Raw genomic sequence first — 72,089 nt, forward strand, 5'->3', positions numbered from 1 at the left:
TCTGCTTGTTATACTAACAGAATTTGGATACTCCTAAGTACTGTTCTATGATAATAGTGTGCCAGAAAAATAACTCTATATATCTTTGTTTTTCTGTTCTTTCAGGACATGCATTAACTGTATCTTATAGTCTTTCGAGCTCTAGGTTTTACAAAAAAGCTTGTATAGAGTAAAGTCATTCAATAAATGAATGGCTGGGTAAATGGTTGAATGAGTAGTATGGCAGCAAATTAGCCTCAGCAGTTACTAAATATACCACTCCAGTTAGTATGTTTTCAGCTATAATCAACAAATAACAGAATAGCATACCAAAAATTTACTGATGTAGACATTTATTATATCAACTAAAAGGAACTGATTCCAAGTTTGATAAAATGATTCAATTATGTCACACAGATTCAAGTTTTTCCTATCATTTTCCACTCTTCCAACCTCAATATATTAGCAATGGCTGCCTTTACAATCACAAGATAGCTTCAGATGCTACAATATCACATCATTACAAGATTTTAAAATACTCAAAGCAGAGAGAAAGAAAGTGAGCAGAAATGTTTTTTTTTCCTTTTCAGAAGTTCCTCAGACTTTTGCTTATTTCTCAGTGACCAAGACTGTTTTATCCATTGTTAAACTGAAAATAAACTAGGAGCTTAATAAGACTGAAAAATTGTGTTGCTAAAGAGTCTTAAGCCTAAGAACCAAATGGCCATGTGATTCTACAGACTTGCAAACTGAGGTGCAAAATATACATAGCCCCCAAGGAGGACAAATTCCCAAAACCCTTTTAGATGTGGTCTAGAATAATAGACAAAGAAGATACTTATTGAGAGTGGAAATAGGATCCCCTCAAGACATGCCCTCCACTTTCAGGAGGGATGTCTTTGAGACTATTTCTAGGATGTTTCCCATAAGCATTTTGAACACAAGACTGCTATGTTTCTCATTCTTGCCTTTTCTGTATGGGAGTTTTAGTTATGGTTCTTTTGTTCGTGAGCCACCATTTATTCCAATTGGTGGAAAGGAGCGACTTAAAGAGAGTATCTTGCTTTTATTTGAGAGGTCACTAGATAACTGGGAGCTACATCTAGACCTGAGTGAGAACACTGGACATGACCCAGGGACCATGGACTTTGAGCTGGATTCAGCAACTGGGTGGATCTTTGAGTTGTCTTGGAGAAGAGGTGAATATGTCATCTGAGCCTTGCTTGGAGAGAGAATTAGTATGAGAAGAAAGATATGCATAAGAACTTGGTAGCCAGAAATATAGACAGTGGAAAAGATAAATAACCATCCTATAAAATTCATCCACTCTATTACTGAATACACAATTAGGCTCCATTTCTTATTCTCCCACGTAGACTGATGTAATCATGTGATTATATACTTAGCAAAGAAATGTGAGTAGGTGTGGCATGTGTCCAACTCTTCAGGGCTGGAGATTTAGAGTGGCATGCCTCCTCCATGCTCTTCCCTTCCCATGGGCTGAAATCTGAATGACCAAGACTTGACCTTTCACCCAATGATAAGGTCTTAGGGGATGGAAGAGTCACAAACTGGTAGAAACCTGAGCCCTTGAATCACCATGTGGAGAAAAGCTGCTACTCACCTGTCCACCCTTGGCTATTACACGAGGGAGAAGTCTTCATCAATCACTGATTTTCTTTTCTTTTTCTTTTTCTTTTTCTTTTTTTCTTTTTTTTTTTTGTGTGTGTGTGTGTGGTTCTGAGGGCATAATTCAGGGGCTTTCTACCTCCGGGATATACTCGTAGACCTATTTTATATTTTATTTGAAAACAGGGTCTCACTAAGTTGCTGAGAGCCTCACTAAGTAACTGAGGCCGGCCTCGAACCTGTGCGATCCTCCTCTCTCATCCTCCCAAGCACTGGGATTACAAGTGTGTGCCACCACGCCCAGCTCAATCACTGATTTTCTAAGTCTGTGTTTAAAACAACTGGTTTTACTCTAAAACAGAAATTTATCTAATGCAGAAATCTCTTCTATATGTTGTAAGGTGACAAAAAGATAATACACTTTAGAAAGCTTTCTTTCTAAAGAGCTATTAAAACCTACATTTTCCAGGGCTTTAAAAATAGCACAGTAGAACTCCCTTTTACATTTACATTTATTTTTAAATTCATATATAGAAATTTAAGAATTGTATGTATTTACTGAGTGCCATGTGATGTTTTAGTACATGAAAACACTGTGTAATGTTTAAGTTGTGTTAAACATACTTGTCCGCTCAAACATCTACTATTCTTTATGATAGAAACTTTCAAAATTCTTTTTTCTGCCTTTTAAAAATATACAATAGAGAATCATTATCATAGTCACTCTGTGCAATAGTACATTGAAATTTCTTTTTTATACTTGTATTGGTACATTATAGTCTCACATCATAATGTAGTTCATATAGATAGTGATATACATGCACATAGCACTTGGCGGTATACCAGAATTTCTCAATCCTGTCTAACTATAACTTAGTACTCATTGGCCACCTTTCCTCATATATGATAAGGAATTATTACTATGATTTAATGTGTATGATTTAACAAAACACCAAAAAAGGCAGGATATATACATGGTTTTTTATCAACACAGTACTTGGACATTTTTATAGTGCTATAACAATTGAAATGCAAATACATTACAATGCCATTAAAAATCCATTCAAATGCAATTACTTAATGACTACTTCATATACAGGGTGGTAAATTTCTCTAGAAGAGAGATTCCATTTTGCTTTCTACTGTATAAATAATATCTGGCACAGTATCTCACATCTAATATATTTAATAAATATTTATTGAGTTGTGATTGGATTAAAATATATGAATTGAGCTGATTTTTGTAAAAAAAATATATTTAGTAGAAATTCAAAATAACAAGGTGCATTCTTTTTCACTTGTCCACGAATGCTATCTTCTTTTATCAACAAACCTTTTCTAACTACAATAAAATCTTAAGTTTTATGACTAACTCAATGGGCACACCAAAAGAAAACTCTGAAATAACATCTGAATTTCAATATCTAGCTTGAACATTCCACATATAGATATATGAGGTACGTGCAACGAAATATAGCATAAACCTCAGATAAAACACTCTAAAATGGATCCTCTTTTACTTTAGACATATTGACCCTAAACTTTCCTTTTATCACCTTGAATTTAACAGTGAGAATTGTGCACATTACTGAAGACAGAGATTGAATCCCCAGTGGTGGGGAGGAATCAATAGCATAGTAGTTAACTTCCCATCTTCTCCCAGAAATGCCAACACAGAATTTATCCACAGTCTGGAAATAGGTTTGCTTTGTTCTGCTTACACAACAGGACACTGGAGCAGGAGACAACTCACCCATAATGTCAGCATTACTAAAACTACAGACCAAAAAAAAAAAAATCTCTTTAATGCAGATATTTGTATCCCAAACTTTCCAGGGATACTTGTCTAAACTTTTGAAAAATCATAATTTAAAGCGTGATGTTTTCTTTAGCATTAAGGATTGCAATAGAGCAGTACTTGACTCCCTCAGTAGAATCCTGAAAGGATTAGACTTTTAGAAAATGGATCAACAAAACTGAAATAAGCCTGCCACACTGATCGAGCTCAGTGGAAATCTGAAAGAAATTCTAAAACAAATAGCTACTGCATTCTTGCTAATTAAAAGTGAGAAACAGTTTAAGTATTCTACCTCAAAAATGTATTCTTTAAGCTGGTGTGGAATCAAAAATTGAAAGTTAAGTCTTTAATCTTTATTAACCAATTAAAAATTTTAGCATGTGATTCATTCCCTCACACTATCTTTTGAAAACTTTTTGCTGAGATCCACAGCAGAGATTGCTTACTGTCTCTTTCAATACTCATTTTCTCCCTATTTTAGAAGCTCTGATTTTAGCAGGACATATTCACACATAGAATGAGGATATGATCATCAAGTCTTCCTTTCAGCTAAGACCTTAGGGTAATCAGGTAAGTTATCTGACAGCTTCTGAGTCATATTCTTAAAAGGCAGTTACTTTCACAGCTTCTTCCCATAACTATTTAGTTCCAAAAAGAGGACTCACCTCTTGCACACAAAAATGAGACCCATCCTAGGGATGGCAGGACAGAAATATAGGAGCAACAAATACACCTGAAAACTTTGCGGACCAGAGACATCATACCTGCCTAGACTATCCACACATAGACTTAATGCAAGAGAGAAAGTAAAGTCCTGGTCAGATGCTGTAGCATATGCCTGGAATCCCAGTTCCAAAGGAGGAGGAGACAGGTGGATTGCAAATTCAAGGTCATCCTGTACAACTAATCAAGACTCTGTCTTAAAATACAATTAAAAAAATTTAAAAAGTTAAGGATGTAGCTTGGAATTAGAACATCCCTGGGTTGGATTCCAAATATACAAAAATAAAATCCTATCTTTTCAAGTAACTGGGGGTTTCATATTACTTGCTGTAAAACCTAATTCTAACGTGACAGCTTTTCTTTGCTGCGACAAATATCTGAGAAAACAACTTAAAGAAAGATTTCTATTAGCTCAAGGTTGCAGAGGTTTAAGTCCATGGTCCTTTAGTTCCAAGGCAGAAAAATCACGGTGGAAGGGTATAATAAAGGAATGCTGTTCATCTCATGGCAGCTGGAGAAGCAAAAGAGAGAAAGGAATCAGGAACAGGAAATACCCTTCCAGGGGACACCCTTAGTAACCTACTTCCTCCAACTCTCACAGCCTCCACCACCTCCCAGGAGCCCACTCCATGCTCAGTGTATTAACCCACTGACCCAGCCAAAGAGCTCTCATGGTGCAATTACTTCATCTCTGAAAATCTCTGCACTGAGACCAGGACTTCAACACATGAGCCTCTGGGGATCATTCGAAGCTAAACCCATAGAACCTAATGATACCAGCACAAATTCTGTTAAACAAATATCACAATGAATACAAATGAATAATGCACACAGTCAGCTTAAAGTTTAGCAATGACTATCAATGTATAGATACCACCACTTAGCCAGCTTTGGTGACAAATGCCTGTAATCCAAGTACGTGGGAGATCCTGTTTTAAAAATAAAATAGGGCTGAGGGTGTAACTCTGAGATAGAATACCCTCAGGTTCCATCCCAAGTACCAAAACAACAACGACAAAGACAACATCAACAACACCCCACTAGTGCAGACTACGACACATAGTTTTTTCCTCTTATTATTTTCCAAACCAACTGCCTTCCTCTGGCAACAACCACCACCTTCTTTTGGTAAGACTCTTCTCCCTCATCAAGAAAAGTTGATGCCTTCATTCCTGGTCTACCTGGAGATATTGGAGATGGAAGCAGAGGTGAGACTATCATCAAGCCTGACCAATTAAAGTAGGAATCATTGTAATTGATTCAGGGATGCACATATGAATTAAAGGGCCATTTCAGAATCCCCCTGGATATATCAGCAATCACTGCAATATGTTGCCTAAGACATAACCCACAACTCTGCTTCAACAGCAAGCATCCTTCATGGCTCTAGGCTCAGCTTTAGGCTACACATTGGGCCTTGGTTTCTTCATGTACCTCTCGTCCTCCTTGAACCAGGAAATATCTTGGACATGACAGAGAATAAGAATTGGAGCTAAACCACACAGACACATTTAAGACCTCTCTTCATGATATGCTAATTAATATCCCATCCAGGTAAGGAAATATATTCTGCCCATTATAATGAATTATAACGTCACATTAAATGAATAAAACAAGAATGAAGAGTTGGAAATAATAATATAACAGATTTTGTGAACATCTCGAGTTTCCAGTACCTTTAGGGTCATGGTACCAGAAGGCTCTCAGCCTGGAGCTTCCTGTGCCAGTCTTCCTAGTTAAATGAAAGAAGTACATCTCTAGTAAGAGAATGAAATAACACAAAGAGAAGCAAAGAAATTAAGTTCTTTCCTTTAAAAACAAAAAATGAGACCCTGCTAGAGAAAATACCAAAAATGTGATAGCCTGAGTTAAATTTATAGGAATTCAGAAAAACAGGAAGATTAGAGACTTTTTTATGATAGCAGACATTCATTTGATTTGGATTTTAACCGAGGAAGATAATTTTCACCAAAGAAAGTGATTTTTTTCTAAATGAAAATCCCATGACCTCTTTCGCTTAGGAAAGCTTTCCTTCCTGGCAAAAGCAAAAGATGTAGCTGCTCCTCCCCGCCCACCTTTGCTCACATCTTTCATCACTGCTTCCTCTTTCCTAGTCCTAGGACAGCCATTGAGGAGGAAAGCCGGGGTGCAGAGAGGGGAGCCCGGATGGCAATGACAGCTGCCAGCGGTCGGCTCCACTGATGTTCTGTGAAACCAACCCTCACTTGATTCATATACTGTCATTCAGGTTTTCTGTTATACACATCTGAAGGATTCCTAGCTGATTAAAACCTAAAGTCAAGAAAATGTCGATTTTAAGACAAGAATTAATGATAAAAGTCATCTTTGTAAGTCACCTTATAGTTTATTACATTTTTTGCACACCGCACTGAATTACTACATTAGAAAAAATTGTAGATGAAGTTAAAGTCCTTGACCATTCAGGTAAATAAATGAGGCTTTATCAAATAAGATTAGAAAGTCATATGTAACTGCCTAAATGCTAAATAGATTTATGTATTGCTGTTATGAAATACACAAAGAATTGATATATTGTTGTTATGAGATACACAAAGAGGCTGTCATCTGCATTTGTTTCAGAGTGGATTGTGAAGAATGAACTGAACTGCTAGATAAAAGATCCGCTGACACAAGGAGGAATTCCAGCCAGGATGTTAGAGTAAGGGGCGCCAGAATAGCTCTTAAAAGAAAACTGGCCAAAAATATATGAAACACCTATTTTTGGTACTGAGACACAGGCCATACAAACATGTGATTCTTAACAGGAAACGATGGTCCTGATTTTATGCGTGGAAGTATATTCAGACCAAGGTCCACAAAAGCAAATTCAAATAAAATTGTGCCGAGGAGAAAAAGATTGAGGTAGAAGAGAATGAAGTGGCTGGTATTTGCAATAAACAGTGCTGGAAAGGAAGAACTATACATAGAAAGTTTCAGAATTTGAAGTCTTTGGCTGAATACTAAGATGTTTATGCATAGAGTGAGACTCCAAGAGGCTGGGCAAAAATTAACCACCAGGGAAAGAACAATTACTGGAGAATCAGCAATGGAACACCTACTGAGACCCACAGGAACATGAGTCATTTGAGTTTTATTCAACTAGAGTATCACATCTTTATTGACTATCTGTGACATACAATACAGAACCCAGGAAACCAGTACCTAAGAATAGGACTAAATTGTCCTTACAACAAAATAATGATCTGGACCTTTGAAACCTAAGTTTATAAAGAAACCTAAAGGATGGGGAGAGTACTCAGTGGTAGGGTGTTTGCCTAGTATGTACAAGGCCTGGGTTCCATCCCCAGCATCACAAAATAAATAAAAATATAAATAAAAACGAAGTCTCAAAAGGATCAAGCTGGTCACTGTAAGATTAACAGCTCCCCTTCCCCCAACATAACCCACCCTCTATCAATGCTGTCATAACACAAATTTAATGGCTGAAAATTACTCACTGATTATTTCACATTTCTGTAGGTAGAAAGAACAGCATAATGTGGTTTAGTAGAATCCTCCATTTAAACCCTCACAAGGCTCCCCTGCGTGGGCATGCTTGTAATCCCCGTGCTTGGGAGGCGGAGACAGGAGGATCTGGCAGGTTCAAAGCCAGCTGCACTGGCTTAAGAGACCCTGTTTTCAAATTTTAAAAACCCTATAAAATAGGTCTGGGAGTGTAGCCCGGAGGTAGAAGGGCTTCCAGAAACCCCAGTACCACCAAATAAATAAATAAATAAATAAATAATAAAGAAATAAAATAAATCCTCACAAGGCTGAAATCAAGGTTTTGGTAGATTGTTGGAATGAGCTTCCCATCCATCTCAGGTTGTGGATTGAATTCAGATGCTCTCAGTTTTAGGACTAAGGTCCACTTTTCTTGCTGACTGTCAGGGGAGATGTCTTTGATCCCAGAACAATGGTGGTCAAGTGCCTCTAATGTTCCCAGTTGTTTTGACACCCCTTCCGCTACATTTCTCTGAATTTAGGTGGAGAAAAATCTTCTTGTTTAAGCATCATGTGATTAGATTGGGTTCTCCCCAATAATCCAGCACAGTCTCCCTATCCTAAAGGCCATGGCCCTGATTAAACCTGCAAACATCACTTTTGCTCTCTTAGAAACTTTAAGGACAGCTAGTCAACAGTATAAAATACCAACAACAACAACAAAAAAATCAGAGTATCCAAAAAATAACTTTTTTCAATGTTTAGAAACTATTAGTGAGTGTAGAAAACTTATTGAATCACCTCTTAAAAACCAATCTTTTTTGAAAATAGGTAGAACCCAGCATGCAAGAGAGTCATCGTTACAATGAGCAAATCAAATAGAAAAGGTAGATAGTCTTTTGTATTTAATTAGTGCAGCTACAAGTTGATTGTGCAGAGGAGTCACCCGGGGATCTTGTTAAACTCCAGGTTCTAATTGAGGAAATTGCGGGTAGGATGTGATATTCTGCACTTGTAACGGGACATTATGTGATGTGGATGTTGCTGGTTTATCCACTACACGGTAAGTTGGATGGATATAGATCACTTTGCTATGACACCAAGGGCTTTTATCAAGTGTCAGTTTGAAACAGAAGTTTCTGATATCTATGGAATCCCTTCCTTCTGCCGGTTCAAGAATACCTACATGCAGAATGACAATTCAGCTCTCTGCATTTTTGCGAATGTAAACAGAAGAGGTGCTTATGACATAACGGAAAACAGTGGTCTCAGGCTACACCATGAGTTTCTACCCAACTTGAGTTAGACACTTCCTGCGCTGTTGTGAAGATTAAGACAGAAAATGTAAGTGAAAGTATTACATAAAGTGTAACCAAAAAAAAAAAAAAAAAAAAAGTGGAGCAGAGCTTGAGAAAGAGGCGAAACCTAAACAGAAGAGTGTAAGACTTCGAGATTCCCCCAACCCCGTGGGTGGCTAAGGAATGTACCATATTATGGGGCAGAGTACCTCATTTAATCTATAAATAAAGAAGCTCCTGAACTGAAAATTATTCTTAAATCAAGATACATAAAATACCAAATCTTCTCGCATGATAGAAGTTAACCGGCACCTCGCTGCAAGTTCAGCGGTAGGTTTTTTTTTTTTTTTTCGGTTTTTTTTTTTTTTTTTTTTTTTTTTTTTTTTCAGCGTCCAGGTTTAAAACAAAGTCTCCCTCCCCAGGCACCTCCATCTCTTTCTCCCACCCACCCGCACTTTCCTGCCCCGGGGCAGTAGTTTCCACCGGCCGTGGGGGAGGTAGTAACAGACTCATCTATTTCTGCGCCTCGAGGAGGGGGGGGTGCGAGGAGCCACGTTCCAGGGATCGGTAAATATCCGGCTGCGAAGACCGAAGGTCTCTGTCGGGCGGGAGAGCGGCGGCCTGGGGGCTGCCCCGCGCAGGACCGCGCCCCGAGCCGCGGCGGGGCGCAGCGCCCGCGGCCCCCCAGCCCCGGGTCCCCCCGCGGCCCGCGCGGATGGCGCCGGCGGAGCGGAGGGCGGGCCCGCGCCGCTGCCTGGGCTGCGGCCGAAACAATAGTGGAGGAGCCCGAGCCGGGAGGGCTGCGCGGCCTCGGAGCAGGACGGTAAAGACCCCGCGGCGCGGCCCGGGAGCCCGAGCCCCTGCGCGCCCGGGCCGGCGGACGGACAGACCGACGGGCTCCCGCCGCCTGCGCCGAGCGCGCCATCCCCGAGGCCGGCGGGACCCAGCCCCGAGCTGCGATGGGCGGCGGACCCGGCCCCCGACTCCCCGGCCCGGGACCCCGAGCCCCGGGCGCCGCCCCACGTGCATGTTCCCGCCGCAGACTTTGGGTGGGGAGCTCGCCGCGCGGAGTTAGCGAAGCCCAGCCGCGGTCCCCACCGTGAAGTTGGCGCGGCAGCGTCCGGAGCTGGTCCTTCTTTCAGCCTCCCAACAGCAGCGTGAAGTTGGTTGGCAGAATCCAGCAGCTGAAAAGGCCTGGCCTCGGCTCCCAGTGCCTGATTTTTTTTTTTTTTTTTTTTTTTCGGGATTCAGGGACCAAGAGGGAGGACTAGAAGAAGACCAGCAGAGATCCTGTTTTCAGAACCCCTTCGCCCAGTAAAAATGGGGATGGGGGTCCCCTATTGCAGGGCTTTTATTAGATGGCGTCTTTCTTCTTTGAAAAGTGTGATTCCACACTTATGGGGCTGGTGCGAGGAGTCTGTTTTTATTTCCTAGAAGTTCTCAAATATTGCATACCGTGATGGCCGGTCCTGGAAATTGTGTAACTTTGCTTTTCTCTTTCTTAATAGGAACACTATGATCGGAGAAGAGCAGTTTGTCAACATTGATTTGAATGATGACAACATCTGCAGTGTTTGTAAACTGGGAACAGACAAAGAAACACTCTCCTTCTGCCACATTTGTTTTGAGCTAAATATTGACGGTAAGGTCACAGTAGAGTTTAATTTCGTGGTGTCGACTTTACACAGCTAATTTATGGGGAACTGGTTATAAGGTAAAACTATTATTTCCTGAATGACAGGGAATCATGCTAAGTATGGAGATCTGTTGAAATGGGAGTTCCTGGAAACGAAGCTGGAGTTATGAATTTAAGAGAAATATTTATTTTTAAGCACTTAGAATACTAATCTCATTTTTTGCTAATATCAAAATAAGGCATGAGTATTATCTGATTAATGTGTTTTTTGGTTGAGAACTTATTGTGTTCTCATTTTAACGTGTGTGTGTGTGTGTGTGTGTGTTTTATACTAAGAACTAACATAACCATTTATATTGATGGGTGTGTGTGTGTGTGTGTGTGTGTGTGTGTTTTATACTAAGAACTAACATAACCATTTATATTGATGGGCAAACATTATTTTATTCCTTTGGGCCAACCATGCTAGGGCCTCAGTATGGTGAGTCCGACCTTCTCCCTCACCCCCAAGGTGATCCTGTCAGCCAGAAAAATGCTTCCTAAATTTTAGATAACCTCTTCTCAGTGATCAGACACACCTTCAGTAATTTTTAACAACTAAAAAGATTTTTAAACTTTCTTAACAGTATCACCCAGAAATATGGGGAAAAGTTCTCTTATTGAAGGTATTTGAGTGGGTACACAGTTAACATGTCCATGAATATCAATCCTTTACTTCCAAGACAGATGTGAAATATATTTTCTTAATCTTGACATTGTGATATTAAAACTGATTTTTTTTTTTTTTTTTTTTTTTTTGCGATACTAGGGATGAAACCCAGGGGCATTCTACCTCTGAGCTACAACCCCCACCCTAGTTTTTCTCCTGTATTTTGAAACAGTCTCACTGAGTTCAAAGGGCCTCACTAAATAGTTGAGGCTGTCTGTGAACCACAATCCTCCAGTCTCAGCCTCCCGAATGCTGGGATTGCTAGCGTGCACCACCACGCTGGGGAAAACTGATTTTTTTTTTTTTTTTTTAAGCTGTGAGTCATGCTAGAGAGAAAACCTTAATGTTCCTGCAAAAATAAAAGTTTGCTGGTAATTGGAGTTGCTACTATCAGCAGAGAGATTTTATTAGACCTTCAGATTTCAGGCAGTTTCAAAACAACATTTTATTTTTCTTGGACTATGTATGTGAAAATTTTCATGATCTTTATTTTTTCTATTTATTAGGAGATAGAAAATGTTCTTAGAGTGAAAACACACACACACACACACACACACACACACACACACACACTATGATTATATACCTTGAAATTCCAGTTAAGACTTGTTTCAGAAATGCTGTAGTCGCCAGATAGTATGTGATGATTCATCATGAATTTCCTGTGAGTTACCTAGAATACCTATAACTTTGGCTGTAATAAATGTAGTAATTATGACTAATTTTAAAAAGATAACTTAAAAATATTCTTCTGTAGCATTTATCATATTCTTACGCTAGAGTGAAAGATATAAATTAATGTTCTTTGGTAATAGAGTTGACCCTTGGTATTCTGAAGTACTATAAAAGTTCACATTTGGGTAGGCAAAGGCATTAGTAATTATCCATCTCAAACCCTGTATTTAAACTGAGGGCCAGATAGCTGGGACTGCTCGAGGTTGCTATAGTGGTGGTGCCTAGCTGTTTTTATATGTCAGGCATTTACTGTGAGCAGTTCTGTACAAGGCTTCAGATAATCCTTACATGGATTATCTTATTTAACTCAAAATAGCTCTGGGATGTCTACTGTTATTACTCATTTTAATGTGATGAAACTGAACCTTCCAGACCTAAGAAAGGGACTTTGAAGTCACGGAGCTAATGATTGACAGTTCTGGGCTTTGAAGCATACTGTCTGGTTCTAGTAGATGTGATCTTAATTCACTGATCTGCTGTCAATAGTTGTTTGAATTATAAGGCTCATGTTAGAAACCTGTGCTCCTGAATCCCAGTTGGTTATGATTGTTGTTTATTCACCTGGCTTTTACTAACCAGTTCTTCCTGCTAAGCCATTAGTAGATTCATGCTGTGCAATTTTTGCAAAAACTAAACGTGTGTGTGTGTGTGTGTGTGTGTGTGTGTGTGTGTGTGTGTGTTTGTGTGTTTGTTTTACTAGAGGTCGAACCCAGAGACACTTCACACTACACCCCCAGTCCTATTTTTTATTTTGAAACAGGGTCTCACTAAGTTGAAGAGGTCCTCATTAAGTAGCTGAGGCTGGTCTTGAACATGCAATCCTCCTATTTCAGATAGGAAAAATTATCTGAAAAATTATAGATCAGAATCTTCTCAATTGTTTCAATTTTCAGCTCAAAAATATACATTTGTAGAAAAAAGAAAGGAAAGGAGTAAACTGAATCACAAATTTTCAGTTTTTATATCAGTGTACAGGTTTTTAAAATTCAGTGGAAAAGGAGTAATTATATTCCAGGTAAATCGTTGGGTATATCCTTTGTTCATAAGTCTTTTTAAGCGTTTTTGAAGTTTTCTTTCTGCTATCAAGTTCTCAACAAGAACTTGGTAGCAGAAAGTCAACAGACTGAAGTATGAGAACAACTTAATAACATTTAACTCTACCAGTTTTGTGTAATTTTCTTTGTGGTATGGTAGTATTTTGGTTGTTTGGTTTCTTGGCTTACCAGTCACTCACTAAATTTGTTCTAAACCATTCTGCTTTTTTTTTTCTCTCCCAAAGAAGTTTAGTAAAAAAAAAAAAAAAAAAATGCTCTTGTGGAATAATAAGAGTTAAGCTAGTTTTGAGTCCACACATTTGTTGTAAATAAAAATATTTTATGTCTTAGGAGTTGTTTACATTGAATCAACCCTGGTCTCGTAAATCAACTGGCCTCTTGTTTAAAAGCTTTGTTCATGCATATGTTTATAAAATGAAAACAAAGGAAGAAAGAAATAACAAAAGACAGTCTAATCTTGTTGGAGAGATTGTTGGACTGTCTCTGTGTTATATTTATTTAGGACTTTCAGTAGTTAAAAGGAAAGATTTTTAACTTTTTTTCCCATGAGTAATATACACTGGGGACCTAAAAGATGCACTTTGAGGACTCAGCTGTTTTTAACTGTTCACAAGGTAAATTTTTTTAACCTGTAATTCATCATTGGAATAATTAGTCTACTCCTAGGATTAGGAGACAGATGCACATACTTCCCATTCCATGGCCTAACCTTGACCCTAAGACGTAAATTTCCTTTTACCTATGGGCTAAACATGACCCTAAGACACTAAACTTTTTCACAGATGTTAACAACCAAATAATATACATCTATGTGGAAAAAAAAAAATCTCTATCAAGCTATTCACTACTGTTTCCTCAGCAGAGAAGGCAGCCCCGAGTAGGCAGGAGCATCCGTGGTAATGGCATTCAACTGTAATATAGTAACACTCAAAAAATGAGATGAGAGGGGGAAAGATCCAGGGCCCCAATACTGTTGCTTCGTATTTTCTGCTTTTGTTTTATGCCAAAAAATTTTGCAAGTATTTCTTAAGTTATTTCTACCTTCTCTGATATTAAAACTTGCTTTCTTTTCTTTGGAGAAAAAACTTAAAGATGGGGCCGATTCCTGTTATCCCAGAGTTTTCATTGTAAGTTGACTTTACTAGTTGATGAGTAAGCACATATCTAGCTGCTGTCTGTGTAGTTTATCTTGGACTTCTTTCTCCCTAACTGTTCTCCCCTCTGTTTGTAATTCCCTAAGGCTATGGAATAAGTCTGTCTTATTTATTAGTGTTTAATCAGCCGTGGCACAGAACTGGTAAAGAGTAATGAAGGAGTATTTGATCAATTAAAGATGACTTTAGAGGGCTGCCTTCCTTTAAACTTAAAGTGAAACATTGTACATTCACCGAATTTCAAGAGATCTTTTTGGAATCTTCTAAAAGTTTTGTGAATCTTACTAATAGATGGGCTTGATTTCCTATTCTGAAGAAAAATTTAATATAGCTAATAATATTAATAGTGATTTGGGGTATCTTATTTAATCAGGAGGATGAAAAACAGTATTTTGCCCCATACACAGAGCAAACATTTTTTGGAGGGAGAGAGGGAAATGAGGAATGAAACCAGGGACATTCTACCTCCAAGCTACATCCCCAGCCCTGTTTTATTTTTTATTTGGAAATAGGGTTTTGCTAAGTTGCTAAGAGTCTTGCAGGGTTGTTGAGGGTGGCATAGAAAACCCTTCTGTCTCAGCCTCCCAAGTTCTGTGATTATGGGTGTACACCACCACCCTGGCTAGCAAATAATTTTAACAGTGCTGTCTTTAGAATGAGTTTTCTGGAATCATTTGACATGGCGTAACTATTTCTGGACAGCACAGTAGGGTAGTATAGCCTCATAATGGTGGCAGAGAGGCATTTGATTATCCCAAATGCTTTTTCCATCATTGATAAAGATAAGCTCTTTAAATAATTGATTTAAAGTTGAAAACAAGCAGAATATACAACCCAGAATAGCCTATTAATAAGACTATTATAATTATAAAGAATTTATTTGAATACATAAACTTGTGGTTCAGAATCAATTTATTATAATATTCTGACAAAAATGAGAAATGTTTTATAAGATATATTAAAAGAGATTAAATCTAAGTTTAGTACTTAAGACAGAATTATTCCCAATAAAGGATATAGTTTTCTTGGTTGAAATATTTTATAACTTTTTGGAGAGTTAACAAAGAGAAATTAACTGCTCAGAAATAAAAAGTAATTTTTTTATTTATCCAAAGGTGCAAATAATAATGGCCTGTGAAGAAAGTGCATAGATGGGTTTATCTCTAAAGGAAGTGAAGTGTCACCTAGTTGGAAGAAGCTAGTCCAACTGTTGCTTAATAAATATGTAAGAGATTGATACTTCCAGATAGATGCCTTATCTAAATCATAGCTGGGTATTGCTTTCTTGGCATTGTTCACTTTATATGCATTGTTTTGTTTCATTCTTAATACAACTATATAAGATAGGTGCTGTGTTATCCCATTTTGATAAGTAAGAGTAGAGTCTGGGTAACTTGTCCAAAATTACAGTTTAGCAGTTTAAACCCATGGTCTCTTGACTTGCAAAAAGCCCAACTACTTAAATAATTTATGCTCCCAAAGAAAGTTTCACAGACTCTCAGACAATAAGATAGGAGTTGAATTACATAAGTGTGAATATTCAAGCAACAAACAAAATGAAGATCCTAAGAGATGCTTAATTTTTTAAAAATAATTTCTACCCATGATATTATTTAATTAATACACATTCTGTGGAATAGCCAAAAACAACCATTCCTGATGGCAGGAATCTGAGACAATCTAAAAAAAAAAAGTAATCTGCCAGAATCTTCAATGTAATTTAACAAATTATACAAAAGGATGATGAGGGAAGCGAAAATGTTAACCATTTTTAAAAAAGGAAAGGAAAAAATAATCAATGTAGAGAGGAACTTCCCCTTTTTCCCCCTCAACCATAATACTTGTATGCATTCAGAGTCTCTTCTTTCTCTTCTCCAAATTTCTTCTTCAGCCTCTTGCTTTCACCAGTGACCTCTTGCTGTCAACACAACTGTTTTCATGTTTGTAACAATTGCTAAAGACTGATATTTAGCATTTCTCTCTTTCTTGAAATACTGCCTGGATTCTGTGATAATAGCTCTGGCTACTTATTTCTCAATTTTCTGTTGTCTTTCCAGTTCATTGCCCATTATAGGTCTCTCCTTGAATTCTGTCTCTATCTTATCTTCTCATGTGAGAAGTAATGTCTTTCACAGTAATGGCTTCAGCTGTACCTCTGCAAGCTTGGTAACGTTGGCTGGAACTCTACAAACTATCACCAAGCCAAATCTTTTTCCTAAGCAGTAGACTTTAATATCCAACCTCCTGCTAGACATCATGAACTAAGTTTATCTTCTATATACACTTGCATCTTATATGTTATTTATTACTAGTTCACATGGAACTCCAGGCCCCACCTCCTAGAGATGGTTGAGTGACTAGAGATCTCTAATTGAGTTAAGGAATTTGTATTTTAATAGGAATCCCAGCAGACTTAATGCAGATGATCTGTAGACTGATTTCTTCAGGATTTAACGTATAGAGTCCTAGAGGCATTGTGAGTTAGGACTGAAACTAGGTTTTCCAATTTGCAAACTGAGCTATGGGCTCCCAGAGGCCCTGTCGCCCTCCCCCTCATTCAGTTCATATAATCTGTGCCTGGCTCCTGTTGGTTCTCTCCATCCTGCCACACCTTAATTCAAACCTCCTTATCTACATTAAGAAGATCTACTTCACTTCATTCACTGACTTTATCCCCTCTCCCTCATCCTTACCTCACATTTATAGCTCTACTCCCTCACTACCACCAGCAATGAGTGGTAGATATTTGATCATGTCATTCATTTTCTTACAGCTCTTCACTGAGTCCTTGTCGTTTTCTTCAGGTTAGGCTCTTAACTTGCCAGTGTCGCATGTAAGACATTTCATGAACAAGCACCTGCTTAACCCCTTGCCTTCATCGTTTATTACCCATCCAGAGGTGCTGTCAGCCACTCATGGCCCCTTCTTCCTGTCTGACTTACATGCCTCTGGTTATTTAGTTCCCTCTGTCCTAAATACCATTGACTTTTCCTTTCTCCTCATATGCAGCTGTTTAGCTTTCAGGGTATGTGTGTTAAATAAGAAAGAATGATAAATAAGATCATTGCCTATGTCACCAGGGCTTTTGTAAGGCTAAGAAAAGATGATGAATATAGGAACCCCATGTAAATAGAGTGAGGCAAATGTTAGAATTTGTTTAGATTGAAATATAGAAGGACTTGTTTCATCTTTTCCAGAAATACAACTAAAGGTACTGACTGCTACGATTGGCTTATATGTCGAAGCACTTTTCATTAACAGAGAATTAGGTAGTGCTGAGGAGGTTTGAAATCGATGCTGAGCTGGCCTTTCCGTGCTGTGGTTTTCGATGGATTTTTCTGCTCCAGCTTCCCTCGTTTCCCTCTTGTAGCAGGTGCCCGGCAAGTGCTTTCACTGGTGTTTTGTTGTTCTTTTTTTGATATGGATTTTGTTCATTGAACATCTTTTCTCCTGCTCCCTCCACAGTCTTGAGTCTCGAACAAGAATTGCCAGATAAAACCCTGCTGGGTTTGTGATTTTGCTTTGCCGCAGGCGGGCTGCTTTCATTTGAGAGTTAAATACTTTTGTTTGCTAGCTACATGGTTGGGCTAAGTGAATTCTCACAATCCAAAGGAAGAATGAGAAGCTAGGGTGTTTTAAAAATGAGTGCCTTTTGCCATTTCAATATCTAAATCCTTTTCCTTTCACTTTGGCCGCTGGAACACACAGTACAGTACCTAAAGCCTAGTTTGTCTTTGACTAAGGAATGCTGTGGTGTTCTTTTATGAGCCAAAATGTATTTCTTCATAGGCACTTTTGCAACTTTTTTTTTTAAATTTCACGACTTAAAATGATAAGATCTTGTTTTTCCCAAAGTCGTTTGCTTTTGTCATTGAAAAAGCAAAGTATACCTATGATATGATAATTAAAATATAAAGGCAAAAATTATAATCACACTTATTTACTAATAAACTAATATTTTTCGTGTGCTATACTTCCAAATTTTTTATAATGGTACACATGAAGAGGGGGCAAATTGAAATAAAAAAATGAAATTGCATGCCATTTAATTACCAGGTTTTTTTTTTTTTTTTTTGGTGGTATTGGGGTTCCTGGAAGCCCTTTTACCTCCAAGCTACACTCCCAGACCTATTTTTACATTTTTTTTTATTTGGAAACAGGGTCTCCTAAGCCGGCTGGCTTCGAACCTGCGCGATCCACCTGTCTCTGCCTCCCAAGTGCAGGGATTACAAGCGTGCGCCACCACGCCCGGCTAATTACCAGTTTTTATTTCTTCTATTAAGAACATCTTTTTCATATCAGTAGGCAAAATTTTACATTAATTTTTTTACTTTTATTTTTTATTAATTAATTTTTTATTTTTTTATTTTTGGTGGTACTGGGGATGGAACCCTTCTACCTCCAGGCTACACTCCCAGACCTATTTTATATTTTTATTTGGAAACAGGGTTTCTTAAGCCAGCAAGGCTGGCTTCGAACCTGCATGATCCTCCTGTCTCTGCTCCCAAGTGCAGGGATTACAAGAGTGTGCCACCACGCCCAGCTACCATATCAATTTTTTTTAAGGTTGCATCCCTTTGTATCATAGTTTGTTTAAACCTGTATCCCATCGATGACTGTTTAGCATTCTTTGAATTTGCCAGTGCTAAAATGTTCTTATCCATCTTTTTTACTTTTCTGATTAAATTTCTATTCTGTTGTAGTTTAAATTCCCGGAGGCAGGCTTACAGATGAAAGACATGCCCCAATTATAGGCTTATCATTTATTTTAATGTCTTCCATTACTACTAAATTGATACCATGTAATCTGTCATTTTAAAAAAAACCATTCAATTCATCATGGGAAATTTTCATTGTACCTTAGTTGTTTAACTCCTGTATTTAGATCAAAGTTCTTTTTACCCTAAAATTACTGTGATGCGCTCATGACAAATCATGGTATTTAAGGACATTAAACTCAATTTAAAATAGAATTTAGGCCCTAGGTATAAATCAGTGTGTCATTGCCCTCAAAACAACTTTCTGTTCTTGTATCTGTGTGCAGGTAGCATCATTTTAAAAGAAATGCTTATAGGAATGTGATTGAAATACAGATCAGCTACAGTGTATATTGCAGAAACACCACATGTATGTAGTGTTTGCCTGCATGGTGATTTCTTACTTCCCTTTTAGCTTTTTTCAGAGACTCGTCAATTATTGCTTTCTCCCTTTTTTAGCTTTAGTTTTCTTACTAAGTGGTGGTTATGTTGTAAGGATTTTCTCAAATCAGCCTTAACTTTTACCATTTATTACTATCGTAGTAATTGGATGATAAATGCTTTACATTCGCTAGCTAATATGTCTCTTCACTAAATGCTATTAGGAGATGAGCATGGTGGTGTACACGTGTAAACCCAGTGACTACAGGAAGGAGGCTGAGGCAGGAGGGCTAGGAATGGGTTTAGATTCTCATGTTAATCTACTAGTAAGGCTTCAAAAAGAAGTGGTGCTGTCTTCTTCCCATTTCTACTTTCCAGTAACATTTTTCTTAATGAAATACCTATAGACAAACTGCCCTGTCCAGTTCACTAGCCTGGCCATGATATGATTATTTAAATTTAAATTAGGGTGGGGTGGCACACACCTGTAATCCCAGTACTTGAGAGTGTGAGACAGGAGGATCACAGGTTCATGGCCAGCCCCAACAATTTAGCAAGGTACTCTCCAAGACAGTCAGATCCTGTTTCCAAATAAAAAATAAAATAGGGCCAAGGGTGTAGCTCAGAGGTAGAATGCCCCTGGGTTCAGTCCCTATCACCACAAAAATAAACACATAAATTTAAATTAAATTAAAAGTTCAGTTCCTAAGTTATACTAGCTATATTTCAAATGTGAAGTAGCCCCTGGTAGCTAGTGGCTACTGTACTCGATAAAACATGTCCATCGTCACAATAAGTTCTGTTGGGCATTACTGGTTAAAAAGCAGGTAGCTTAATTAAGGAGTAGATTTGAGTGCAGATTGTTATTTTTTATACTCTTTTGGCAATAAACGGTTGTTATGTAGGTGTGCTTCCCCAGTTTTCCAACTGTTAGAATGAAAAAGAATTTACTGAGATTTTTTTTTTTTTTTTGACAAGTCTTTGCAATTTTTTCATCCTGTCAATATAAGAACCCCATTCTACTTTGGTTTTCTTGGTTATTTGAGATTGGGGTATATCTTAATATTATCTCTCTGAACTCTTAGCTCACTAAAATTGGCCCTTATAATATATTTCTTGGGGACTTAGCTGATTTTATTAATTGTTTACTCCTTCTCTTACCACACACAGAAATGTTAATGTGGCATAAACATCCCTAAGCTGTCTAAAGACCACCTGTTGGTATATCTTTCTTTAGGGCAGTAATTCTCAATGTGGAAAAGCAAGTTATTGAACCCATCTGTTTATTGGCTTAGTGTGCTTGCCAGTAATCCCATCTGCTACCACTGCAGACATAAGCAAGTACCTTTTACTTTCAAACAGTTTGTTGGGTACTTGAATATGGCAGACAATTTAAATCATTGTAGTGGCTCTTGAGTTAGCTAAAGGCATGAAGGGAAAAGAATGGGAGAATCCCTTATCATAGTTCTCTTAAAGGCCCATAGAACAACTGATAAAAATTTCTAAGAAGCACAAACCTATTATTCTGTAGTGGACTCAGCAAGTAGGTGTTCCAGCTACTCACTTTTAGTTCCATGACAGGATAGACAATTTGAGCATCATCTCACAACTGGCAGTGCTTAGCAACAGATAAGACAGTCCTAGCTTTTCTTGACTCATGCTTGCTCATCAGACGCATAGTAATCTGGTCAAACTGTGTGTCAAAGCAGTATTTACACTGCAGCAATCCAGACCTATATCATGGGTATTCATAATTCAGTGCAGGTGACCTGGCATTGAACCAGAGCTGTGAGATCACATTCGTTAAGGTAGTGATAAGAACTCTTTATATACCCACCCCCCAGAACTGTTTTGAATTGAAGAACATGTCTTATTTCTATATAGTAGCTACTCTGAGTACAAGCCATTTGCTGCCAGGTTTTGTTTTTTTTTTTTTTTTAATGAGAGAAACTGAGAATTGTATGCAAATCTCATATTTATTCTTGTTAAGACACTTGGGGACCACAACAAACCTCGTCTGCAGTATCGGTCCAGTCTTGAAGCTGTGGATGTGCCACCTCTTCTTAAAGAGCTTTTTCCTCTACTCTTTATCATAAATAGTTATTTGCTTCCCCAAACAAATAGTTTTTCAATCCTTTCCGTCTTTCCTAGTGCAGCTGATAGGTTCTCTTCCCATTGTTACAATTACACTTGTTAAGGGAAGGTATAGTATTGGTACTTACTCTCAACAACCCATGTGTTGTATGCAGGGGCTTGTGCGCCCTCTCTTAGCAACCAAGGAGAGATCATCATAGGAAAAACTCCCCCCAAGTCTTGGGAACTTACTTAAGTTGGATAAAATGTGGGCTACCATAAGCAAGATTTTGAAGCACACCACATGATTGTTGAACAAGTGTTTGTCATGTTTGATGGCGCATAGGCTGACAGTTTTTTTTTTGCAGCATGTTAACAACCTAGAACTTAGAAGCACAGCTCAATTTTCTTGCCTTATTTACACATTAAGAAACAACACACAAACCTACCATTTTCAAGACCCATACTGCCAGTTCTCTACTTCTGCCCAAGATACGCGGTAAAAATTGCTCTCTTGTGCTCAGAAGTCTCTCGCTGATGTGCTAGATGTATGACAACTTGGCATCCGACTACCGGTTGTATTACATTTGCTCTACCTGTGGAACAGCGAAGGAAATAAATGCCTTCCTTTGGTTGGAATATGAAGTATGTAATCAAATTCAAAATAAAGTCTGGTTGACAACAACTAAACATGGATATAAGGCAGTCAGATGGTGTGAGTCAAGAATGTGTGAAATATAAAGCTGTGTAGCATCGGTGGGGAGAGTGCCATTTGACGGGACCAGCTGGTGAAGCATCAGGAAAAGACTGCTTAGCTCACTTCACGATCACCACATCAAAAATAAGGTCTCCAAGACGTTAGGAGTAAAAGCAGAGGAAATGGGATATATGGCAGAACTTATTAAGTGTTTTCGTTTTTGCAGCTTTTCTTTTTCAATGCCATTTGGAGTGTCGCCTTTGTTAGGAAGAAAAATTGTGTTACTACAATAGGCAGATTAAGTATACACAGAAAAAGCTTTAATTTTAAAAGTGACAGTGATAGGTAGAGATAAATATCTACACTTGAGTAACTTTTGCCCTTTTATGGGTTTAGCCAAGTTTTCATAAAACAGTTTGTCTTAGAGAGTGAAAGAATAGAAGTGTGGTGTTAGCATGCCAGATGGGTTAGTGGGAGGGTTTTCAAAGTATGTAAGAATGGTATATATAAAAAATCTAGGATAAAAGTGGGAAAAATATAAAAGAAAGCTGTTGAATAGGAACAGTTTAACTTTGTAAAATACCACTTTGCATACAGAAATTTTTAAGCATTATCTAGCTAGAAGAAACTAGTACTTTAAAAATATCAAGCCAGGCCTGGTGGCACACACTTGGAATTCCAACATTTGGGAGGCTGAGATGGGAGGATTGTGGTTTACAGTCAGCCTCAGCTACTTAGTGAGGCCCTTTGCAACTCAGTGAGTACCTGTTTCAAAGTAAAGAATAAAGAATAGGGCTGGGGCCGGGTGTGGTGGCACAAACTTGTAATCCCCGCTTGGGAGGCAAAGACAGGAGGATCATGCAGGTTCAAAGCCAGCTGTGCTGGCTTAAGAGATCCTGTTTCCAAATTTAAAAAGTATAAAAATAGGTCTAGGAGTGTAGCCCGGAGGTAGAAGGGTTTCCAGGAACCTCAGTACCACCAAAAAAAAAAAAAAAAAGAATAGGGCTGGGGGTGTAGCTCTGATGTAGAATGTCCCTGGGTTCCATCCCCAGTAGCTAAAAAAAAAAGAAAATCAACTTAACTACTAATGACTGCCTATTAAGATCTTAGTTCACTTATAATAATGACCTCTTGACCCAAAAAAAAAAAAAAAAAAAAAGTGGCACTAGGTTTCTTTGAGGCATGTTTTAATAACTAAGATGTCAATTACATTGGTCTTCAAATTTTCCATTAGCAAGAAAATTGTGCAGTCTTTGAACTGGTTTGGAAATTCCTTATAACTCAGCTCCTCCAAAGTATCCACTTTTTAAACTACATTTAAATTCATTTCCTTTTAAAGCTACTTAGGAAACAATTAGTACTCAGAGCTATTTACACTTGTAAATGCAATTAAAATTGAGAAGTCAGTTACAAAACTCCGCTGAGGTCTCTGATAATAGCAATAGTTGTTTCTCCCATATTAATTTGAAATGAGGTGGAAAAATAAAATTATTTCAGAGTTAATAAAGTGACATGTATATTTTCAATTAAGTGAGCTACTTACATTCTTTTCTAGATTAAGAAGTAATTTGTTTAATTATATGAGATAGTCAATTTATTTTATTTAAATATTTGTTGTCTGTGTTGCATGAGGTTTTTGTTGTTGTTGTTGGTAGTGGTGGTGGTGGTACTGGGGATGGAACCCTTCTACCTCTGGGCTACATTCCCAGACCTATTTTTATTTATATTTTATTTGGAAACAGGGTCTCCTAAGCCAGCAAGGCTGGCCTTGAACCTGATTGATCCTCCTATCTCCGCCTCCCAAGCACAGGGATTACAAGCATGCGCCACCCACACCTGGCTGCATGAGATATTTTAAAGTGTATTTATGAAATATTTTTGAATTGATCTTTATTTTTTTATTTTATTTATTTATTTATTTTTTTTTTTTGGTGGTACTGGGGTTCCTGGAAGCCCTTCTATCTCCGGACTACACTCCAGACCTATTTTTACATTTTTATTTGGAAACAGGGTCTCCTAAGCCATCACGCACGGCTGGCTTCGAACCTGCGCGATCCTCCTGTCTCTGCCTCCCAAGCGCAGGGATTACAAGCGAGCGCCACCACGCCCGGCCCTGAATTGATCTTTAAAATTTAGTCAAGTTTAAAATGTTTAGTTGAGCTGGGTGTGGTGATGCACCATTGTAATCTCAGTACTTGAGAGGCTGAGACAGGACGACCACAGGTTTGAGGCATGTTTGAGGCCAACCTCGGCTACTTAGGGAGGACCTCTGCAACTTATGGAGACCCTGTTTGAAAATAAAGAATAAAAAGTAGAACTGGGGATGTAGTTAGGAGGTAGAATGTCCCTGGGTTCAACACCGAGTACTGCTAAATAAAAAAATAAATTTTTAGTATAATTCAATAACTTGGCTAAAAAAATTAGAGATGGAGAGGTGAATGAATGAACTACAGTTTTCATGGAACAGTCCTCTTTTTGTAGGTACCGTATGTCAGTTTCCGCTTAAAAATATATAAATTTAGTAGATGTTTATGATTCTCTTGGCAGATTGAATGATGCCACAGGAATACCATTTCTGTAATAGTGCCGCTCAGCCATTCTTTGAACTAGTAGCCATTACACTAAATACAGGAGTAACTTGACTGGAAGATCCACTTAATTCTTTGAGTAGCCTAGCAGAACAACCCATCCTGGTTCCCTTGCTAGTATAGGTACAACCTCATTGCTGTAGACCACAAATGATCATTGGTAATAAGGTTTGTTTGAGATTTTTTTTTTCTTCAAATATAGTTTTAATTTTCCTTTACTCACTTACCTTTTTGAGGACCTGCTGTAGGCTAGACTCTGTGACACTGAGAATGCATGTGAGTGAGATAGATACATGGTCTCTTTTTCAGAGAACTCACCCTCTAGCAAGACATAGAGGATAGTAGAGGTAGTTGTAAAATGCACACCTATAATATCAGTACTTAAGAGACTGAAACAAGATTACAAGTTCACAGCCATAGCAATTTAGCAAGACTCTGTTTCAAATATATAGGCTGGGCCGGGCAGTGGTGGCTCAGGCTTGTAATCCCTGAGCTTGGGAGGCGGAGAGGGAGCCAGCTTCACTGGCTTAAGAGACCCTGTTTCCAAATAAAAATATAAAAGGTCTGGGAGTGTAGCCGGAGGTAGAAGAGCTTCCAGGAACCCCCAGTTCCACCAAAAACAAAAACAAAATAAAACAAATATATATATATATATATATATATATATATATATATATATATATATATATATACACACACACACACACACACACACACAGGCTGGGAGTGTCGTTTGGAGGTAGAAGTCCACTAAGTTCCTAGTACCACAAGAAATTATCTAACTAACCTAAATGTATAGGTTAGAGAAAACTTCTTAGAGGAAGTGAAAACTAGGCCCAGATTTTCAGTGGGACTGGTAATGGAGTGAAAAAGAAGGTTACAGTTGGTCGGTTTTATGGGGAAACAATCTAGTAAGACGGACAGAAGAACATCTGCGATTAGGGGAGGGAAGGGCTCTTAAAAGACACTCAGGTGTCTTCTTTGAAGTAGTTGGTGCCAGGCTCAATAAGAGTTTGGGGTTTGAATGTTAAATGGAGATTTGAGGCGTTTCATTCAGATGGAGTGAGTCTGCGGAGTCCGTAGAGGTATCTTAAGTGGAAATGTCCAGGAGAAGGCTATATAAATAAAATATATATTTAGAAATCTTGCTCATGACACTTTTTGTCTTTTATGGGAATTTTTTCTCCTGAATGTCTGAACTTTAAGTTTATTTTGCAATATATATTTTCAAAATAAATTGACTTGTACTGTGGTTTGCTGTTCACATCAGCTTATTACTTATATGCTTATAATCTTATGATTATCTCTGTTCCTGTTATTGACCTGGGGGGTTAATTAAAGGTTAAGAAAATTATTTATGGAGAAAAAAACTTTGTATTACAAAAAAGCAACATTGGATAAAAGAAAACCTTTAACTTTTAAAGTTCAGATTATTCTATTGAATATTTTCTTTTGTTTTAGTACTAGGGATTCAAGCCAGGGGCATCCAACCATTGGGCAACCCCACAGCCCTTTGTTTTTAATTTTGAAACAAGGTCTCACTAAGTTGCTGAGAGCCTCACTAAATTGTTGAGGCTGGCCTCGAACCTGAAATCTTCCTGTCTTATCCTCCCAAGTACAGGGATTACAGGCCTGTGCCACAACACCCAGCAAACTGTTGTATAAGCAAAGCTCTGGAATATATCAGTAAATCAGTTGTTTCATATAATTATTTTTAATACAATTGCTGAAGGTTTTACATGAGTATCAAAAATACCACAAAAATTTAGCCATATATATTGTTTTCGATAGCCTGTTTTAGAGCCTTTTTTTTAATATGCTAAAGAATGCTCACTAATGTAGAATAAAGGGAAAGCTTATACAGGCACAAGTTAGACCTGTGGCTGTGGATTAAAAGTGAAACATCTGTCTGGAGGGGTTAGCTAACTGTTGGCGAGACCTCATAGAGTTTGCAGAGAATAATGAAGCTCTCATAAATTTTCTAAAATTAGTAAAGGTAAGCAAGTTTTAAGTTTTTTCACTATACCTGGTTTCCCCCAAAAAATGATGACTAAAATAGTAAAATAGATATGTTTTTGTCTTACTTATGGTCTAAAGCATAGGTAACAAAACTTTAAATGTTTCATTAAACTTAGGCTTGCAAATTTTCTTTTTATGTTACTTTACCTAGTTTTGACATGTAGAGCTTATCAAGTAGAGCTCTGAGATTTGCATGTAAGTATCCTAATGTTTTTGGAAACTTGGCGTAATCAGACAATAACTGGTAGAAATATGTAGATACACACAATTGCAAGATAAATAAAAAAAGTAGTAAATAAAACCAGTATTAAGTTTTAAGCAGTTTTCTTTCTTCCCTATTGGAAGAAACAAGTTCACATGTTTGTACCTCATAAGAGTAGTTGTTCACATACCTATAATACCAGTATTCAGGAAGTATGCTCATGTAAATAACGTGAATTTCAAGGAAACTGGTAGTTAATTTAGCGTAATTTGGGCAACCTCAGCAAGTCCCACCATTGGTTAATGTTGTATCTTTTTAGAACAAATTAAAATTTTTTTAGAATTTTTTGGTGCAGTATATTTATACCGCACCAAAGTGTAGTGAGATTCGAAGTGATATTATTGATACATGCGCACAACAGCTCTTGGTGTGGCTCCCTTCTGACTCCATCCTGCCAGCTCCCTCCTCCTTCCCCAGACATGTTAGCAGTGTCCTTAATGAGGCATTCCTGTATGCACATGATGTTATTTGGTCTGTTTTCTTCCTCAAGAGTCGCTTTTCCTTCCCCTCCTCCCCTCCCTATCCCAATCTTCCACTGTTAAAACATAAATTAATATTGATAAGCACTTTTATACCTGATTTGATACCGCCAAAATGCAAATATTTATTTTATTATTAGTGAAAATTTGGCGCTCCTTTAATAAAATTACAATTTCCATCTTTAAAAGATGAATAGGAAAAGTAATTTTATTCTGATCATCTAAAAAGTTTTTTTTTTAATCCAGTACCTGAGTGACTGTCCACTTACTCCATTTTCAAAACCAGCTGGATTTAGATACACACAATTGCAAGATAAATAACTAATTATTAATTGCAAATAAATAAATAACTGGTCAGTGCGGGTTACTTTCTAACTCCACATCTCTGACCTACCTTCAGTGTAAAGGCAGTGCCGTTTTACCTTAACTGGAATCTATGAAGGTGTATTCTATATTTTGAAATGCTATATATCTGAAAATGTATTCTAAATTTTAAAAAACAAGATAGAATACTTACACACAATTAGGAAATTGATAGATATTGAAGTGTTATATAAATATTTTCAGTATTTGTGGTTTGTAGTGAATACTTGCAGAATTATACTAGCTCTTGTAACTTGGCAGATTGAATTTACAGTTAATTCACTTCTTTTAAATGATAAAATTATCTTGATAAAGTCAGTAAATAAAAAGTGAAAATGTAAAGTGTTAGATGCTTTCATTTTCTTACTTAAAAATAAATCTAAGCTGGGTGTGGTGGTGCACGCTTGTAATCCCTGTGCTTGGGAGGCTGAGACAGGAGGATCGCACAGGTTCGAAGCCAGACTCAGCTACTTAGTGAGGCTCTCAGCAACTTAGTGAGACCCTGTTTTCAAATAAAATAGAAGATAGGTCTGGGAGTATAGCCCGGAGGTAGTAAGCCCCTGTGTTCCACCCCAAGTACCACCAAAAAAAAAAAAAAATCTAAACAATTAATTAACTTTTTAAGGCTTTAATTAATGTGTAATTTGAGAACATGATGTACTTCTTGTGTTCTTTTCTTGGAGGGAAATAAAAACTTTAGCATTTCTCTCTTTTGAACCTTGTAGAAGAAATTTTTACAAGAGTGCACTTCAGGGAGATTAGTAAAGAAAGCATTAATATAAAGGCATAGAGGCAAAGATTGCTGGTGTTGGTAATGATTTTTTATATTGTATACAATAAACCTGTCTCTGGATTAAGGTTGAAATCAAATCATGAAGTTCTTAGAAAGTATTCGCTAGTCATAAGAATATTGCTGAATATATAGTTAAATTGAAGCACAAATTATTAGGCCACATTATATGTTATTAGTGATAAGTTTGGCATTTCTCCTCTGATTAAAAACTATTTGATACTCTTAGATTTGTATATTCTTAGAGCAATTTATAAATGAAAAGTTTATTGAGTCTTTCTTTTTTTCTTATAGGAGTACCAAAATCTAACCTTTTGCACACCAAATCATTAAGGGGCCATAAAGACTGCTTTGAAAAATACCATTTAATTGCAAACCAGGATTGTCCTCGATCTAAGCTTTCCAAAAGTACTTATGAAGGAGTTAAAACCATTTTAAGTAAGAAGATAAACTGGATTGTACAGTACGCACAAAATAAAGATCTGGACTCAGATTCTGAATGTTCTAAAAACCCCCAACATCACCTGTTTAATTTCAGGCATAAGCCAGATAAGAAATTACTCCCACAGTTTGACTCTCAAGTACCAAAATATTCTGCAAAATGGATAGATGGCAGTACAGGTGCCATCTCAGACTGTACACAAAGAATTTTGGAACAGAGGGAAAACACAGACTTTGGGCTTGGCATGTTACAAGGCCCAGGTGCCTCTTTATGCCACGACACTGTATTGTGGCCTCATAGTCACAGCCAGGCACAGAAAAAAGAAGAGACCATCTCCATTCCAGAGGCGAATGTCCAGACCCAGAATCTACATTACAGCAGAGAAGAATGTAAGTCAAATGGGAAGAAAAGTAAAGAGTGGTTTGATATGATGGGGGAGGGAGGTTTGGAGGGGTTGGGTTTGGGTTTTGTTTTTGTACATTTTCATGTTTGCATTAGGAGTCAAGAATTTTGATTTAGAATCATAGATTTGTTAAGCATAGTACTTAAATGGCAGATTTGCCTCAACAAAAAAGTCTTTGAAGTGCATTCTGTAGATACTCCTAAATACATCCCAAGCATTGGAGTTCAGCAGTCCTATCATTAGTTTTGCCGTGTGTGTGTGTGTGTGTGTGTGTGTGTGTGTGTGTGTGTGTGTTATTGGGGGGTGTAACCCAGGGAAATTCTACCTCTTAGCTACACCTCCAGCCCTATTTTATTTTGGATCATAGTCTCACTAAATTGCGAAGGGCCTCATCCGATTGCTGAGGCTGGCTGTGAACCTGTGATCCTCCTGTCTCAGTCTCCCAAGTTGTGGGGTTATAAGCATTCACCACCACAGCTGGCTTTGTTTTGCTATTTTAAGTGATTACACTGAATGGAATCAGCAAACGGAATTGGAGAGTTGAGGTTTTATACAGTTCAGAAGTACAGCCTCAACTACTGGGTAACGTATGTAGTCACACAGCTGATCCATACAATGGAGGTGCCATTTAAAAGCCAAAGGCTGACATTTTACAAAAGGCTAAAAGATAATGTATGCATTTATTTTAAAAGTAGAAAAATGACTTTTTTGAGGTAATTTTAATTGGCTGTAAAGCAAATTATTTTTGAAGTAATTTTAATTGGCTTTAAATCAAATTATTTTAGACCCAAAGGGACCTTGAATATCTTTTTATACAACTTATTGATTCTATATGCAAATTATCTAAATTATCTAAGGTTGTTCAACTGGATAGACAAATTGACTTTTCAGACTTTACTTTAAAGTAGTGTTTTCAACCTGTGGGTCATGAAGTATGTATTGCTTAATCAAAATTAGCTTGATGGGTAGCTTTTTTTTTTTTTTTTCTCTTCAGTATTGGGGATTGAACGCAGGGGCATTCTATGTCCAAGCTACACACCAGTCCTATTTTTTTCTTCTTTATTTTGAAACAGAGTCTCACTAAGTTGCAGATGCTGGCTGCAAACCTGCAGTCCTCCTGTCTAAGCCTTCCCAAGTACTGGGATTACAGGCATGTGCCACCATGCCAGGCTGATCGGTAGCTTTTAAAAATATGAAATAGGCCGGGCATGGTGGCGCACGCTTGTAATCCCCGCGCTTAGGAGGCGGAGACAGGAGGATCGCGCAGGTTCGAAGCCAGCCGTGCTGGCGTAAGAGACCCTCTTTCAAAAATATAGAATAGGTCTGGGAGTGTAGCCCGGAGGAAGGAGGGCTTCCAGGAACCCCAGTACCACCAAAAAAATAAAAAATATGAAATAGACTATTTAAAGTGGCAAGCTGACATACTGATAGACGGTTCTTATTAGCTGTTTGCACGTCTAAGAGATAGATATTCAGACATATCCTTAGGACAGACCTGGCGATCACAGGGCAGAAGGTGCTGAACCTTCAGAGGCAGAAGCAGGGGCCACGCAGGTGCAGCGGGGGTGCTCTCCAGAATTGTCCCAGCTCTGCTTCACCACAGAAGAGTTCCAAAAGCTCCAATCCCCCACCTTAAACACCTAATTAAGAAAAGATTAGTTCCTAAATTTCTCCATAGTGGAGATTAGTTTAAATATGCAGTTATGTTCGGTCCATTTTTATTCTGACATAGCATTAGAATCCTTTGGGGTTACGAAGCCTTTGATTCCCAGTTTGCAGTACACATCATTTATTTGCTATTAAGTAGTTGATCATTATGTCTTTTTAAATTCAGTCTCTTTAAACCAAGTTGTTAATTAGAGTCACTTGGAGCAGTTCCAAGAATTTTTAATTTTTTTCTCCTCTTCCTGTTCTTTCCCCTTCCCCCCAGTCTCTTTTGGTTCTGAAATGCAGACCTCCTAAGGGGCAGTAACTTATAATTTCTTTGCATGCAAAATTTCAATGAGAAGGTTATTACAGAGCACACCCTCCTTCAGGTGCTTGTAGTAGACGTATTCTTACGCCTGCATACTGATCTCCCAACGTTTGTTTTGTCACGTGTTGGCTATTTTAAAATAGCAGGCAGTATTCGTCTTCTCTCTTATGTAAGCATTAATTATAGTAAAGGAAATGACTACAGATTTTTAAAACCAAGGCCCAATAACTCAAGCAAGTTAGGCCTTACTTCCGCCACTGTCACTGAAGACTGGCTTTAACATTGTCGGACTTCCTAAGAATTTCTGGCTCAGAGCCTCATTAGGATTCCGCAGCTGCCACCGAGGTTTGTAAGTTCATTTCAAAATAAACATCTTTTGCTGAGATGGCAAATAGTCACAGTCACAGTGCCAGGTGGTTGAAAACAAAAATTAAACCATGTTAGAAGATCCATTAAATGAAAAGAAAGGATAAGCTGATGATTGGTTACTTGGTCCATGCTAGTTACAGTTGAGGATCCCCCAAACTTGGGATAGGGATTTTTATATACAGCCTGGAAAGATACTCATGTAATTGAAATCTGCCCCAAAGGGGAAAGGAAGAGAGTGATGCTGACCTTTCTAAGTCATAGACCAAAGTTTGCTGTAGAACAAATATTGAAGGACAAAGAATTTCAAACAAACTCTTCCAACAAAAAAATGTCAGTATTATTAGCCGCGATGCCACGGGTATGAAAGTCCTGCCTTATTTGGGGATTCTTTTTTTTTTTTTTGGTGGTACTGGGGTTCCTGGAAGCCCTTCTACCTCCGGGCTACACTCCCAGACACCTATTTTTTATATTTTTATTTGGAAACAGGGTCTCTTAAGCCAGCTTGACTGGCTTCGAACCTGAGCGATCCTCCTGTCTCCGCCTCCCAAGCGCGGGGATTACAAGTGTTCGCCACCACGCCAGGCTATTTGGGGATTCTGAAAGGTAGCTGTGCAGATGTGGATCAACATTTGTTTAAAATAAAGTATTAATACTCTAAAGTCAAAGAAAATATATTGTTTACATTCTTTAGGTCCAGGAGGGGGTAGAAGAAACTGATACTATGAACTAAGAGCCATAATTTCTTTAATTTTGTTTTTCTGATTGTTAATTATTTTTAACAGTACGTAATTATTGTACGTTGTATGTCACAAGACACTAAAATAAAAAATGAGACTCTCATTTAGACTTTAATTTTTTTATTTTTTAAGATTATCAGGCTTGGCGTGGTGGCGCACGCCTGTATGGGAGGCTGAGACAGGAAGATCGAGGCCAGAGAAGACCTTCAGCAACTTAGTGAGACCCTTTTGCCAGCCGCGCGCGCTGGCTTAGGAGACCCTGTTTCCAAACAAAAAATATAAAAATAGGTCTGGGAGTGTAGCCTGGAGGTAGAAGGGCTTCCAGGAACCCCAGTACCACCAAAAAAAAAAAAAAAAAAAAAAAAGATTATCAGCAGCATAATCATTTATAGAAAATAAAATAAATAAAAGTATCTCCTATTTTTTTCATACATGTTTCTGGCTTTTGAATAGTTTTTGCAAATATGAATAATACAGTATTTATATTGTATATCATAGTTTCAACTGTAGATAATTATGATGCTAATTTTTGATCCTTGGTTTCACCTTTGTATAAGATATAGCCAAGACTGCAAAAACCAAATATATGTGCTTACCGTAGCATGTCTTCAAGTTGGTGGAACATAGTTCAGGGACATAGAAGGGTCTTGATAAATTAAAATCATCCTCTTGATTAAATGTCTGTAAATATTAGAAAAGAAAAAAACATGATCTTGAAGCCAGGCGCAGTGGTTCATGCTTGTAATCCCAGCCCTTGGGAGACTGAGACAAGAGGATTGTAGATTTGAGGCCAGCCTCAGCTACTTAGTGAGGCATTCCAAAACTTAGTGAAACTCTGTTTCAAAAAAACAAAAATAGCCGGGCGTGGTGGCACACGCTTGTAGTCCCCGCGCTTGGGACGTGGAGACAGGAAGATTGCTCAGGTTTGAAGCCAGTCATGCTGGCTTAAGAGACCCTGTTTCCAAATCAAAAAAGTATAAAAAAATAGGTCTGGGAGTGTAGCCCAGAAGTAGAAGGGTTTCCAGGAACCCGAGTACCACCAAAAAAATAAAAAATAGGACTAGAGGTGTATCTTGAAGGTAGACTGCCCCTGGGTTCCAAACCCAGAACCGCAAAAAGAAAAGTGAAATAGAATAGAAGGTAACAGAATCCAGCAGATCTACTACTGATCTATTTCTGAGTATTATTTTTTGGTGAAATTTGCTTTCAGCCGAGGGTATTAGTGTTCCTTGTAGTGGTATAAAATACTTTTCTTACTGAGGTCAGCATTTGAAAACTTCTCCACGCTGGAAGGTCATGAATGCACTCCAGGGTACCACTGAATGTTGTTGGCAGATAATCGCATTTTTAAAAAAATGTAGGCAGCTGATTTTCCCAGTTTGTAGTGGTAGCAATGACTGTATTTCCTTGTTTCAGTGAATTCGATGACTCTTGATGAGGTAGAGCAACTGAACGCAAAGCTCCAGCAGCAAATCCAAGGTAAAGAATCAGTCTCAGTGATTTTTTTCATATGAAAATTTTGACACAGATTTCCTTCAGATTTTCACCAAATGTCCTTTCATGACAGGAAACCATTAGTTTTAGTGGCATTTAAATTTGGGGAGTAGAAATTCAAACTTGCTAGTTTGCAGAGCAAAAAGAACAGTTTTATGAGCTGCTAGGGAAATAGGTCTTTCTACATGGAAAGGGAGACGACAGCTCATCGCTCTTACTAACATTTCATTGATTACCACTGTGCTAGGCAGTGTGTGGGTGTGTTCCTTGATAGTTCTTTAAGTCAGGCAGTATCAGCTCTGGGGTCTTTATTTTTAATTCTGAATAGTTTGAGACTAGTATAGTGAACCCTTTGGCCCATTTTTACCAGTTTCAACTATTAGCAAAGTATAGCTAATTTTTTTTTTCGTCTATTTTTTTTTTTCGTCTATATCTATTCCTTTTACCATACCTCCAACCCCAGCATGGATTATTTTGAAACAAGTTCCAGACAAAATACTTCATTGTCCATGAATACTTCGGGATTTTCACACAATAAAAAAGCTGGTGGTTCCTTCACAGCATCAAATATGCCAACACCAGCAGTCAAGAGAGTTCAGATCACCCAGTTGTCCCCTTTGCTTTTCTTTACATTTTATTCCCATTTAGGTGAGGAAATTGCACTTCAGAGACTAAATTGCTTGCAAAAATTATGCATTCAGTCAGTGGCAGATCAAGGAAACTAACCCCCTGTCTTTTTAACTGCAAAGTTAGTGAGCGCCCAGCCTCTGGGAATAATGAAAATGGTCGCAGTAATAGCAGAAAGAGCAATTTATATTTATCAAGTACTCATTCTGTGTGCTCTACAAGTACGATCTCATTTAATCCTCCCACTAACCCTGTGACATGTTTACTATTGCTATCAAGCTTACACCTAAAAGGAAATTGAAACAGAAAGTATAAATTACTTGCCTGAACTACATAATAGAAACAAAGATTTGAATATTCGGGAGCCCGGTGTGATGCTGCACACTTGTAATCCCAGCATTTGGGGCGCTGAGACGGGAGGATCACACTTCGCAGACAGGCTCAGCTCCTTAGCGAGGCCCTTTGCAACTCGAAACCCTGATTCAAAAATTAGAAAGGACTACAAAATAGGGCTGGGGGTATAGCTCAGAGGTACAGTGCCCCTAGTGGGTTCAACCCATCCCTAGTACCTCAAAAAAAAATTTTTTTTTTTTCAGGTAATCTGATTCCAAAGCCTCTTAAAGGAATTCCCAGACCTGGGTATCAGTGGGCACATCTATGCATAAGTCATATTAAATATTGATTCCACCTGTTTATAGATGCTAATTGAGAAATGGCTGAGCTATAGTGGTAACCACCATTTCTGTTGTGTGTCTGTGGTCACTGCTTATGACTCTTAAGTTTCATTTGTTGGAGAAGAGAGATACAGTGTTCCAGATAACTGTATAAGAAATACAGACTTCCTAAGATGATCAAAACTGATAAGCTTTTAGATTGCAACTGTTTTCTTGGTGTGAAATCCATTTCATTTCTTAAATTTGCCCAATGCATTCATTTCAATACGAGCACTTAAACTTTACTTAAGATGTAAGTCATAAGATTAGCTTTCTGTATACTAAGAATAAAACTGCTTTTTAAACCCCAACAGAAGTGTTTGAAGAGTTAACACAGCAAGTGCAAGAAAAAGATTCTTTGGCGTCAGAGCTCCAAGTCCGTCATGTCGCCATTGAGCAGCTTCTCAAGAACTATTCCAAGTTACCATGCCTACAAGTAGGACGAGCAGGAATGAAGCCACACCGGCCCATGAACGACTGAACTCAACTCACGTTTACTTCAAATCCTTTGCCCTTTTTTGGTCTGCTAGTTGTGCAGACGTTGACATAATCTGAAGAAAGTTATGGTCCATTTTTTATAGATATTAAATTTGCAACACTTAAGGCAGTTTTTTAACATCATTGTGTAATAAAGCAGATCATTATACTCTAGTTTTCTAGGGTTAATCATTTGACTTCATTTTGGGAAATTTTTTTCCCATAATTAGTAAAGGCCCCTTTCTAACTTGTACCACATGTGTCTACTTAAATATAGTCTTATATAGTGTGATTCTATTAAACCTTTTAATGTAATTCACCTGTCAAATGAGAAAACAAAACTCCTGAGATTAGCCTGAATTACTACAGATCATTTATAAGAGGGAAATGGAATTCATAATATCACCTCTTATTTATTATGAGCAATATTTTAATACAAAATTTTTATATATAAAATGCTATTTTGGGTACCTTTTCATTCTCTTTATAAATGTGTATTTGAATGGCTTTGTGTATTTACACTTTCATGTGTGAATATGCTCAACAGTACTTCAGATCACTTCATTTTATTCTCTTAATACAGTGTTTTTACAACTGTTTTGCTTCCCAAAGATAAATGTATTTTGGAGTAGAAATCTAGTTGAATTGTTTTAACTTCTAATAACTTAAGAAACAGAAATGAGTAACTTTTTAAAAGCAAGTATACAAGTAAACTGCATTATTGTTTTCTAACAAAAGCAGTTCTGAGTTTAGGAAGAAAATACTAACCTGATTTTTGTATGTCAGCTTCTACATTCATTATTACTTCATTCTAATGACTTCAGTGTGTTAGAATTTGGACAGAGAAGGTCAAACCTCGCTTCCAAATCAAATGATATTATCTGTCTTACTTTGAAATTGTCCTACTTTTATTGTGTGCTACTTTAAAAAAAGTTTCAAGAATCCTTAGTGTCCAAATTCTATTATCACCGTCATTAAACTTTAGAATTTAAAGGGAAAGACTGCTTGACACAAGAAAAACAAATTTTTCTAACTCAATAAAATAAGCCCATGTTTAGAAGGATATTTCTTTTTTTCTTTTTCTTTTTCCTTTTCTTTTTCTTTTTTTTTTTTTTTTTTTTTTTTGGTAAACAGGATCTGGTAAGTCGAGGCTGGTTTCAAACCTGTGATTGTCTTTTTCAGCCTCCCAAGTACTAAGACTACAAACATGTGCTGCCATGCCTGGCTGGAAAGGATATTCTTATAAACTGCCTATGATGTTTCCAAAGAGTTCTTACCTAATAGACTTCCTCAAGCAGCTGCATAAGTTTCAGTTATATACTGTAGAAAAAACCATATCCAATGCAAAATTATAATTGGCTCTAACTTTATCTGGTGCCTGGAATATATTTATGACATAAGTCTGTTGCTTGAAAGAATCTACAGAAAAGCCTGCTTACTTGGCACTTGGCAGCTTCATGCATAAAGATATGAATGACTTTGGTCTTAAAGTTGGCAGTCTGTCTGGCTTGGGTTAGATTTTAGTCTTGAACACAAACAGTGCTTGACTGAGCAAAGAGACACTTCAAATCTAATCGAAAGCAACTTTTTGTAATGCTAACATGTATTAAGTTGGCCTGTGGGTATTAATTGATAGCCCCTTGATTTTACTTTGTTTTCCTTTGAAATATGACATAACTGTCAAGCCTTTGGGGAGGGAGCTTTTGAAAAATGTTTTCAATTTCTCTCAGTTCTTTGAGTCATTGAAAAATGAACTTAAAACCCAGGGAGAGGGGATAGATGGATGCATTGCCTTAGTTTTGATAAGCTTTAAATTGAATGTGTGCAATATGAAAGTATCCACATTTATAAGTTGGATAAAGACATGTCCTGATTATGCTAGTATTTTAGTGCTTAGTTGTTATGGTTACACTTCAAGTTCAACTTTAGTATTTTTTGGCATAATGTATTAAGAATGTTACCAGACAGTGTGGTTGCACACATTTAGGCTTCTAATGTTTAGCTGACTTAGGGACAGTCATAAAAGTTTGGGATGTGTTGCGTCTGATATCAGGAGTAGCATATTTCCAGAATATGAGCCATATGGTACAGTCCTAAATATAACAGTGTTATCCAAAGAAAGTGTATACTTTTCCCTTGAGTTTTCTGGCAGATATATAGCTCTACTAATGAGTTTGGGGTAGTTGGGTGGGATTGTACTACATGTACTTAGGTCTTAATTGGAGGCTCTAATTTATTTCATTTTAGATACTATGATTTCAGCTTGTTTTTAAAGGAGAGGTGCTCTAAAATCCATATATGGGGCTGTTGTTCACACAAGGACGTATTCAGATGAGTTCCTAGAAAAAATTTTTTTGTTGTTGTTTGAATATTTTGCCTAACAGTCTATCTAAATACTTGGTAAACATACATTCTTATTCTTTCTTGATTGACTATGCAATTGTTGTATATGCTAAAATAAGGATCAGGAACAGACTATAATTCTAACTTGAGAGAAGACAATATTACAATTATTGGTTTCCATACTTAGCTGTTCTGTATAGCTGTCATGACATCTTAAGAAAGTTTACAAAAATATGTGTGGCTTTCATATCAAAAACTGCAAAAACAGTGCCAGTTAGCTGCTACTAACATTTTCAAAGCTTATGTGATCAAGGGGAGTGAAATAAGACTGATGTTTTTCACATTAGGTTCCATAATTGAACAAGTTAAATTGAGTTGAAAAAAATCAGAAATCAAAAGTGGTAAGGCAATGGGCTTTATTCCTAGCACCACAAAAACTGTGTCAATAAATTTTTTTAACTTTTCAGCCTTATAATGTTTATTTTGAGATGATCGGCTTATGCTTTGATCCTGATACTCATCCCTAAATTAGTCCTTTGACAAAGGAATGCACTTGAGAACTAGTAATAGTGATTCAGGCAGCTGAATGATGCTTTATTTGATTATATAGTTTCTTATGCACCAGTGTAGAAGCAAAAAGATGATTTTAGTTTTTCAAAGTATATGTTCATTTCACCATGAAGTGCCCATTTTTATATACATTTAGGGATTATTTTTAAAAAATTAAGTTCATGTTGGAAAGTAATTTCAGAAATACATTTGAAATAGAGTCTATTTTATTGACATCTTCATGATTACCATGGGATTTCTTGGTTTTGTGTTTTACCATATCTCCTGCCATTGAAAATGGTTTAGTGTTTACACTGTTGAGACTTGTCAATTTTAGCTAGTTTTTAAAAGTATTTTGAATCTATTTTTGTGTGTTAATGTTTACCAATTTTGGGTTTTTTTGTTTTATTTTAAAGGAAATCTTTCATTATTAACATTGTAAAATGTCATATAAAGTACATAAGCTCTAAACTTAAGTAGGAATATTTGAAGATTAAATTATTTCTGTAGCTTATTAGCAAGTTCATATTAGTGACCATAAAGGTAGGTTACATGGACATGAAAACTTGTAAATGGTATACTGTAAAGTTCTTCTTTTTTCTGACTTTTGTCGGTTCATTCACTGACAGATGTTATTCTTGCTTATGCTAAAGATATTTGAGTATAGTTGTTTAATACTCTAAAAATTTTTAAATATCTTCTGTTCAGATGTGACTAAAGCAAAGTATAACTGATTTTCATTTCAGTATATGATTGCATTTGTAACTTTAGGTCAGTGGAAGTGACTATTTGAGGAAATTTGTGGTGAAAATTAGTAAGAGATAAAACTCTCAACTTTTTCCCAACTTAAGTTTTGTAGTAATAGGATAGAGGACAGTTTATTTACTAGAATAATAAGGTAATAGAAATTTGGCACAAAGAAGGAGTGCTACAAAGTGTTTAGAATACCAAAACTGTCGCATTTCTGTATTTTCATTTTACTTCATCTTTTCACATTTGCCGTTGTTACAGTGCAATCTCACCTAGTAAGCAACTTCAGGCTGTGGTTACTTTAATGTGAACTTTAGAGCAAGTTTCTAGCATTCAGATAGTTTTTTTAAAACAGGTGTGTAACATATCCTGCCACTACTAATTTTAGTTTAAAAGAGTCCATAATTTGAAATGCATTAGAGTGGTTTTGAGCTTACGAAAGTAAAACCAAAAAATCAAGAGATGAGTATTACCCTCCCCACCAAAAATAAAAAAATGTTAGTTGAACTTCCTCCAACTGCACTTAAAGAAAATAGTAGTAAATGTTCATCCTTACTCCCTTTAAACATGTCTGATTTTTTTCTTATCCTACCAAGTCCAAAAGAGGCAGTTCAGAAATTATTCTGTAGTGACTTCTATTGAATACCATTCTTAGTGTGTGTGTGTGTGTGTGTGTGTGTGTGTGTGTGTGTGTGTGTGTGGTGTGTGTGTGTGTGTGTGTGTGTGTGTGTGTGTGTGTTAACCTTGCTTGAAATCTGAGTAGCATATACTGTGGTCAATGAACTTAATCTCACTTTGGTGTTAGAAATATATTTTACAAAATTGTGCTAACACATTTGGGAAAAAAATGAAACTACTGTGGTAAAAACTAAGTTTTGTTTCAAAAATTTTATTTAGACATTTGGTTGTTATATTTTCTTTGAAAATTGCAATAATTTATATATTTGTATTCTGCTTTGGAATTGTATATATGCTTGTCTACTATTTTTAATTTTACAATAAAATAAATATTTTGTTACCTACTAGCTTCAGTGGATGTATTTAAGAGGATCTACTTTTTTAAAATGGTTGATCTATATTAAGGGTTTTATTTTGTAAGTTTAGGGAGTCTAACTTAAGAATTGTCTTGCCAGGCACATAGCTCAGTGGTAGAATATTTGCCTGCCATGCACAAGGCCATGAGTTTGAACTCCAGTACTATTGTGACTTGTTGACAGTTTCTTAAATTGTGAGACTATTCTCTTTGATGCATAAGATTCTATCCAAAGAGCCCAGGAGCAAGAAATCAGATTCCTGTGACTTAACTGAATATACGTAATTTTTTTTTTTTTTTTGTGGGTCTGGGAATAGAACCCAGGGGTATTTGACTTCCAAGAAACACCCCCTGCCCTGTTTTTTATTCTTTTTAGGGCCTCACTGAGTTGTAGAAGGCCTCACTAAGTAGCTGAGGCTGTCTGCGAACCACAATCCTCTGGTCTCAGCCTCCCGAATGTTGGCATTACAAGCATGTACCACCACGCCCAGCTATATGTAATTTTTTAAAGTTTGAGTAGAAGGCTGAGAATGTAGCGCAGTGGTAGAGCACTTATTAACATGTATGAGACCTTGGGTTCGATTCTTAGTAGTACTAAATAATTCCTATACAGCAAGCACACATTTTAAGTGCATTGTTTGAGTTTTAATAAATGAATGCAACCATTACTCCTTTGGCTTTCTTTGGCCCTCTTTCCCATCGCTTCACTCCTCACCTTCCTTTCACCCATCAGTTTGCCCCCTATCACCATACTTTGTGCATGTTTTAGAATTTTACATAAGTTTACTCCATCAACTGGATGCTAGTGAAATTTGTTCATGTTAACCCAGAGATCAACACTACATTCTTTTTGTTGGTTGTTTTTTTTTTTGGCTGACTCAAGTTTATTATTTAAATCTATTATATAACCTGCTTATTCTCTCATCTGTTCATGGACATTTGATATGTTTCCACTTTGAGCTAAAAAAATAAAACTTTGCGATAATTTTAAGTTGGCTTTCCAGAGAATATTTAAAATAGAAAAATAACAAAATATATGATATCACCTAAATGTTTAAAGCTAGGGAACAGAATTGTTCAAAAGGTCAAAAGCAGATTACAGAATTTTTGAAAATTTGAAATATTTAATGTGCTAGGAGAATTCTAATTAGTGACATAAATTAATTGTACAAGTTACGGGTTTCACTGTGGCATTTCCATACAAGCATATATCATGCTTTGCCTCTACCTTCCCTTCTACCTTTCCTTAGCCTCCTCCCCCTGCTCTATAAGTGACAAGATTTTATTCTTTATGGCTGAATTATAACCCATTGTGTATATACCACATTTCCTTTATCCATTCATCTGTTGACAAGAACCTAAGCTGATTGCATATCTTGGCTACTGTGAATAGTGTCACAGTCAACATGGGTATGCAGGTATTTTCTTTTGTATGTTGATTTCATCTCCTTAAAATATATAACCAATTCCAGGCGTGGTGGCGCACGCTTGTAATCCTCGCGCTTGGGAGGCGGAGACAGGAGGATCGCGCAGGTTCGAAGCCAGCCGCGCTGGCGTAAGAGACCCTGTTTCAAAAATATAAAATAGGTCTGGAGTGTAGCCCGGAGGTAGAAGGGCTTCCAGGAACCCCCAGTACCACTAAAAACTATATATATATATATATATATATATATATATATATATATATATATATATATACACACACACAATATTGGTATAACTGGGTCATACAGTAATTCTTTTAGTTTTTGGAGAACCTTCATACTCTTTTCCATAGGGGCCGTACTAATTTCCGTTCCCACCAACAGTGTTTAAGATCTTGCCAGCATTTCTTATTATCTTATAATAGCCATACTAACTGGGGTTTACTGGAGTCTCAACATAGTTTTGATATGCATTTCTCTGATGACTAAAGATGATGAACATCTCTTATATATTTATTGGCTATTTGTTCTTTGGAGAAGTGTCCTTTTAGTTCAATTGTCCATTTATTGATTGGATTGCTGGTATTTTTAAGTTTTTAAGTTCTTTATATATTCTGACTCATCCGATGAAGAGCTGGCAAAGATTTTCTCCCATTCTATAGGCTGTCTTTTTAGTCTTGATTGTTTTCTTTGCTCTGTAGAACTGTTTAAATTTTGGCCAGGCATGGTGGTGCACGCTTGTAATCCCAGCATCGGGAGGCTGAGACAGGAGTATCATGGTTTGAGGTCAGCCTCAGCTACACAATAAGGCCCTTTGTGAGACCCTGTTTCAAAATAAAGAATAAAAAATAGGGCTGGTTGTGTAGCTCAGAGATAGAATGCCCCTGGGTTCCATCCCTGGTACCACAAAAAAAAAAAAAAAAAAAAAAAAAAAAAAAAAAAGATGTAATCCCACTTGTCAAGACTTGTTTCATGGGCTACTGGGGTCTTGTCCAGAAAATATTACCTGTGCCAATATCTTGAATGTTTCCCTAGAAAAATCTTAATTACCCTTGAAAATCTCTTCAAAATTGGCTAGTTATCATACTTTGTTTTTCTGAAGAAGAAATGGAGACCAAGAGAGAGTCTGGTTTGGGAAGAGAACCAGACCACAAAGTTCTGATTAGCTCTAAACTACTTTGTGACATTAAGGGAACTCGTTCTGGACTTTTCTAAGCTGAATTCACTAAATTCCTGCTCAGTTTCCCAGTCTTGAAAATTCCCAAACCATTTATTAAATACTTTCTTCTTTAACATTTTTTAGTGGCATAAAATAAGGGAAGACCTATAGGTAGTAAAATGTTTTTTTGTTTTGTTTTGTTTTTGCAGGTCTGGGGATGGAACCCAGAGGGATTTGACCTCTGAGCTACACCCTCTGCCCTATTTTTTATTCTTTATTTTGAAACAGGGTCTCACTAAGTTGTGGAGGGCCTCACTAAGTAGCTGAAGCTGTCCACGAACCGCAATCCTCCAGTCTCAGCCTCCCGAATGCTGCGCCACCACGCCCGGCTCATAAAATGCCCTTTTTATATAATCTATGTACCAGTCTCCTCAATTCATACAAAAAAAGCTTTTTAAAATATTTTATTTTCAGAGTCATATCTAAATGATGCATTATGTCCTATCTACCTTGAAAATTTCATGTGAATTACAATAAATTTCATGTGACTTAAATAAATTGTATTTATTTAGTTAATTTTTAAACCATTTCTCCACATCTAAATCCCATCCCAGAATTTGGGTGGCACAAGTTACCAAACCCCCTCTAGAAATAAAAATTCACTTTCCCGACTTCTTTTGCATCTGGAACACCCCACCCTAACTGGTAAAGCAAAACAAAAAGCAAAAACCAAGTAAAAGAGGTTCCGTGTTGCAAGAGCATCCATTTCTAACTGCCCGTAGGGAAACAGCCATCATCTCACAACCAGTCAGGGCAACGACTAAGCTCCTGGCATCTGGTGTTAAGGAGCGATTTCTCTGTATAAATTGATTATGAACCTGAACCTAGTAAGTAATTAATCACCTTTGTTCCTGCCTGGTTTCCTAAATATCTGGGTGATCTTTGTCCATTGATTAAATTCTTTTCAGCCTAAGTCAACTAGTTGGCTTTCTCTAGTTGGACTTCTCTTTCTCCTCTGGCCTGTGTGTTCAGTGCTCTCCTCTCTTGAGATCTTATGAAATTGATTTTTAAAGGTGGACTTCTGAGGGCTGCTGCATATCTGAACTATCCCTCAAGACCACATGGCTACCTATTGGTATAGCTGTAACTGACAGGAAGATTCTGAAGAAAATTTAAACCTCTTGGAAATACAAATAGTAGTTTGGCCACTAGATGTTCTGTGTTCACAGGAGGGGTAATTTTAGAGAACTCACTGTCTGCAGTTAATAATTGAAAGGGTTCCATTTCTACCTGGTAGGATTGAAGGAGTAATCTAAGGGAACCAATGAAAACCATATGGGTTTGGCTTGTGTTCTCTTTGGTGATGTAAAGGGGCGACCAGCCCAACGAGCCTCTCTTGAATGAGTGAGCTGGAGACAGACTCCATAGGCAGAACCAGCACTGCACGCACCCACCCAAACGTCTGCGCCTCATCCAGGGACTGCTCATGACACTTTTTTGCCTTATGCCTCACACCTCACTTTCCACCTCATGACTAGTTCAGACCTCTGATAACTGACATTTGCTCAGTCTCCATTTCCCCTCCAAACCAGTGAATCTCGAAATTTTGAGTTTCATCAAACATTCATGACTGGGTCTCGCCTCCAGAGTTTCTAAATCAATAGGTCATGGGTGGGGCCTAAGAATTTTTCATTTAAAAAACTTCCTGGCAATGCAAATACTGTTGGACCACACAGCACTTTAGAAACCACTGGTTGAAACCATCCACTGCCCCACAGTTTCCTTCCCAAAAGAATGTAATAATACTACTTCTCTGCTCAAAAATATTCCAAAAAAAAAAAATATTACCCTTGCCTACAGAATAAAAATCGATCCTTATGGTTCAGCACTTAGAGCCTTGACTATTTGGCAGCCACAAGTTTTCCATTTCAATTTTTTCATCAAAGAATTATGTGCCAGAAACTCCACCAAGCTGCAGAAAGCTTTGGGACCAAGGGATACAGAAGACTATGTTGGGCTCTTAAAAAGAACTCTGCCAAAAAAATAAAAATCAGGATTGAAAAGTATCCATTGGATTTGGAAACCAGGAATTCACTAAAAACAGTTTTAATAGATCTATGTGAGCAGAAATAGAAAGCAATGAAGAGAAGTGTGGGTACAGGTGAGATTGTCGATTTGGGGTGTAATCTCTGTAAGAGACTTTGAAGTTAAAGTTGAGGCGGTTGGAATGTTAGTCTAAGGGTATTTTTTTTTTAAGTTGGAAAGTTCTTGAATAGGAATAAATACTAAGAGGACAGATCCAGTGGGAAGGTTGAAGATGATGAGATAGCTATAATCAAACAAGTGCAGTCCTGAAGAGATAGAGCAGGATATCCCCCTAGGATGGCTTGCCTCTGAAGAGGTACAGGACTACTGCAGGCCTGGACCTTGGAAACAAGGTAAAACTGCAGTTGAGTATATGTGAAGGAAATTCACTGGAGAGGAAGTCCTTGCCTGGCGGCTTTATTTTCTGTGCAAGGAAGAGCTGATGGGGTCAGAGGCTCTGGGAAGTGGTTAAGAGCTAAACAGCTTCTTTATGAGGAGTGAGAAGGGTCTGACAATAACAGGCAAGGTTGCCAGACTGTTTAGAAAAGGTGGAAACAAGACGGGTGTGGTGGTGCACACCTGTAATTCCAGTATTTGGAAGGTGGAGACTAGAGGATTGCAGTTTGCGGACATCATCAGCTACTTAGCAAGGCTGTTAACAACTCAGTGAGACACTGTTTTTTAAAAAAAATTTTTTTAACACTAAAAAATAGGCCGGAGAATGTACAATGCCCCTGGGTTCCATCCCCAAGCTGGGCGTAGTGGTGCACACCTGTAATCCCAGCACTTGGTAGGCTGAGACAGGAAGCTCATAGTTTTGAATCCAGCTTCAGCAATTTAGTGAGACCATCAGCAACTTAGTGAGGCCATCAGCAACTTAGTGAGACCCTATTTCCAAATAAAAAGTAAAGTAGGGCTGGAGGTGTAACTAAGAGGTAAAATGTCCCTGAGTTCAATCCCTTGTAACACACACACACACACACACACACACACACACACACACACACACAAACAAGTCTATGAATCACCATTGGTTGAATTTGCATTTGAATTTTGTGGCTGTAAATATAGAAAGTGAAGTATTTTTAAAATGAGAGTAAACCAAACTGAGAGTGACTATGAAAATAGTAGCCCAGAACTCAAATTTGTGGCTCATGAAGAATATTCACAAAAACCTGAAGAGATTAAAATCTTAAGTACAGGATAAAGGAGAAATTTGAAAAGCTACTACAAATGACATGTTGGGGAGATCAGAATTCCATAGGTTTAACTTCATCTTCTCAAGCAGGAGTTTTAATTGTACCTCTCAGTAATTGGTCCTAGAGCAAGAGTTCACTAGACCCCTTTGAAGGGCAAGCCGTTGTAGGTCAGTTGGTACCAAATTTGACCAAAATGAATTTGGGAAATCCCTGGCCTAGATTAGAGGAGGTTTATAAGAAGATGGGTTAGCAGACAGAACATGGAAGAAAGCCAAGACATAGCCAACCACAGAGTTTCAGATCCGTAACTTCAAAGCAAAGAAAAGGCAATGTAAAATGAGAAGGGCTATTCTAGGGGAAAAGGATAACTCAACTGAAAAGCAATGGAGGCAAAAGAGGAAGTCCTAATGAGCAACGGATGCTACTCTGACTTTTAGGAAGTTCACTTCTAATCCTCCTCTGCCACTGCTAGGCACCTTTCTATCTTTCTTAGCTTGTTTTCTCATCTATAAAAAAAAAAAATAGTGGACATGAACTTGATCTTTGTGTGGGGTTGGGGAGAATCCTATCTTTGAGCTATGCCCCAGCCCTGTTTTATTTTTTATTTTGAAAAAAAACAGGGTCTCACTAAATTTCAAAGGCCCTCGCTAAATTACCAAGGCTGACCACAAACCTGCAATCCTTAGGTCTCAGCCTCCCCAGGTACTGGGATTACAGGCGTGCGCCATCATACCCAACTCTTTCAGGGACCTTCTGCTATAACATTCTACAAATCCAATGAAACCTGCAGTCCTCATAGCTCTTTGAGCTAAAAAGAGCACAAAGGAAGCGTGGTTTCATCCAAGAAGAAACTGAGGACTGTTAACAGCAAACTGCTTCTGTTATTGGTTATGGCAAATAGAAAAGACAGCTGAGTCTACCTGGTTCATATCCTGCTACATAATTCTCTGTACTGTTGAAGAGCATAAAGGTTGGAAAAGAGGGAAAGGGGATTAAGCATTGAGACCCAGTCACGCCTCATATTCTCAACAGCAAAAGCTATTTGGGGAGAATGTTCACTCAGGACATCGGGATTATTCCTACACATAATAACAGTGGGATTGTCATACACACAACCAGGAGTTGGGTCACGAACAGCACAGTCCCTAACAGCTGGCTCAGAGGACGTTTCCACCTGTACATGGACAATGAGAAATATAAAAGTGGTGTGATGTGCTGTGTAGGGGGACATGCTTTATTCAATCAACGGGATTGTCCTTTATTCTGAGATTGTATATTTTCTATTATGGAAATGATGATAGTTGATGGTAGGTCTTGTTTTTGTTTATTTGGTTTACTGTGTGAGATTTTTAGACTTCTTAAATTTAAAGTTCTTACTTGGTTATATTAAAACCAATCTCGGGGTCCCTGCCGAACTGCGCATAGCACACCAGACCCCTGGAGAAACCAGGCCCAGTAAGACGCTGGGTTCTGGGCGGGGGTCGCGGGCTGGGCACGCCGATGGGGCCCGGGTTGTGGGACTCTGGGCCCCAGGCCGAACTGCGAGTAGCACGCCAGACCCCTGGAGAAACCAGGCCCAGTAAGACGCTGGGTTCTGGGCGGGGATCGAGCACAGGGCACGCCAGCTGGGGCCGGGGTCGCGGGACTCTGGGTCCCTGCCGAACTGCGCATAGCACGCCAGACCCCTGGAGAAACCAGGCCCAGTAAGACGCTGGGTTCTGGGCGGGGGTCGAGCACAGGGCACGCCAGCTGGGGCAGGGGTCGCGGGACTCTGGGTCCCTGCCGAACTGCGCATAGCACGCCAGACCCCTGGAGAAACCGGGCCCAGAACAGAAAAAGATAAAGAAAAATATCGGAGAGGTGGTAAGAAAGCCGTTATGGATGCCAGGACACTGGAGATGCAGACAAAACCTATCTAAATGCACTGGAACTTATGGAAAAATTCGCTGTGAAAGAGGACTGCTATTTCTCTATATTGTTAAGAATCTCAGACATCACACATAAGGAGAGAGTTTAGCGGAGACCAAGGAGAAATGCGGTGTTGAAAGAGTTCTCCGCGATGGTGGTGGAGACTTGTATTCAGGAGAAGCAGAAACCGGATCTTACCAACTTTATATATTTTTTTTTTTTGGAGAAATTACACCAAATGTCGAATGCTACCATCACGCATGCTTAGGAACACTGGACAACATTCAGAGTGGAAAAAGAGCCTGGGAAGGATTTGAAACGGTGGAGGCAGTGGCAATGCCAGTGGCCAATATTCGGGGGAAGCAGAGATCTGATACATTACAACTGGAACCTTTGAAATAATAACCACAGAGACAGTGATTGGAACCTGCTGAGGGGTTAGGCGGGCGCCGGGGCCAGTGGCCGACATCGAACCTTGCTGTGAGGCAAGGCCACTACTGAGGCCTCCGTGGCCGGGATTGGAACCTGCAGAGGGGTTAGACCGATGCTGGGGCCAGCGAGGTCGGCATTGGAGCCTGCCATGATGCAAGGCTTGTGCTAGGGCCTCCGAGGTGGGGTCCGGAACTTGCTGAGGGGTTAGGCCGGTTCTGGGGTCAGCGAGGCCGGCATCGGAGCCTGCCGTGAGGCAAGGACAGTGTTGGGGCCCCCGAGGACGGGACGGAGCCTGATGAGGGGTTAGGCCGGTGCTGGGGCCAGCGAGGCTGGCATCAGAGCCTGCCATGAGGCAAGGCCAGTACTTGGGCCTCCGAGGCCAGGATAAGAGCCTGCCGAGGGGTTAGGCCGGTGCTGGGGCCGGTGAGGCCGGCATCGGAGCCTGCCTTGAGTCATGACCGGTGCTGGGGCCTCCGAGGCCGGGATCGGAGCCTGCCGAGGGCTTAGGCCGGTGCTGGGGCCAGTGAGGCCGGCATCGGAGCCTGCCGCGAGGCAAGGCCAGTACTGGGGCCTCCGAGGCCAGGATAAGAGCCTGCTGAGGGGTTAGGCCGGTGCCGGGGCCAGCAAGGCCGGCATCGGAGCCTGCCTTGATGCATGACCAGTGCTGGGGCCTCCAAATCCGGGATCGGAGCCTGCCAAGGGGTTAGGCCGGTGCTGGGGCCAGCGAGACTGGCATCGGAGCCTGCCTTGAGGCAAGGCCGGTACTGGGGCCTCTGAGGCCGGGATCGGAGCCTGCCGAGGGGTTAGGCCGCTGCTGGGGCCAGTGAGGCCGGCATCGGAGGCTGCCGTGAGGCAAGGCCGGTACTGGGGCCTCCGAGGCCAGGATAAGAGCCTGCCAAGGGGTTAGGCCGGTGCTGGGGCCTCGAGGCCAGGATAAGAGCCTGCCGAGGGGTTAGGCCGGTGCTGGGGCCTCGAGGCCAGGATAAGAGCCTGCCGAGGGGTTAGGCCGGTGCTGGGGCCAGCGAGGCCGGCATCGGAGCCTGCCTTGAGGCATGACCAGTGCTGGGGCCTCCGAGGCCGGGATCGGAGCCTGCCGAGGGGTTAGGCCGGTGCCGGGGCCAGCGAGGCTGGCATCGGAGCCTGCCTTGAGGCAAGGCCGGTACTGGGGCCTCTGAGGCCAGGACAAGAGCCTGCCGAGGGGTTAGGCCAGTGCTGGCTGGGGCCAGCGAGGCCGGCATCGGAGCCTGCCGTGAGGCAAGGCCGGTACTGGGGCCTCCAAGGCCAGGATAAGAGCCTGCTGAGGGGTTAGGCCGGTGCTGGGGCCAGCGAGGCCGGCATCGGAGCCTGCCTTGATGCATGACCAGTGCTGGGGCCTCCAAATCCGGGATCGGAGCCTGCCAAGGGGTTAGGCCGGTGCTGGGGCCAGCGAGGCCGGCATCGGAGCCTGCCTTGATGCATGACCAGTGCTGGGGCCTCCAAATCCGGGATCGGAGCCTGCCGAGGGGTTAGGCCGGTGCTGGGGCCAGTGAGGCCAGCATCGGAGCCTGCCTTGAGGCAAGGCCGGTACTGGGGCCTCCGAGGCCAGGATAAGAGCCTGCCGAGGGGTTAGGCCGGTGCTGGGGCCAGCGAGGCCGGCATAGGAGCCTGCCGTGAGGCAAGGCCGGTACTGGGGCCTCTGAGGCCAGGATAAGAGCCTGCTGAGGGGTTAGGCCGGTGCTGGGGCCAACGAGGCTGGCAGCGGAGCCTGCCATGAGGCATGACCAGTGCTGGGGCCTCCGAGGCCGGGATTGGAGCATGCCGAGGGGTTAGGCCGGTGCTGGGGCCAGCAGGGCGGCAACGGAGCCTGCCTTGAGGCATGACCAGTGCTGGGGCCTCCGAGGCCGGGATCGGAGCCTGCCGAGGGGTTAGGCCGGTGCTGGGGCCAGTGAGGCCGGCATTGGAGCCTGCCTTGAGGCAAGGCCGGTACTGGGGCCTCTGAGGCCGGGATAAGAGCCTGTCGAGGGGTTAGGCCGGTGCTGGGGCCAGTGAGGCCGGCATCGGAGCCTGCCGTGAGGCATTACCAGTGTTGGGGCCTCCGAGGCTGGGATCGGAGCCTGCCGAGGGGTTAGGCTGGTGCTGGGGCCAGTGAGGCCGGCATCGGAGCCTGCCTTGAGGCAAGGCCGGTACTGGGGCCTCCAAATCCGTGATCGGAGCCTGCCAAGGGGTTAGGCCGGTGCTGGGGCCAGCGAGGCCGGCATCGGAGCCTGCCTTGAGGCATGACCAGTGCTGGGGCCTCCAAGGCCGGGATCGGAGCCTGCCGAGGGGTTAGGCAGGTTCTGGGGCCAACGAGGCCGGCATTGGAGCCTGCCATGAGGCTAGGCCGGTGCTGGGGCCTCCGAGGCCGGGATTGGAATCCTGCCAAGGGGTTAGACCGGTGCAGGGGCCAATGGCCAGCATCGGAGCCTGGCGTGAGGCAAGTTCACTCCTGCGGCCTCCAAGGTCGGGACCAAAGCCAGCTTAGGTGTTAGACCGGTTCAGGGGCCAGCGAGACCAGAACTGGGGCCTCCCATGAGGCAAGGCCGCTGCTTGAGCCAGCGAGGTCTGGATCAGTCCACTGAGTAGCCAGGCCACTACTGGGACCATCAAGAGTGGGATTGGTACTTGCAACACAGCATGCACAGAGAAATATCGCAGAAAATATAAATCAGACGCTTCTCTTAATCAGCAATAACTAGGAGGAAAAGGGCAACAGGAAGAGGTTGAGCTATAGAAAGGGCCCTATAGTGAAGCAACTAATGTGACCAATCAGAGGGAATGTAATACTGGAGGACGGAGCCTCTTTAAAACGCAGGAGGTACATAAACAAATGTATCAAAGTAAATCACCAAAGAAGTGTGGGATGGAGGGAGGGGGAGGGAATGGGATGGGGGCTGGAGGAGGGCTAATTGGATGATGTGTGCTTGTATATCCTCTCAAGTCTTGTACTCCAATGTGATTGATATATGACTACAATGCACCAATTTAAAAAATAAATTAATTAAAAAAAAATAAAACCAATCTCATGTTGTTGTATTTGTCAGGATTCTTGGGAAAAACAAGACTGAAAGTATGAAGGGAGGGAGGGAGAGAGAGAGAGATTTAATTAATTAATTTAGGGAATTTGCTCTTGGGATTGTTCGGATAGACAAATCCCAAGTTTTCAGGGCAGGAAATTCTGGCAAGAGGTGCTCTTGCAAGGTTGAGTCTGAAGGCAGTCTGGAGGCAGAATCCCTTTCTGCTTGGGGTTCTTACTTTTTCTCTCAAGGCCCACTCTATGGAGTGAAATGTGCTTTATTCAAAGTACCACTTTACTATTGATTTAAAGGTTAATTGTGTTTTTTAAAACATGCTTTGAGAGCAACATCTAGACTGGTGTTTGGTCAAATGCCTGGGTACCAGAACATAGCCTAGACCTTCTCAATTGGTCTCTGTTTTCATCTTGAATACTTTATGAATTTGACAAGTCTAAAAGACAAGAGCTCTGTACTAGTTTGACTAGATAGCTGCCTCTAAGTAGCACAACTCCATTCACACCCCCATTCGGATCTTCAAGGTCTCCAAAGAAGACTCATACTCTCCTGAATTTTTCTGTTATAAAAATATTTTTATGGTTTTTAATAACCTTTTGTTAACAAAGAGTTTTATACAAAAACTAAAAAGCATATACACCTTAAATAGATTAGATACCCAATAATTTCAGGTAAATTATCGAAGGTTGTTGGAAATGGAACTTTTGCTTTATTCATCTCTTATTCTCCTTAATCCTTCCCACATCTGCCCCAAAAACACCTATTCAAAGTGTACCAGTATTGGGAATGGCTTAGGAAGGTTTGAGAAAGCTCTAATTATTAATAGATATATTTCAAAAATAATTGTGTAAAAATGGCAGACCTGGGGAAAGAAAGACTTTCAGTCAGGAAGCCAACAGCTATTGAAACTTAAATTGACTTAGATAAAAGTAATTCGCAAGGCAATAGGAGAGGAGAGCTAGGACTTCCTCTTGCTAAAAACAGATCTACATAATAATTAGATAATCTAGCTAGGATGGGAGGAGGGGGTCGACCTTTGACCATGACCTTGAGAAAAGAGACCTTGGCAGGAAAATAAGGGGAGGTACCTTACAGGGACATTTACTATGTCAGAATTATGTGAACAAGATGGAGGTCATGTATATAAAAAGTCTGGTCCACGTGCTGTATTTCTGGTGAATTCGTTTGAACCACCCCCTCATGTTACCCCTAACATGAGGCTGTAACTATCTTCTATATTTCTATCTTTTTAATAAACTCCTTCAGATCTTCAGCAAGAGTCCAGGCTAATGTGTATTTATCCTTAGCTCAGGGCAAGAACCCATGCCTTTTATCTTTTTATCTTTTTGTGGTTTGAGGGAAATTCTGTCTAGGACCCTAACAGGGGTCCCCGGGGACAGTTTCCCCAAACCGTAACATAAAGAGTACCTTATGTCAGAGAAAGATATCAGTCAGTTCTAACCACCAGTGGCCCAAAGCACAAATTCTTGCTCTCTGCCTGCCTCTCTCTCTCTCTCTCTCTCTCTCTCCCTCTCTCCCTCTCTCTCTCTCTCTCCATACTGAGGATTGAACCCAGGGACATTCTTCTTCAAAATCTATACCTCCACCCCCCCTTTTTGTTTGTTTGTTTGTTTATGAAAAAAATCTCTCTAGATTGCTGAATCTCTTCTAAATTGCTGAGGGTGATCTCTTGAGATCTTCCTGTCTCCGCCTTTCAAGTACTGGAATTACAGGCATTCACCACATGTTCCTGGCCCAAAGCTTGTGTTTTCTTGAAACAATTTTACATAGTCCCAGGTGATAAAAGAGCTCTAAAGCTCTGCTCCCCAAGATTAACTGGGTAAATAAATTGCTAGCTGTCTTCACCCTGTTTGGCCCTTTCAGTCCTAATTAGATAGCTCTAACACTAGAAAAGGCAGCATCTGGGCCTCCTGCTAAATTTCCCTCCACACCCACACTAATCTGCACAAAAGCAACAGAAAATGTGAAGGACTCTTGTGCTGCTGCAGCTGCTGCTCTACAGGGAGACTGAAGGAGCTTCCTTCTCTTAAAAGAAAATACGGAGGGGGAGAGGGGTTGAGCTGGTACCATGCAATACCACATTCCTTTAGCTGCTGCCATATCTTCTCATCTTCATAACAGTGTGAACAAAGTATGGAATGGGTAATAGGCCCACACCCTCCAGGATTCTACTGCCTTTCATCAAAACATGGAAGGAATGTCTGTAGCAGGCAAGGCAATACCTCGACCTCATCTCAGAGAACAAAGTAAACAAGCACATGGGATGGGATAGATAAATATCACACGGGATGGGTTAGATAAATATCACAGGGGACCACTAAATATGGAGAGCCAGAGGGCCCTTCCGAAATCTCCAGCTCTGAATTGAGTCAATCTTTCTTTTTGCAGAGGCCTTTCTCTTTGAAAACAAAAATTCAGCCGGGTGTGATAGTGCAGACTTGTAATCCCCGCGCTTGGGAGGCTAAGACAGTAGGATCACACAGGTTTGAAGACAGCCTCAGCTACTTAGTGAGGCTCTCAGCAACTTAGTGAGACCCTGTTTCCAAATAAAATATAAAAGAGGTCTGGGAGTGTAGCTTGGAGGTAGAAAGCCTCTGGGTTTCATCCCCAGAACCACCAAAAAAAAAAAAAATCAAAAAACAAAAAATGAAAATTCTTCAAGAGCAAAGACTATGTAATAATATACACAAAAACAGAGATGCTGCTGCATTATTTGAAAGACAATGAAGGTTACTGGGACAAAGCCCTCTTCATACCACTCTTGGTGATTGTCCTCCTGACTCCCTGAACCTGCCCTGTGAGCCTCGGAGACGGCTCTGAGAGACCTGCAGTACCCTGGGCATCTACAATGCACCATGTAGAAGCTGCTTGTCTAGTTTAATATCCTCAGGGTCCTGAGTCAGTTAAGCAACTTTCAAACATTCTACACTTTGTTAGTCACAGAGACCAAGAGCAAACTCCAAGATTCCCTATTCTATTTCCAGAGCTCCCATGTCATGATACCATCTCCAGCTGGGCTCCTAGTTTTTATTTCTGTCACACAAGATCTTCTGTCCAATGCTATCCTAGACTACTTCTCCACACTCTGATGGACCATGTCATTAGGAAAGAATAGTCAGGGCAAGTTTTGGAATGAATCTAGAGTTATCTTCCTTATCTTTATTCTGGAAGACAACCAGGATAAACTATGGGAATAGGTCATATCATTAGAGCTTAAATACAGAGAGTACCTTCCCTATGTCAAAAAGCCAGTTTCAACAAAAGTCATTCCTAGGAAATAGCAAAAATAGCCAAGCTTATGAACATACATTGCTATGAACTGGGGGGTGGAGCTGGAGAGGGGCTGAGAAAACAAATACCCTGCTGGTCCTGACTGGTTCTTCAAAGTAGAGGTGCTATGGTTATATATTTTTGTGGTCGGATGTTCAAAGGTTCGTGCATGGTGTGATTAAGATTTCCTGTGTCAACAGGAGGAAATTACAATGACGTGTATAAAAGCCCAAATGTGCAGAAATGATACATTTCTGTACTGAGCCTTGGAACTGATGAAGAAAATACTAAAGTAGCTGGAGCAACAAAAAGCTCATTAAGCTAAATTCCAATCTCATCCGTGAATGAATTTGCAGTGGGAGCCCAGTTAGATGCCCAGAACTTTAGAATGAGATCCAAGACTCTTAGGTAAGCAGCTTTCTTCTTAGTCATTACCACTGACTTAATGTTCATTAGAAGTAAAAGGGGAACTTATCCAATTACCCACTACTGAGTTTCATGTTGTGCTAACAAACAGGGAAGAGAAATAGAGACTACTTCTAATCAAGAATCCTTGTCTGCCTGCAGCCCAGTAGCTGGCTGTGCTGAGTTGCTCTGATCGGTGGGCCTAGGTAAAATGCCATTACTGGAGATGGCAGAAATAGCATCCAAGCAAAATGGCCTAAGAAAACCTCCAAAGTCTGTGCTGCTCCTTCCCTTTCCTTCTGGGACAATTCAGTTCTAGAGCTATTAGGGACAATAAGCAAGGTAGGTGTTCATAGGGCACGGGGGCCTGGGCTGCAGGTGAGAGGTGTCGGAACTGGAGCTGCCTGAAGGCCTGGCAGTGGAAGGGCAGGCTGTGGGGGCTGTCAGATCCAGAGCAGGATGAGGAGGGCCCTGGGGCGCTGTGGATAGATGGAGCCTGGGTGTGAGGCTGCAGATCCTCAATGACCATGTGCAGGGAAAAGGGGCAGGGGTGTAAAGGTAGACCGGGTACACGCATGAAGGTTGAGCAGATAAGTAAATAACTAGGATAACAGAAGCGGAGCTTCTCGACCCTCTAATAGTTACAAATATGAAGAGAGAGAACTAAAATAAATCCTGTGAGTCTGACTGGAATTAAAGATAATGGAATAAACTCAGGACTATCTATGTAGACAGAAAAATGAATCTAGATACGGAGAAGAAAATGCACCTCTGTGTGTGGGCTTGGCCACTGAGAAGGCTAGAGAAGGTGACCCCTGGCGAAAGCCAAGCGTGACACGGAGACCCCAAGCTGCCATTTCTAAGCCTATGACTCTAGGGATGGGCCAGGGGACATACAAGAGGAGTTTGGAATATCTTTTTGTTTCACAAAGTACAGAAGTGCTCAAGAAATAGGGACATGTCAAAAACCATGTTGAAGGGGCCACTTACTAGCCAAATCCCAGGCAATGTAAGCATTGAGATACTTAGCAAATATGTGTTAGGTTTTTAGGCGCAAATAAAAAAGGCGAGAGAGACCGGTGCGCCTGAAGACCTCCGAGCTCCTCCGACGCCGGAAGGGAAATGCCCTTCCTTTTAAGTTTATGTCTTATGGGTGGAGTTACTCGTGGAAACTCCGCCCCTCTCGCGATACCGCCCAGCAGTCTCCTCCTTTTCTAAGGTCCCGCCCCGCGGGACCCAACCTGTCAATATGAACAAAGAGTGCTGTATATGCCAGAAGGACTAAAAATTAATAATTCAAGCTTTTTATAAAGAGGGGCTACTTACCTAATCAAAATATCTCTCCCCACATAATGTTTGTTTATAAGGAGGAAAAGAATTTTATAAGAATTTTATAAGGAGGAAAAGAATAACTTTATAGTGAGAAAGACTGGCAGACTCCACTTCAATCAGGTGATCAGAGTTGATGGGAGGGAGTGAGGATGAGGGTAGTTTGGGATTGCCAATTTTCATAAGAAAATGCAGTTTTACTTTTTAAAAAATTACATAAATAGGTAGCTGTCATAGAAATATTAAAAATAAGTGGAAAACCTTTTTCTAAAAAAAATCATCTAGATAGACCTGGGCATGATGGTGCATACCTGTAATCGTGGTATTTAGGAGGCTGAGACAGAAGGATCACAGATTTGAGGACAGCCTCAGCAACTTAGTGACCTAGCAAGATGTTGTTTCAAAAATTAAAATTAAAGTTCTGGGGTATAGCCCACAGGTAGAATGTCTCTGGGTTGAATCCCCTGTACCAAAACAAGGAAAAAAAAATAACATCTAATGCTCTTAACACAAATGTTTCATCTTTAGAGTTTCAAATGTTAACAATATGAAAGAAGCAATTCTAAATTTCTTTTCTTTTTTTTTGGTGGTACTGGGGATGGAACCCCAGGGGCCTTCTACCTCTGAGCTACACTCCCAGACCTATTTTATATTTTATTTGGAAACATGGTCTCTTAAGCCAGCTGAGGCTGGCTTCGAACCTGTGCGATCCTCCTGTCTCAGCCTCCCAAGCACGGGGATTACAAGCGTGCGCCACCATGCCTGGCTGCAATTCTAAATTTCTAAAGTCATACCAATTATTAGTTATCATAGGCAATGAAATACTCTCTAGCATTTGTGGAGTTTTATGAAAGACAAGCATTGTTCTTAGTGTTTGTAATTCATCATTACATTTGTTTTTCACAGTTTCCCTACGAGGTAGGTACGGTTATTATCCCCATTCTACAGATGAGAAAACTGAGGTGTAAATAATTTAAGAATCTAGCCCAACATCACACAGTTAGGTGTGTGAGCCGTAATTGACAAGAGTAGTTTAACTCCTGACCATTCTAACCCTTAGCTCTATTCTTTCTCACATGTAATCAGTCATCTAGGATCTATCCATCTCCTAAAACAATTCTGGGACCTGTTTCTGTCACCTTGACTAACTCTCTCAACCTTAATGCCCTGGCTCATCAGGAACCTACTAATTCTTCTCCCTGAGTCCAGATTTAGCCATAACTCCCGTGCTGAACCACACTCCAACCTGTCCCAATAGGTTTTCAAGTAGATTTATGCAAGTCACACTTAGAAATGTGTTGTGGAGATGGGTGTGTCACTCAGTGCTATTAAACTTGCCTGGCATGCACTAGGCTGTGGGTCCCACTCCCAACACTATAAGAAAAGGAATATGAAAAGGGAAAGGAGAGGGAAGAGAAAAGGGAAAGGAAGAGGAAATGGGAACAGGAAGGAAAGTGAATGAATGGAAAAAGAGAACAAAAATGTGTGCTGTATGTATTTGACCAAGGATGGAGTTCATATCTTTCAGGAGCATATTCAAGTGCTGACCACACTTTTTAAGAAATCGTCTCCCCAGCCAATTCTGAGAGTATCTGTCATAGTCTGTTTTCTGTTTCTATCTCAAGGCCAGCTAACTTAGAATAGAGGTTCCTTTAGCTCACAGTCCTGGAAGCTGAGAAGCCCAAGAACAAGGCACTGGCGTCTGGTGAGGACCATCTTACTGTATTGCAGCATGGGACAGGACATCACATGGTCAGGCAGAGCAGCCAATGATGCCTTCATGGGAACCCCCAATCCTGGCTTCATCTAATCCAAATTACTTACCAAAACCCTACCTTCAAAGGTCATTAACATATGCATTTGAGAATTAAGTTGTCAACACATGAACTTTGGAAGATGCCTTAAAACCATAGCGTAGCATCATCCTATACAGCTTCTATATATTTTATGGCTATTTCTAAAAAGCCTTTTCTCCTCTTCTCTCACCAGAAATTCTTTTTTAAAAAATAGGACTCATTTTAAATGAAAAATGTTCTGAAAATACTTTCCCCCAATTTTTGTGCTTCCAATAACACTCTGCTTATAACTTTATCTTGGCTAGTATTTGTTTAGTGTCAGTCTCATCCAAAGACTGAAAATGCTCTAAGGATAAGGTCAGTCTCTCTTCATATCCTCATCCCTTGCACAGGGACTGGTAGTTAGAAGGTGCCATTAAATTGACACTGAAAAAATTAATTGAATTTATAAATTCCAAAATTTTGACAACCATTAGCTTTGGCTGGAATAGCAAATCATTTCTTAAAACAGAGGTTTGTTTTAGGGATAATCATGCTGATCTCATTTCCTGGCATTGCAGGTTTGCTACAGTTTCACATCTACTGATCAAGGATCAAACTGAAAGCTTGTCACAGCATCTGCAGTGAGTCACTTGCCTAGAGGGAAAATACATGTCACACATTTGCGATTTGGCCTTTGGGTGAGAGCACTTCTTTTTTTTTTTTTTTTTTTTTCTGAGCAGAGCAAGATTCTTGAAAACTAAATGGACAAGTCCAATGCCGATTGTGCTCAGTGATGGGAACCTAATATCACTTGCAAAATAGCTTAGCATCTGGAGATGCGTTCCTGATCTTGGGGCTGGTTTTTATATTTGTGGCCATTATTAATACTAACGAGTTGTCAAATCAAAAGTCCCCTACCGATGATTTGTGTAAACAGAATCTATAATAAGCTATCCTGTTGAGACATTTCTTTGAGAAGCTTCTGAATTTATCGCTGGTGACCTTAAAAATTCTACTACCAGAAGAGGTGCCCACATTTCTATGAAAGGTCACTCGGGGACAGGGCGGTGAGAATGGGAGCTGAAGAGTGATGACTGAAAAGGCACATACTGTGGTCTAGATTAGATGGTCTTTCTCAGTAGAGGGAGATGGAGACATTCCTTTGAAGTTCCCTGCTGTACCGTTATTTGAAGTATCAAGTACTTTATTTAGAAACACACACACACACACACACACACACACATTTTACCAGAATAATATATTTGAACCTGTAGATTAGGTTCTTTCTCTTCTTTTCTGATAACAGTAGTATAAAAGAAAAAACATTGGACTAAAAATCCAGAGGACTTTGGAATAAATGATAATAGCAAATAATAATGTTGATAAAATAATACAGTAATCTCCATGTGCCATGAGGTGTTCTCTTGCTTTACACACATTAATTTATTCCTGCCAACAAACCTAGGAGGTGGGTGCTATTTTTTAACAGATGGGAAGCTGGAGCAGAAGATGGGCGAAACACATCCCGCAGTAAGTGAGAGAGCTGGAATCTGAGGCCAGGCAGTCCAGGCGACAGGATCTAGACTCTTGATCATTAGCTCCAACATTCAGTAATTCATTCTGTACCCATAACATCCAGTAATTCATATTGTTCTTAGAATATACCATTCTCCTCACCTTTTACTTGTCCCATTTATTTGGGTATTTATTTATTTATTTATTTATTGGTGGTACTAGGGGTGGAACCCAGAGACTTTCTACTTCCGGGCTATGCTCCCAGAACTATTTTATATTTTATTTGGAAACAGGGTCTCATTAAGTTTAAATAGTACATTTGCTTTGCAGACAACTCTCAAGCTAAAGAGTGTCTATCCACATACATTATAACAGTAATGGAGCATTAATTAAATGGCCAGATCGTATATCATCTTTTAGTTTAAAAAGTAGGAGACAGGCTGGGGATGAAGCTTAGGGGAGACTTGCCTAGCATGCTTGAGGCCCTGGGTTCCATCCACAGGAAGGAGAAGAGGAGGAAGAGAAGAGGAGGAGGAGGAGGAGGAGGAGAAGAGGAGGAGGAGAAGGGTCCAGGGTGCTGTTTCCTCAGCTATGCAATATCTAATCATATATCTACCTTGAGTCAATAAAATTGTTTTCATACTAGGCACCAAAACAGATGCATCCCATAATTCAGTAATTCTATACTTTCTCTTTACTCTCTCCTCAGCTGCTTTGCAAATGCCTACTCATATCTATTCAGTCCTTAAAAAACTTTAACAGGCACCAAAACAGACACATCTCATAATTCAATGATTCTCTACATTTGCTTTTTACTACCAACCGATGAAATGCTTATCTTGAAAAGTGGAATTTTAAAAACTGTGTTTAAAGTAGTGGAGATTTAACCCCCTTTGGTAACCAAGAGCATTGTATTTTCTTTGGGAAAATTCTAGAAGCTCTTTTAAACCTAAATGATAACTTTTGTGATATTATATCACTTCACTCTAACAATCAAATGCAAATAAATGTTCAGAAATTAAACTGAGAGCAGGTGAGTGTGCCTGCCGATGAGATAGGGCTCTGGAAAACTTTTCTCTAAAATATATGAACCTTCACTTCTGTGACTGGCTAATCTCGTTTAACATAATATTCTCCAGGCCCTTCCATGTTCTTGCAAGTGACATAATTTTGTTCTTCTTTATTGATGAGTAGAATTCCATTGTGTTTATTTCCCATAATTTTGTAATCCATTCATTTGTTAATGGACATCTAGGTTGATTCTGTAATTTGGCTAGTGTGCTGCCTGCAGTTTTTATGGATAGTGAACTACAGTATATTGTGTTATTAAACCATAGACCAGGCAGTAAATGGTAGGGAAGAAACAAAAGCAAATTCTGCTGAGCAGGTGATTTTTTCGTGTGTGTGTGTGTGTGTGTGTGTGTGTGTGTGTGTGTGTGTAAGAAGAATACTAGGGATTAAGTGCATGGGCATTCTACCTTCCAGCTATACCCACAGTCCTTTTTATATTTTGTTCTGAAACAGGGTCTTGTTAGGTTGCTGAAAGTATCACTGAGTTGCTGAGGCTATCCTCAAATCTGCAATCTCCCCTTCTTGGCCTCCCAAGTACTGGGATTACAGGTTTGTGCCACCATACTCAGCTGATTTTCTTTTCTTAAATGAACCTCTGTATCTTAACTCTGAATGAGCGAATAACAGAATATCTCTTAGATATTTGTCATCATAGCACATCTTCATTTTGCCTTTATATTAATCATTGAAATAATATTTGGAAAAACCTTCCACTTGGAGTAAGGTAGATTGAAGGAACAATGGTGATCTGGCAGTTTTAATAGCTACTAAATAAATCCTGTTTCTAAAATCTGGGAAATTTCTTTTTTTTAATCCATGGACAAAGATGCAGGGGAAAGAATGAAATTTAAATACTTCTATCTTTTCAGAATTCCTGAAACTGCTGTGTGGCAGCAGCAGCAGCAGCAACTCTAAGCGCTATATAGTTCAGATTCTTCAGGGGAAGATGATGGGAAAGGGGGGGGGGGGATCAGACCCCTGCCATAAAATAGACAAAAATCAGTCAGCCTGGTTAGTGTAAAGACTACAGAGGAAAACAATGGTAGTTCCCTGGGAGGCTGAGTGTTGGCCTCCCAACAAAACTACTTTTGTATTTTTTGTATTTTTGTAGTTTTTGGACTTTTCCAGCCCACACCCATCCCGAAAGCTGGAATAGTGTCTGGCAAATGAAGGTCAAAGCACCTTTGCACCAAACAGGAAAAACACACACACACACACACACACACACACACACACACACACACACACTCCATAGCTTCCCTGCTGTCTTTGATAATAACACAGTGATTGTCAAGTGATTCTTATTAAATGCTTAAGTGTCAGACTATAAGCAAAAGAAGAAGGAGGAAGAGGAGGAGGAGGGGGTGAGGAGGAAGAAGGGGAAGAAAGAGAAAGGAACGAAGAAAGGAAAGGAAGGGAATCCCCCATCCTGTAATAGTCCCCACGCCCCTCCTTCACCACCCACTCCCAATATTGAGGGAATAAAATTTAGTAACCTCATCCTGGGATGGGAATCAATGTTTCAACCTGATAGAGAACCAAATGTTCTAAGAAGTTGCTGCTGTTTTCAAGCCCACAAAGGTTTAAAGCCTTCTGTTGTAGCAACTTTGAGAACATAAGAAAGTTGTTCAAGGTTGAGGCTACCCATTGTGGAAATTCTGGAATCTCAAGGAGCCTTTTTGTTAAGTTCTCAGACTGAAGGACTGGAGGATGAAAGGCTACATCTTTTCTTTTATGTTTTTAAAGGTCAAATTTAAAGTTCCCTAAAATTAAAATCATCATACAAGTATCTAATAGTAAGTGGTTTATTTAGAAACAGATACCTTTCTACCCTCTGCAGAGACGATGTGCAGTTTGCTTTACAAATGACTATAAGCAAATATTTTCATCAGAAGATAGGGTGGGAATCTCACCAGGAGTTCAAGAAATCAAGGGTATGTAAAGGGCTTTGAAAGACTGCTGGTCTCTCATTTTGCTGAGAAGATGAATTAACTCTTGTTCAAAAGAAGACTTTTTCTAGAATACTTAAAAATAAAAAAGAAAGTGAGAGAGCCGGGCGTGGTGGCACACGCTTGAAATCCCCGTGCTTGGGAGGCGGAGACAGGAGGATTGCACTGGTTTGAAGCCAGCCTCACTGGCTTCAGAGACCCTGTTTCCAAATTTAAAAAAAAAAAAAAAGGTCTGGGAGTGTAGCCCGGAGGTAGGAGGGTTTCCAGGAACCCCAGTACCACCCAAAAAAAAAAAAAAAAAAAAGTGAGAAAAAGAAGAAACCAGTGCCTGTTGGTGGCAAGTACACAAATTGATTCCTAATAAAGATATTAAAGAGCAATCAATCTGTGCTCCACAACAAACCGGAGCCATTAGACCAGTTATATCTTTCCATGAGAGAGAGCTACAGACTTTTGGAAATAAGCGTCTGTTGTTTGTAAGCCACACATCCTTGGTACTTTGTTATAATTGACTCGATAAATGGGTGTCATCAACTTACACTGATCATGTAGTTGGTCGCTTGCTCAATTACCTGATGGATTAATGAATGAGAGAAATGAGACCCAGGCTTGTTAATGGACTTATCCAGACCACACAGCTATTTGTGCGCAAGTAAATCTCTTTAAAGGTCTTCAGAACGTTCTGGATACAAACAGTGTAGAGACAGTAGAGGCTGATAAAGGAAGATCAAAATTTTGAGGCCAGCCTGGGCAGTTTAGCAAGACTTTTATCACAAAATAAAACAAAAAATAAAAGGAAGCCAGGCATGGTGGCTCACACTTGTAATCTTTGGAGGCTGAGGCAGGAGGGTTGCAGGTTCACAGCCAGTTTCAGCAACTTAGTAAAGTCCTTCGCAATTTAGTGAGATCCTGTTTCAAAATAAAAAAATAGGTCTGGGGGTGTATGTCAGAGGTCACTCCCCATCACCTAAGAGAAAAAAGAACTGGGGATGTACCCCAGTGATAGAACATCTCTGGTTTCAATCTTCAGTACTGGCAAAAAGAAAAAAAAAATGTTTTTTTTTTGGCTATATAATCCAGCAAAAGTTTTTATTGTAATAAAAATCCTACAGTAAAGCTGCCAAAAACTTAGCTCATGACCCAAATATGTGCTTCTAATTAGTCATTTTTCTTTTTTTGTAAATAAACAATGACATGGTGCTGGGCATGATGCAAAGACTTTGAAGCTTCTGAGTGGACACCAAATCCAATTCCGTTCCTTGTCTCAACATACATGTGCTGTGCTTTGTCTGTGTCCCTGAATGGTGCTGAGATACAAAGACAAGGACATGATCCCGGCTCCTCCAAGGGCTTATCATAGAGTGGGCATTCAATGGACCTAGATAATCTTTCCTTTGAAAAAATGCATACAATTTTTTCTAAGAAAAGTTTTTCCACAGAAGAATAATATATGTAATTTTATTTTCTTTTTTATATTTATTTGGAAACAGGGTCTCACTAAGTTGCTGAGAGCCTCACTAAGTAGCTGAGGCTGGCTTCGAACCTGTGCGATCCCCCTGTCTCAGCCTCCCAAGGGCTGGGATTACAAGCATGCACCACCATTCCTGGCAATATATGTCATTTTAAAAAGTTAAAGAGGGCTGGGCATGGTGGCGCACACATGTAATCCCAGCATTCCAGAGGTGGAGACTGGAGGATCAAGGTTTGCAGACAGCCTCAGCTATGTAGCGAGGCCCTTCACAACTCAGAAAGATACTGTTTCAAAAATGAAAAGATTTAAAAAATAGGACTGGGGGTGTAGCTCAGAGGTACAATGTTGCTGGGTTCCATCCCCGATACTGCAAAAAAAGTTAAAGGGGAGTCCCTGAGTAAAGAGAAGCTATAGAACAGGACAATGGCGGTGACCCTAAGTTCTGGTACCTTCCCCTGGGGGCTCCCAGCCAGCCTGGAGCTTTTTACTGCTTTAGAGAGTGGTGGGTACTGAGGGCATCCTTGGCATCCTTAAACCATCAGAGACCATAAATCCCAAGGCACACACCAAACCCTCACTTCTCTCTATGTTCCAGAAGACTTCCCCAATTCTCATGTGATGCTGATGTTCCAGGTTCAGACACCAGGTTTTGAGATGTCCCTCAAAGCAATACTCTAACAATGTCAACAGAAAAGAAGGGCCAGGAAACACATCTCCAACACCAGCTTCCTGCCACAAAATCTGTACACGCGTAACACAGCAACTCCCACTGCATGCAGGTCCTTCCTCTCACACCTACTTTCTCTTCCAGAAACAGATGGAGAAACCCATTGTGTGGACAAGATCAGAAGTAACTTTATGGTCATACGGCCTGGAAGACACACAGGTCCTGCTCTCAGAACGGCCCTATACTTCAGTCTACTAACTGCCATCTGTGAAATTCTTACAAATTTTTAAACAAAGGGTCTCTCATTTTTATTTTATACAGTGTCCCGCAAATTACCTTCCTGTGACCCCAGACTTTTGAAATCTAAGCATTGAAATGGCACAGGTTACTGGCACAGTGCCCAACTCCTGTGAGGCAAACATTATCTCAAGATCATGTTAACCTCAAAATAGTGACTGACCTTCCTTCAAGGGCTACTGTCCTTCCTATGGGAGGTAAGGACCATGATTAAATGGTTCCTTTGGATTGCATCATAAACTCAAAGAACTAGGATTTTCCAAAGAGTGTCACTGACTCACAATGATTGGCTGACCTCTCTTCAGTTGGAATCCACTGATATATTGGCCCAGTGAAAACTGTTTGTAGGGTCTGCCAAACATACTCCTGGGGTCGGCAGGTAAGTGCTCATTGAACAAAAGTGACCAGGGAATAATTTTTGTTACTACACAAAACATGATTACTAGAGATTACTATACAGCTACAGTGGGTCTCAAAAATCTGGTGACTGAACTTCTGACACCAGTAATACCTTCAGACCCAATTCCAGTACCTGCCCCAGTTTGCCAAATCAAGAAATTGGGACAAGTCTTTGGGAAGAAGAAATATGAAATCCTATTGATTTTCAAGCAAATTGGAGAAACCAGTGAACTTAAACATTCCAAACCAAACCCTGGATTCACCCTGAACAAAGGAACGAAGTCCCTTTTAAGAGTTAGTTCTTCAGGTGCACGCAAGTGTGCTTATCAGAAAAGACACACTTCATATCTAAGTCCTCTTTGAGTTGGTTCTTCTTTAGACCCACAGGTGCCAAGTCTTTATCCCTTTGGTCAGTAAATTCATAAGAGCATATTATTTTCTAACAGGGGCAGAAGGAAGGGGAAGCACAAATGAAGGGGGGAGGGAAAATGTCAGCTTTGGAACCTGTTAGCTACCAGGGCCAGAAGCAGGCCCCCATTACAGCTTGAGGATTTGCTAGAAATAGTCAACCCCAGACTTACAGAATCAACCCTGGGGATGGGGTCAGAAACCTATGTTTGAACAAGCTATCTGGGTGATTCTGATGCTACTGAGAACCCTGGCTTATTATAAATGGAAGAAGCAATTCCTTCTAGTTGCAAATACACAGCATTCTTTATGACAAATGCCCTACACCATTTTATTGATTGAGGAAATTACTTTTATTCATTCATTTATTTCAATCATAATTATTTGTATACATATGCCAAGGGTGTGTGTGTGTGTGTGTGTGTGTGTGTGTGTGTGTGTGTGTCCATCCCTCCCAATGAATTCAGGCACTGAGATGGATATAATGGTGTCATAGAAAGGTTTATAACCCAACACGTGGGAAGGGAAGAGGCAGATTCACAGACTTGGGTAACTCTGCCCAAAATTCAAAGAAGTACCAGAAAATATGGTTTGGGGTTATGCATGAGTAGGGGGAGAAACTGTGGAACTTATCAAAGCAGGGATGGGGAAACTTAGAGCATGCAATAGATGGAATTTTGGCAAGTAGTCATGGGAAGAGAACCTTCCAACACAGGAAAAACATAAAGACATGAGATGCAAAGGAATAATGTGTTTCTAGATGAACAAACAATTCTGTTGTGTTGGAGTTTGGATTCTGTGGAAATGATTAGCCTGATAATAAACCAGAATAATAGTGCGTGGCTAACTTTTGGCATGAGAGCCTTAAATGCAAGGCAGATGCAGGCTTCTCAGAGTCAGGGTGAGGTCGGGGTTCTGAGCCCTGTAATGAGGGTGAGTAGCACCCTAGTCTTTAATTTCCTGCTCAGTCTTGGCCACATTTGGACTGTGTGCTTCTTAGGAAAAACACTTTTACAAAAAGAGAAATATTATTTGTCTTTTCATTTCACAAATAAAGTCAGATGTGCAGACTGAGGTAAGTTACTTTCATTCATTCATTTACATTAATCATAATGGCTCAGGGCCATTTGGACACAGAGCCATGTTGCTGGTGCATCTTTTGAGACTAGATGCTTCATGGTTCTTGCCAGACAATGCAATACAGAAAATCATATTTGTAAGTTGCCTTTTTTCTCTTCCATAACAGACTCTCTCCTGAGAAGAGGGGTTTGGTTGTGATTTTGGTGGTAGTTTTTTATGGTTTTATTTGTGGTTTTTTGTTATTTTTTTTAGTTACAAGTAATTTGTAGTTTGGAGAGTTTTCCTAAGCAAGGAGATATTTAAGCTTCTACTTTTAGACACCAGACTTCCAGCTCATTTTCTCTCTCCACCCTCATCTCCTGCATGGTGTCATGGATGAACTAATAGCCTCTTTAAGTCCCTAGGCAGGAGACATCTGTGACAACTTGATAGGTCCTGAGGCAAGGGAGGAATATCATTTGTTAGCTAACTTTCTAGCTGTTTCTGCCAGTTTCAATATACTCACTCTTCCTGACTTCTAAAGCGAGGCAAAGAAATGTAGACAAATAGAGCATTAAAAACATGTATGTGCTTGGAAAATAATTTCTTTTGAATGTTAGTCCCTGAGGGCAAAGACTATCTATGATTAATTCTGTACAGCATTCAAATGATATAAAGTAAGTTGACGCTTTGAGGGCCTGTTTTAAAAAGCAATACAAAAATAGCTAGGAAAATGCAAATTAGTACTACTTTTATGGACAGCAAGTTGGCAATGCCCATCCAAACTTAAAAAATTCATGCAAAATGTAGGCCAAAAGTTATACTTCTAGGACTTTATCTTACAGAAATATTCAAATAGAGCCAGATGTGGTAGTTCATGCCAATAATCTCATGCTTATAATCCCAGTACATCATATACAACAACAACAAAAGCAATGACCATATAGGTAAACCAGTTGTCAGTAAAAATTACCCACTCACTGGATGCACAGCATTTTTGTAATGAAATCAAAGAGAAAGCCATTGCATGAGACCTGGAAAAGAAAGCATATCGTGCCATGTAATGAGTAACTGATTCGACCACATCTTCATAGTAATTATAAGTTCACAGAGAGGTTGCTTATAATATCTTTAAATGTAGGCAGTAGTCATACTAACAAACATGATGAATAAAAAGCATGCTCAAGGGATCAAAACAATAGGATCCCCCAAAACATCTCTATGTTGATCTGTTTAAGAATAGATTCAAACTGAGGAAGGCAAAAATTGCATATTCTTTCAAGCTATCCTCCATAAAAATTCCTTTTGCTTCATACTGCACGATTGTAAATTTAATGTTATAGTTCCTGACAAGTGCCTGGAGACACTCACAGGTGCTGCTGCAGGACAGAACAAAGGATTTTAATCATCAGCAAAGATAGCTCTGAATTAACATTCTTGAACCAAAGTCAGAGAGACTTTCCTTCCAATGTAGAAAATCTATCTACTTCTGCATAAAAGTAAGCTAGTTGAGAGGTCAAATTTTTCCTCAAAAATATTTTTGGCCCATTCCAATATATGCACAATCGGGAACGAGGTGGTCAAAATTTAACCAAACTTTAATATTTTTGCCTGAAAATGACAAGTATTATTCAAAGTAAATAATCATTTTTTAAAAGCAGCAAAACAGCCAGAGTATATTTAAATCTGAGCAAATGAGTTCATGATAAAGGGCCAAAAATAACCTGGTTACAGAATATATATCTTTATAACCAAATCAGTTGACATACTGAACATGGGCATGGGCAAGCAGAAAGGCAGTTAAATGTTAGTCGATGCTTAAATAAGAAAACTGATTTGGCTATATTTTTTTTTCTAGTCACTCTTTCTGGCAGTGTATCAGTTAGAATAAGTTTCAGCTTCATTTAACAGAACAGCCAAAATAACAGTGGCCGGAACAAGAGAATTTTGTTTCTCTCTTACATAAAAGCAATCCAAAGATAGGCAATTGCATCCTGGTACAATGATTCCATAGTCATGAGGACCAAGGTTCCTTCTTTTCTTCTTCCTGCAAATCCTAAGTGGTTTCTGTCTTCAAGAAAGAACATCCATATGGTTCAAGATAGTGGCAGCAGCTTCTTCCAACATGGCCACTTCACCACTGTGAAGAGGGAAGAGGGAAGAGGAAAATGGGCACGGTGGCAGTGGCTGTAATCTCAGAATTTGTGAGGCTGAGAGAGGAGGATGGCAGGTTCGGGACCAGCATCAGCAACTTTAAAAAATAAAAAGGGCTAGGGGTGTAGCTTGTAGATAGAATTCTGTTTAATCTCCAGTAAAAAAAAAAAAGGGGGGGTACACAATTTTCAACTGACTTTTGGAGAATTTTAATTTCAGAGCAAAAATCTCCTTATTCATAAATCATCTCCATAAAGACATTAGAGAGAGAAAACATTTTCATTTTTGAAGAAGCATAAAACCACGATGTGATTCACATCACAGACATCTGATAAGAGACCGCTAAAACAAGAGAAATCTCACTTTATGTATAGCTAAGCACACACAAGCCATGACATAGAGGTCCTCAAGTTATAATTAGTCTTCAAGTAAGAGGACATGTCACCTCCATTTAATTGTATGTAGTTCATCATAAATTTACCTGGTAATTGGATGACCATCTATGCTGATTAATTGGCTTTATACAAAGGAAAGATAAACTCTTCATATCTTGCTGACAGGACATAGTTTTTTTACAGCTTGAAGCCAGGCCGGAGATAGGAAGCTATCTTCTCTGAATGTTTACATTTAGAGGAGATGGATCTCAAGTTTTTGAGACAGGCATTCCTGAGTTAAGTTGATAAATAGCCTATGTACTTTTCAAAAAGATACAGATGTTTCTGAGAGGCCAGAAAATATTTCCGGTTACAAGTTTCTAAAGTAAATGCTCTAAAATAAGAACAAAAAAAGGAGGGGAGGAAAATATCTTGCTTAATTTTCAACAGAGAGAATTAAGCCTTTTCCTTTCAATTTGCTTTTGTCTTTCATGCATCAATTCCCTTTGAGGAACATTTTTGAAATCTTCACACAAAAATTTCCATTTATATCTCATTAACCAGCACTTATTTAAATGGATACACTAGCATCCCAGAAAGTTGCAAAATACTCTTTTACTGGGGTTGCATTGCTATATAAAGAATAAAAATCAGGATTCTATATCTAAGAAAATTTTGATAGGTTTCTGCAGGTTTTTCCACTGAAATATTTAAGAATAGATTCAAACTGAGGAATGCAAAAATTGCCTATTGTGTATTTTTATTAAAAAACATTAAATTATAATATCTGCAAAAGAAATTCTTTCTATAATTCTCTTTGGAGAATGGGAGGTTGTAAAATGTAAGGTCCATTTAGAACTATCTGGTAATTATTATTTACTTAAAATCCAAGTTGAAAAGTTGTGAAAGGAATCCAGGGGTGGATTACAAGCATACTTGTAATCCCAGAATTTGGGAGGCAGAGACAGAGGATGATGGTTTGCGGACAGCCTCAGCTACTTACTGAGGCCCTTTGTAACTCAGTGTGACCCTGTTTCAAAATAAAGAGTAAAAAAATAGGGCTGGGGCTGTAGTTTGAAGGTAGAATGTTCCTGGGTTCCATCCCCAGTACTGAAAAAAAAAAAAAAGATTACTATAGTACCCACCCATTTCCTGCTAAAAAATACATTTCCCATACAAGCTCTTCCCTCAGAGTTATTAGTTAAGATGATGTTTTCAGGAAAATGATCTTCCATCTATATATTTGCCAGCTTATTCCCAATTAAGTCCTTCCATCTCTTGTCATTCATTTTCTCAAGTTGTTGACTTCATCTGGTGGCAGCTGAACAAGACTTTTTATAGTTACAAAATGAAAAAGATCTATAATCACACTTGTAATATAATACAGATTAAAACTAAATGAACTGTTCATTTTTACCTATGGATAAAAAGTAAAAAAAAAAATGTTCATACATTAAATGGTGAAAAAATCACACTTTTGTGCATTGCTGCCAAAGTTGTAACTTGTTATGACCTTTAATGGAATGTAACTAGACAATATCAATAAGAATAAAAATTAATAACATATAAGCCGGGCGTGGTGGCGCACGCTTGTAATCCCCACCCTTGGGAGGCTAAGACAGGAGGATCTCACGGGTTCAAACCCAGCCTCAGCTACTTAGTGAGGCTTTCAGCAACTTAATGAGACCCTGTTTCCAAATAAAATATAAAAAAGGTCTGGGATTATAGCCGAGAGGTAGAAAGACTCTGGGTTCCACCCCTAGTACCACAAAAAAAAAAAAAATTAATACATACTTCTGAAATTGACCATTTCAATTCTAAACTTTTTGAATAAGTATAAAACAGTGTATGTGCAGTTCAATAAAGCATTATTTGTAATTGCATAAAATTGAAAGCAACTCAATAAAATTCTATGCAGCTATAAAAAATAAAGAAACAATTAATATACTGCTGTATTTTTAATATATATAGGACAAAACACCCTAAAGAAAAGAATAATTTGCATGCTACTATAGGAGAGTAGTAACATTCCATCTACCCTCTGAAGATTCGGTAACCAAATCTATGAAATAAACTTTCATATACGTATTGACAGGAGAAAATGTGATTAAATTTATTACACTTTTTTCCAAGGCTGTCTATTCTTTGGGGGCTGAGATTGAACCT

General features: G+C 39.5%; 1 protein-coding gene across 1 annotated transcript; it reads left to right on the top strand.

The window, feature by feature from the left end:
- Positions 1–10,407: 10,407 nt before the first annotated feature.
- On the top strand, positions 10,408–35,831 carry LOC308263453 (protein EURL homolog; the record flags this gene model as incomplete). Its single annotated transcript, XM_080696473.1, has 4 exons — positions 10,408–10,534; positions 28,885–29,421; positions 33,933–33,995; positions 35,665–35,831. The coding sequence occupies 4 exons, from the start codon at positions 10,408–10,410 to the stop codon at positions 35,829–35,831; spliced, it is 894 nt and encodes a 297-aa protein (XP_080552599.1).
- Positions 35,832–72,089: the final 36,258 nt, after the last annotated feature.

This window comes from Muscardinus avellanarius (assembly GCF_963383645.1).
Source record: "Muscardinus avellanarius genome assembly, chromosome: 5".
In the NCBI taxonomy this organism is placed as follows: Eukaryota; Metazoa; Chordata; class Mammalia; order Rodentia; family Gliridae; genus Muscardinus; species Muscardinus avellanarius.